We start from the raw sequence: 72,089 nt of genomic DNA, 5'->3' as shown, positions 1-72,089 counted from the left end.
TGTTGTTGGGTTATAGATGAAAGGATATGTGCTAGAGTAGGGACTTGGTCAACCATCTAGGTGTAGGTGGCTTGTGCTTAATGCCCCTTCTTCAATCTCTAATTGTTGCTACTCCTTATTTTTAGTGACTGCATAGCCTCCCTAGTCTTGCTCAAGTAAATATTTTTAAGGAGGCTTGATGGGGAGAGTTAGGCTTCCTCCTCGACATTAATAGGATGGGTATCCAACATTGAGGGTCATCTTTAGCACGGGTGCGATGATGAATTGGACTACTTACAAGAATCTCTATTATTGTAGACTCATTAAATTGCTGATGATTGTGCCCTCGTTGTTGAGTGTGTCATGTTCGTAAGTGATAATAGCAAGGCCGATGGCCATTTTGGTCAACATGTTTTTATGCATGTGTTCTAGCTCTCTTTTATGAGGAGTATCAGGCCGTGTCTTCTACCACATGTGAGACTGTGTGGCTTCAGAGATTGTTGGAGGAGCTTTGGCTGCCCCCAAACCCGTCTTACTATTCTGCGGTGTGACAATGAGAGTTGCATTGCCTTGGCATAGAATAGTATTCCATGCTTGTATGAAGCACATAGAGATCCAATACCACTTCACCCAGGAGAAGCTTTTGGATGAGACCATAGATGTGGAGTAATGCAAGACAAAGGACAATCTTGTAGATATGTTTACAAAGGCACTTCCCCATGCTCTAATTCAACAACATTCCAAATTCCCTAGCCTTATGCCTCATCAAGGATCTGAGAGGGGGTGTTAGAGATTGCCATCCCTTGGACAAGCATTTTCCTCAATTAGCCTGTGCACATATGCAATTTTGCAGCCAAGCAATCGATCGAGAGTGGTTCGATGTGTGGAGCAGTGTTTTCGTATGTCAATTGTGCCACGTCAACAATGCCACATCAATAGCTAGACATGTAGGTTGTAGTCAGACTACCACGTGGCAATCCAATCAAAATGTGCAATCCAATCAGCCAAATTTCAACAAGCACATACGACTGCATTTAATGCAACCAACCTAACAGCTTTTTTGCTTTTTCTTCAAGCTACAAATAGCCTACCATCAGCACACTCTCATTATTGCAGTTGTAGATTTCAAGGTAGAGATCGGGTAGATTGCAATAGACTTTGAGGTGTCCAGCAGGAAGACATTATCGAGATCGAGATACGCAGACATACGGACTATGCCCATGTACATATCTACATTCCTTTGTATTCAACATACTTTATACAACATATATTCTTGTTCTTATATCTCTTTCTTTCTCTCTCTCTCTCTTCTCTTCATGTTCACCCTACTCTCTCAGTCTTGGTCCCATGCTTCCGCACCGCTACACTCTAACAAGGGGCTACTAGTTCAAGGTGGAGGTCACCCCTTACCCCTGACTACACTTAGCAAGGTATGTGGTGCCTCACAAGTAGAACCTCATGATATCGAATGCTTTAGGGAGTATATCCCCCTTTTTACCACATTAAAATGTCAAAGACTTCTTGTGGTAGGCATCTCTATCAATAACCAAGGTCCAACCTTAGTCAAAGATAGGGCTATCGTGGGCTACTTCTTGCTACTCCAAGAAATAACACTTGCACCCAAGGTAAAACAATAGCATGTAGTAGATTGTCTGTGCTCCATATCGCCAGCCCAATTCGAATCACTCCAACTTGCAAGGACAAGATCGGAAGCACTTGTACTTGCGGGATAGTAAATCCCTAGGTCAGAGGTCCCCCTTAGAAATTGTAGTATCCTTTAAGCAGCTAGCTAATGCTCTTGCTGAGGTTCACTCATGAACCCAACCAAGAGATCTACAATAAAACATAGATAAACCCATGTGTTGAGGAGCCAAATCAATGAACCAATCAGCTGCTGATGGTAGTGGGTATCATCCGCCAAAGGAGAATCCGAGTGTGAAATGGCCTTCTACTTCGCATCCATAGGAGAAGAAATGGATCTGCAATCCTCCATCTCAAAAGTCACCAAGAGCTCATGTACATACCTTTGCTGAGAGTTGAAAATCCCCCTCTAAGTCTGATAAATCTCATGCCCCAAAAAGAAATGGAGAAGTCCTAAATCCATTATCTCGAACTTTTGATGTAAGGCTGCCTTCGTCTCTTCGACCTTTTGGGCATGGTCACTTGTAACAATCAAGTCATCAACATACAAAACAAACAACACATGGCCACCCTTAGAAATGTACACATAAAGCTGCGGATCAACCCTAGAGCACTGATATCCCAACTTTTTTTGGAGAAACGAGTCAATCTTCTTGTTCTAAGCACGCGGAGCTTGCTTTAGCCCATACAAAGCCTTCTTCAACCTGTGAACCTTCCCATTTAAGGATCCAAAGCCAGGAGGCTGCTCTACATAGACCTCCTCCTTCAAGTCTCCATTTAAGAAGACCGACTTCACATCCAACTGAAAGGTGGGCCATCTCCTATGACTAGCCAAGGCAAGAACAACATGGATCGTCACCATACGAGCAGTGGGGGCAAAAGTATCATGGAAATCAATACCTGGGCGTTGTGCAAAACCTTTAATAACAAGGTGGACATTGTGCTTGTCCAAAGAGCCATCACTATGGTACTTGGTCTTGAAGATCTGTTTGACACCAATCACCTTCTTATGAGAGGGACGAGACACAAGGTACCAAGTGCCATTCCTCTCAATAGCCTCCAACTCGACTTCCATTGCTTTTCGCCAATGATCAGACTGTAAAGCTTCCTTTACGGAGGCAGGCTCTCTATCTTGCATAACACGGGTCATCAAACAGTAGTTAGAGCAAACAAGCTCTATTATAGAATGTGCTTGGTGCCGTTGTGACCTCTACAGTCCATCTTGCACTTGCCACTCCTCAAGGACCCCCTCGATCCCTAAATCTTGGAGTGTGTCACGGGCCCAACGAGGAGGCCGTGGATCTCGCTTCGTCACTCTCCATCTACTGAAGTTTTTGGAAGGTCCATCGACGACGGAGGAGCAATCGGTGAATTTGGTGTAATTGGGAACTAAACTCCTCATCCGAAGAAGAGTCCTCAAGAGGTAGAGGCTCTAGAGGATTAGTCACTAGGGACCAACTATCACTAGAATCTCCAAGAACAAGGTGGTCCTCACCCCCCTCTGGGGATGGAACCTCCACAAACCGAACGTCACGGATCGTGTAGACATCCCACTTAACAAGATCATACAATCGGTATCCTTGAGACTATGAGTTATAGCCCTGAAACACTCGTCTTTTGGAAGCCGCTTCAAATTTGTCACGATGTGTCTTCTAGATGTGAACATAGTCATCACACCCAAAAACCTTGAAATAAGAAACATCTGGCTTGGACCTAAAGGATGCCTTATATGGAGTCATACCAACAACCAACGGAAGTAGGCGAACGATTAAGGATGTGAACTATAGTAGCCATAGCCTCAGCCCATAGACACTAAGGTGTCTTGCTCCAACATGGTATGTACCATCTCGATCACACTGCGATTCTTTCGCTCCAAGATGCCATTCTCGTGAGGGGTGTTTGTATTGGCAAACTCCTAGTGAACTGGATTTGCACAAAAATGAGCAAACTCATTGGAAACAAATTCTCCTTCCTTATCCGATTGTACGGTTTTTAGCTTTTGGTTTGATCGATTCTCCTCAAAGAGCAACCAATCCTTAAAGTTGGAGAAAACCTCTGACTTCAGCTTCAAGAAATAGGCCCATGTCATCTTGTTGTAATCATCCACAATTAGCATGATCGGTCCACAAAGATCAGTAGAAACAAGCTCCAAAGGTGATGAAGACCGCCTTGAAGCCTTGCTGGGAACATCAAGTCTGCTTCCCATGGATGCAAGATACACAAGGCTACTAGCTCACCACAATATTCGACAAACCTCGAACAAACTAGCCCTTAAATGACATCCGAAGGTAATCATAATTGAGGTGGCCAAACCGAGCATGCCAAAGCTTGGACTGAGTTTGAGAGGTAAGAAGAAGAGAAGCCAAGGCAGAAGAAGATCGCAACTTGTAGACGCCATTCTCCTCATAACCTGAAGAAAGAACCTGTCTCGATCCTCAATCAAGAATCCAAAAGAAATCCACATTGAATTCGATCAAAAGGATGAGTGCACAAATCTTGTGCATTGAGAGAATATGATACCCCCAAAGCCAACACATAAAGTACCTCGGATGTATGGGCACCACCACGTCCATCTAGAATAAGATGCATGTTGCCATGTCCTTGTATAGAAATAGATGAATTGCCACCAATGAGAAATTGGCCATGCAAAGGCCACAAATGAGCAACACCTGCTCAAGAAGGAGTCATATGCCGAGAGGCACCACTGTCAGCAATCCATTCTTGAGTGTATGGGGCCGTTAGCGCAACATTAGAAACTGTTAGGGGTGAATCCTCAACCACCTCCAAATCGAGGAAAAGAGCTTATGAGGGAGCAGCCACCGCTCCAGAATCCTTTGAAGGTTTCTCCTTCTTCTCCTTCTCCTTGTTCTCCTTATTGGGGCAATCCTTCTTCCACTGACTTGTTTTGCCACAAATGTGACAAGTATACTCCTTATCTTTGTATTTCTTAGTTTTGTCCTCTTCCTTCTTCTTTTGGTCCTTCCCCTTCTTTTGAGTGGACTCGCCAACCAAGGCCTCAAATTTCGAAGCATCGATTCCTTTTAGTTGCTCCTCTTGGTCCAAGACCATAAGAACCAACTCTTTTCACCGAAGAGTCTTAGACCACCCTGAATCAATCAAGGTGGAATAAAAAACATTGAAGTAGGGCGGTAACTCTGAAAGGAGAGTTATCGCCATGTCTTCATCAGAAGTGACCACCTTTCTTGCATTTTGAACCCGCATCTAAATCTGCCTCAACTTGTTGATATGCTCTTGCATAGAAGATGACTTGTTGACACTCATGGTCTGCATCTGCACTTTCAAAGAAACCCACTTCATGACGGTCATTTGATTGTACATTTGATCTAACTCCAGCCATATCTCCTGGGTCACCGTCAAATGCTCAATATGAGAGATAACAACTATAGTACATGAGAGAAATAAAAATGAAAGAATGAACGCATTGAGTTTATCCCAATGTGCCTGAGCCATTGCCAACTCCACCTTATCACACGGGAAGAGAGTCTGGACTCGTCTCGCAAAGAAGGACGATGGATAGCCTCCGTAACAAGCTTCACCAAATCATAGGACTCCAGAATGACAAGCATAATTGCCTGCCAAATGTGGTAGTTCTCGCCATCGAGCTTTTGATTTGATGGAAGAGCCAGTAGGATGGGCACCTTTCGGTTTGTGATAGCCTGAAACTCTATCTCGGCCTTAGAAGACATCTTCACCTACAATGCCTGCACAAAACAAAAGAATAGCCCCCTCTGATTGTAAAAATACAGCTTGCTAGGACTATGGTTTGCTTGTCCCACTCCTTCACCTATCGGAGGCAATGAAAAGGTAAAATCTGCACTTGAAGGCAAAAAACTCAGCCTTCCTCCTCTTGGAATAGCAGTAAACAACAACTTCATCAACTTTGCTCCTTTCTTGCATGCCCACGCTTGCTTCAACCTTGTTCTAATGCACAGCCCTCCTGCTCGCCCTCGAACATTGGAAATGTAGCCTTATGTCACATTGAAATCTCCTCTTGAGATGGATTCTTCACTCAATTAGTCCATCTTCATTGCTCTAGTACTATATCAGGGTGGTGCAGTGGTGTAGAAGCGTGGGACCAAGACTAAGAGAGTAGGGTGAACATAGAGAGAGAGAGAGAGAGAGAGAGAGAGAGAGAGAGAGAGAGAGAGAGAGAGAGAGAGAGAGAGAGAGAGAGAGAGAGAGAGAGAGAGAGAAACAAGAAAATCTGTTGTATAAAGTATGTTGAATACAAAGGAATGCAGATATGTACATGGGCGGAGTCCGTATGTCTTTGTATCTTGACCTTGACAATGTCTCCCTACTGGAAACCTTGAAGTCTATTTCAATCTACCCGATCTCTACCTTGAAATCTGCAACTGCAATAATGAGAGTGTGTGCTAGTGGTAGGCTATTTATAGCATGATGAAAAAGCAAAAAACTGTTAGGTTGGTTACATTAAATGCAACTGATTGTGCTTGATAAAATCTAGCCAATTGGACTGCCACGTGGTAGACCCGACTCTACAACCTGCATGTTTGGCTGCTACTGACGTGGCATTGACAGATGAAAATAGTACTCGGCACACCGAACTACTCTCAAATGCCCATTGGAAAACTGCATACGTACATGGCCCAACTGAGGAAAATGCCTGTCCAAGGGATGACAATCTCTAACGCCCTTGACCCCCAACTGCACCTAGCTACACATACTATCCCTTATAGATCCTCCGGATGTTGTAGTAATTCACAATGTGGGACTTTGTTTAAAACTTCTTACGTAGGCCCTTGAAGGCAAGTTGAAGGTGGGGCTTTGATTGTTTCAAATCCATGATTTGTGATTGTAAGGTGATAACAACTCCTTAGAGTTCATGGTGGACCTTCAATATCTTTTTTGCCCTCCTATCTTGGCAATTGGTCCTTAGATTCGAGATTTCAGCATTGGTGGTATCCTTGGAGAGGCGAGTGCCTCTTCAACTTGATTGGTTAGCTCCTTTATGTCTTTATGTGTGCATGCCACCTTAATGCAACTTCCAATAGATGACTTTTTTGGTAGGCAAAGAGTTGGGGCAATCCCAATGGTGAGGATGGCTTATTTGAGCTCAATGAGAGCCTAGAGCAATTGTTAATTAAGGAGGTGTTTCCAATTAAGGACATCTTGGATTGAGGGTGGAATGGTGTACCCAATTGTTATTTTTCCCTTTGAGGTTGCTTGACTTGAGACCTGGTGTCCTTCACTTCCTTGACTTCTTTGCACTTGTCCTCTTAGTATCATGTGAGACACACAATCAATCACATTTTGATGATTTCCATGGCTATCATGGTTGCCATCTACACACATAATCCAAGGCTATTAGGGAGTAATCAAAAAATTGAAAAAGTAGAAAAACGCTATCCAAGTTTCATTCATTGGCTTAATATCACAATGTTGCAACATTATGTAGGTTAATAGTGGGAGTCTGAATCTTAATCACACTATTTAGACAAATAATTACACATGCTAAATAACCATAACACTAGACTTCCACATACTTCCACATTATTTAGACAAATACTTCCACATGTCACACCATACTAGACAAATGTTTTGTTGGGGGTAAAATTGAATTGGAGTTTCAAGGTTTGAAAGTTGTGTTGATTTGTAGGGATTGGGGCACAAGCTTTGCACTTGATCTTGTTGGTTTCCCTTTAAAAATGTTTATCTTCATGATCATGAGAACTTACAAATTTAAGCTATCTTTAAGTGATTTTTGTACTCCACTGTAGTGATGTTTATGGGGCTAGTCTATCTTTGTGGGAGCATGAAGCTCCCCCCTAAGTGGTAAACCCCTAGGGATTGAAATGAGTGTTGCTTGCTTCCATGGCCATCTTGACTTTAATCAATAATAAATAAAAAACAAATAGAAATGAAAGGGTGGAGCATTTTCCCTAAAAGGGGGTGTTCCTTGATGGAGGTTGCGGGGGTGGTTAGGTGGTACGAGGAGAGGGAATGGCAAATTGAGAATTGAAAAGGGAGGCATATGGATTTATGTGTTAATATTGTGTTGTTGAAGGTATGAATGAGTTCATGATATCAATAAACATTCTAATCCCTATGAAATTCAAGTTTCCTCCTTGAGTTTAAAGGGTCTATGTGACTTGTTCCTTTTGATCCTTATCTTGTATATGCATGGAGAAATTGCACCACCAAGAAATTATATTTTACTTTAGTACATAAATCCTTGTGCGAAATGTCTAAGAATTTCTACGAAAGATAGCTTCAACTAAGTTCATTAGACACTCCATACAACAAAGAGAAGAATACAAAAAGATCCCAATGTTGATGAACATGAAGTTTCTCATAGTAGATGAGATTTTTTCTAGTATGATGTGACATTGAAAAGAAATAGAAACCATAGTAGAACCTCGCAGTGCTAGCATATGCAAGAAACTCTAAACCCACATCTAAACACATCACACCCTAACTTAGTAGATAGTTGAAAAAAGATAATTCTCATATAGAATAGAAAATAGAGCCTCATAGTTGAAACTAGGGCACAACATTGCAGTCTTTAGGCCATGATAGATGGGATACATTATACAAGGCCATGTCCACAATAAAATTCACTTAGATATGAACTTAATAACTTTGGGAGGATAACCCCTAATCAAGGGTATCACCTCAAGTAACTCTCTTCTTTAGACATAATAGCTCTTTTGTACTCATAATCTTTGTTCAAGTAGATCACACTCTCTATTGAAGGCTCTTACAATTAGCAATAGCATCACAATCATTTGCAATCTTGTAAGGTTGTCAGCAAGTAGAAGCTCTTGGAAAATTCTTCAGGGAGACCTCAACTTTGAAGATTCATCAAGCCAACACACTTGTAGCCTTGTCGCCTCTCTTCTTTGCAAACACAAACACCTTAGTTTCTCTACATCCTCAACTTCTATGTCGTAGCATCACTTCTATATCCAATTCTCCTCGATGTCTTGCTTGTACTCCATAAGCTCCCCAAGGCGTCCCACCCCAAAGTAGCCATGGTATTGGACAAAGGGTGCACGTTGGCTACCTAGTGGCCTACCAAGACTACAGAGGCGATGGTTATCTTACCGAGGGAGTCCAAGTAGTCATCCCAAAGAGAATAGGGCATCAGACAAAGGGTACACGTCAATTGCCCAGTGGCCTACCAAGCCCTACAAAGACGGATGGAACCACACTAAACTTTTAAAAAATAAAATAAAAGTGAGAGTTAAATTCTTTGGGAGGTGATCGATTGAGTAATAGTGACCCAAAAGATGGGAGTAGGGAGGCGTTGATCTAAAAATGCATTAGCTTTACTTAAATAGTCCCAAAAAATGTTTAATTAATGAAGAAACCTAGTTTATTTAAAAGAAACGTGATCCTAGAGATTTTCTTTGTCCCATAAGAACAAACCCACTTGGGAGGGCCCAAACTTTCTATAAATACATATGTTGCCCTCCATTTAGCCCTTTAATCTCATTTTTGCAGATTTCAGGTCTTTTAGCTTGTTGCCCACACCCCGTTCGCGAAGGACATCTCAACCAAAGCTGTCCATTGCTATCTACATTAGTCAGTGCCTAATTTCTAGTCCTCTTCTCACAGTTTGGAGCTTTGTCTTCAATCATTGCCCCACCTCCATGAGCACCACCTTCAAATCATTCTCCCTCTAACTTCGCACTATTCTCACTTTCCTTTAGAAAGGTTTTTATGAAGCATTTTTAAAAACTTTTTTCTCTTACTATATCTCCTAAGTCTTTTATAGCCTTATGAAAAACTCTACCTCGATTGCTATAAAGAAGTATTGTCTTGAGCTCCACCTCCATAAGAGCGTGTCAAACTTAGCACTAGTGATTTTTCTTTTCTTTAATTCACAATCACCATAAAAAAGCAAGTGCTTTCTAGCATCATTCTAGCCTATCAGGTTGTCTCCTTTATTCCATGTAGGTAGTTATGTTCACAATCACCATAAAAAAGCAAGTGCTTTCTAGTATCATTCTAGCCTATCAGGTTGTCTCCTTTATTCCATGTAGGCAGCTATGTCATGAGGTCCATGTTAGCACACATGGACCATCTATCCATCGGCCTAGATTAAGCTTCGATACATCTACCATATCATTACAGCTCATTGGACCTCCTTTCATCTGGGTATAGAGGCCACCCATAATCAAAAGTAGTGTATATTGCACATGACCCTCCAAGACCTTATCCACCTAAAAGCATCAATAACTTGGATGCACAACTACTTGATATTTCCTGTGTGTCTCTCAAGATCCACATAGTCCATCCATGTTCGATAACATACTCTAGGAGCCCATGCCATCACAAGATGTATACACCCATGAACGAGCAATCCAAATTCAATGTATGATATTGGTCTTCTTGCTAGTATAGATTCTTAGTCAATGATGATACAAATTTGTTCAATCTCAAGTTATCAATCATCAAACCTTTGAATCACTCATCTAAATCAATCAAACTCTTAATTCATGAACATCACTATTTCAAGTAAAATCTTGGCTAACTAATAGGGAAAACCTTATGTCAAGCTCCACACTGGACTTGATGGGACAATAGAATGCTTATCATTTTAAGCACTTTGATTAATGCGGCCTCAAACATTGTAATTGCACACTTTCATGTATATTGTATCAAACTCATAGATTTAGCTCCTTGTTGTAGTATATCTGTGAAGGACCCTCGATGGCTACCTCTCACATAGTCATTGCACACTTTCATGTATATAATATCAAACTCATAGATTTACCTCCTTGTTGTTGTATATCCATGAAGGACCCTCGATGGTTCAAGCTATGCTCCTCAAGCGTGTTCCATCGCCATAGCCTTAGTATCTCCAAGCTTACTCACAAAGAAGAAGAGGTGGAAGAGGAGAATAGAAAAAGAGAAGAGCTTTACACACCTGTCCCTCACTCTCTATCACGCTCTTTCTCTCTCACTCTCTCACACCTTCTCCACATAAGCAAGAAGCTAGAAGTAAGTAGCAAGAAGAGAGCTCTCTCAAGATTGCACCCCACAACTATAAGCTTGTCCATTCACTTTTTGAATTTTATACATAAGAGTAGATTATACACATTACTCCTCTTTTTGGTCCAAAATCACTCCTCCTTTGATTTATGTATGCTTCTTGGTTTATAGGTCTTTCTCGATCTAAAGTGAACTAAAAGTCCATGGTTGCAACACCTCATGTTTGTTAAGGCCAATTGTCTTAAGTCAAAAATATTTTGCACTTTGTACAATCTAACACTCTTTAACATTATAATTACAAAATAATTTCATTCAAAAAATTATGTGTCCAAAAAATAAAACCTAAAAATTAATCTTGGCATGGCTCAAAAATCAATGCACCCTTGCATTTAGTGATTGTGCTTTTGTTTTATTGTTTTCTTGCATTTTTTAATTCTTGAATTTTTTAATTCTTGTCACCTTCTTGATAATAGGTTAATATTTACCCCCCTTTGTAGGTGAGTGCCAGTCCCATGGCACTTTGCAACCTAGTTGGTAGTTGTGTGCTTGGGCTAGTCATAGTGGAGGATGGAGGGGAGCGGTAAAGGGGATTGATGTAACTATGTGGCTTATCTTTGTTGGTGAGGGAATGAAGATTGGGTCTCATGACATGTTTGGTGTGAAGAGAGGTGTGGTGTATCGCTTAGGGTGACAGGTCTACTAGGTGACCCCAGGATGTCCTACCCTTGAGTTTTGGTTGTTGTGTGAATGGTTTCCCTAACATATGTGTCGAAGTTTTTCTTGTCCAGATTTCCTACTGCTACGCTTTCTAGGATTCCCACTTGAATTTTCCCCATTGTGGAGTTCTAGCTAGTGCTTTAAAAAAGTGCATGAATCAACCTTGCTTGAATCCTCAGAGTGGGATTCAAAAATTTCTCTATGCTTACTTTATCATTAGTGAACACCTACTTATTCATAACTAACCTCGTGTAGATATCTGACTTACTTTTCGATATATTTTCTTCTTTCTTTGGGAGTTTCAAGGCTTTGTATACCATATCTGATTGTAATGGTATTTCAACCAAATGTTGGCCATTCACATTTTCCACTGTGATCACTCCATTATGCCTCTCAGGGTCATAGGATGTAAGGAATTCTATGTACTTGTCATAGTCCACCTCACCTTCAAATATTTCCATTTATTCTTAAAATTAGCATATTTCCATTATTTTTGTCACTTCTAGATCTTGGGAGACTACCTCATTAAGGTTTTCAATATGATAGTATCTCAAGTGGCAATATCGTCAATCTTCATTATCATGTGGTATTTTGTTTAGTCCTCTTTTGTGAATGGTAACTAGGGCTTGCTGGTTTTATCCTATACAACTTTCTCTCCTATCAATTTAAAGAATCTAAACATAACATATGATGGTAAGAAGATTTTATAAATGGAAAGAAAATTTTCTATTATCATAAAAGTTGAATCCTTACAAAGCGCTGCTAGTTTTTGGGTTTTTATGAATTTTGTTTGTATTTGGTGAGTGGATTTTGATTTTTTTATTTTTAATTTGTACCTTTTGATTTGTTTGCATGGGGAGTCCCTTTCCCTACCTAAATGAAGGCAATACTTCCTAAGATTATGAAGGGTGATTTATGGATGTGGTAATTCTAAGGTGTGCGATTTTTGGGTTAAGATATACATTTACACTTATTTGCATACACAATAATATGACATAAGCCTACCTCTACAAGAAATAACCATAAATGTTAGGGTTATATTCAAATGCCGCATAATGATCCATATTGTGAGTGCATGCCATTATGCATAAAATAGGGAGAAACATTAGAGTTAAAAAATCAATTGAACCTATTCTACTAGCAAAGTGAAGCTCTTATGAAGATATTTTTCTCTAATAGTGAATTTCGAGTCAAGGCAAGTACCTTGATTGATGTAGGAGTGACATAGTTTGGGTCATATTCGTTCGACTTGATGACATGGCACTTTTCAGCATTATTCATTATTTGACAACCTACCCTTTCCCAGCTTGTGCATAAGGTGAATCATTTTTTCAAGAAAATAGATTCAATTATTACAATGCGTTTGATTGAGATTTGAGAGTTCCTCTAGTGTTTTTGCACAATGGGTTCGAAGGAGGTAATGAGGTGTCATATGAGAGTTTTTCTCCATGATATGTGAGTAGCAATCAATTCTTTGGCAATCTCAAATTCCTCTCATGAGTATGGTAGAGACCTCATAGCCTTGGTCATACTTTCATATGGGAGACCTAGATCTAACCTTTCATACCTGTAAGAGGACGATGTAAGGATGTAAGGAAGGATACTGAGAGGAGAGAGAAAGTTTGAATAGGAGAGAGAAAATCAGTTTGAGAGAGAAAGACTAGAAATCAAGAGAGAAAGGCATGAAGATGAGAGAAAGAAGAGATGGAAGCTGAAGACAAGAAGGTTCAAGATAAAGAGGATTATCAATGAATCGTTTTTCAATATCAATACTTCATCCACCTAGATCAAAAGGATAGCTATCATCAAAGCCATAGTGGGATCATAAGATCAATCCATGTCATTTCCATCATTCATTGTTTAGGCCAAGATTATCAAGAATTATCAAACTATTCACTTTGGTTTTGGTATAGGTGCATTTTGAAGGGTGATCCATAGTATACTTCTCTCCAAACTTGAAGCAAATTCCTTTCTCCTTGTGCTTCTTGTAAAGTTAATGAGAATAAACTTATCATTTTTTAGAAGGAGAAGTTGATGGATGTTTCCTTTTAGCATATTTGCTCTGTATTTTATTAGCATTTGTAGGCCTAGGATCAACTCTTTACTTAGTAGCATTGAAAGGGGATTGGTTCTTCTAAGATTTCTTTCAAATTGACCTTGATCTGAAGTAACAACTTGCTATCCTGAACCTAGATGAATAGTAGGCTCTCTTTCATACTTTTTTCCATATCTCTCTAGAAGCTCTATAGCCTTGAAAAGGGTAATAGGGTTTTGAGCTTTGAACCAACAAAGTAGGGTCTAAGCCATACATATACTTATAGAGCTTCACACCATCACTTATACTTGCCACATACATAGTGAGATTAAGAATTGATATACTTACACACAATGAGACCCCTTTGCTCCAATTCATACTGTCATCTAGCAAGCTTCTCTTTCTCTATTGGAGAGACAAAAACTTGAGCCATTAGCATCTTAAACACTTTCCATGAATTCACTAATTGATTCTCGCTTTTAATGTAGAGCCATCATGAATAGGTAAAACCTTCCAAGTGAAGATGGCAAAATGGATTTTCTACTCATCATTCATAGGGAAGATATCAAAGTAGGATTTTGACTTTGCAATCCACTCATGAAGGTCGAATGAAGATGATGGCTGCCCATTATACTTTGCCAAAAAAAAATTTATCCCTAACCTCTTGGTATTTAAGAATTCAACTCATATACTTGAGAATCAACCCCATTGATGTTACCAATATAGTATTCATTCCTTTGAGAGGTGAAAGGTTTCTTTGACTTTAAATTGACTACTAGGGATGCCTCTTTGTCCAATAATGCCTTGGGAGTTTGAGTTGATAGGTTGAAATGGAACTCTTCCATTCTTACTTGGTTGAATTTTCCATTTATTCTCCTTGTCCCTCATTTGGAATGAGAAATTGAGACATAATTTGAGTATTGGATTCAAAAATTTATCAGTTGAGGCTTTGGTTTTGCATTGGATTCCACAAGTTTGTCTATGGAAGACTTAGCTTGATTGCTACATAGTACCATCTCCCCTATTCTTGACAATAGTTTAGTATGCCTATGAGCATGTATTGTCTCATGTTCACACATGGTATTGTTAAGTGCATTGATCTTCTCATGCATTTGGATGTCTTTGGATGTTCCTTGGGGTATATTTTCCATCATGGTATCTAGGATTTTCTACATATACTCATCCTTGGCCTTGGTTTTGCCTTATGACCTATCGTAGTAGTACCATCCTGTAGTATCGCTTGTCAAAAAATGGGTATATCTTGAGCTAGATAACTCCAATTTCAGATTTTTTGATTCAAATCGAATCTCTTAATCCCCTCCTCAATATGATCATGTTAGAATTACAGTAGGTTTAAACTAAAAAATTCCACGATCAAAACTTTGAACCTGAATGGTGCAGTTCTACACCTTGTTTACACATGTAAGTGCATTATTTCAAGGTATATAGCTATTTCAAGTCACCAAACCCTATATGGGACCTTAATAAGACTTGTGGATGACCTATAATACTTCTCTATCACCTCCTACGGTGAATGATGTATTTGTAATGAGTTGTAAAAGACCTTGTAGTATCCTATAAATGCCTTATTTGAACTTTAGTATTCAAGAGTCTGAATCTTCATGGGAGCTTAAATATTCAATTCTCTATACATGGTACTTATGTGAGAAATGAAATGGTGGGCAAGGTCTCCCTACATGGGCTTCAAATTATCGAGGGGTGTGCAAAGTTCCTTCTTGGGTTGAGCTATGCACCCCTTTGGGATCTTCTATAGTGTTGGAGGGTCACCTCCCTTTTATCCCATTATCTCCCTTGACATCCACCTTTTTCCTTGGTGGGAATGTGAACATGGAAAATTCATCCTACTCTAAGTAAACAAGAATTGAAATTTGCAATTGAAAAGGAAAGGATCAATCAAGTGAAGCAAGGATTGGAGTAGAGAGTACCTTTTGGATTAGTGACTCACTATCTATTACAATGTACATACTCTCTTTTCTAAATTTTATCAAGAATGAATCAAGCATGGATTAGAGAATAGCAATAAAATTTTCAAAGATGAATCCTAATCAATCTTTTTTAGGTAAGATTCAAGCCATCTTTGGGGGGCTCTTTCATGACTAACAAGACCACAACAAGGCTGATTACTCATGGCATTGATATCATCGTGCATGTTGAGTATTGATTCGAAGTCTATGTGTACCAATTTAAGAACATTGGGAAGGTAATAGATCTTGGAGCAAGCATGCTGTCAAGATTGAATGGCAATAAAAAACATGCCTCCTGGCCATACATACTATCATTAAGGGAGTTTTAAGGTTTCGAAAATGCCTTTTAGGATGTAGAGAGAGAGTGGTCTAGACCAATGGGAGAGAAATCTCCGTAATTTTCTTGAGAAATAATAGAATAATTTTATAAAAAGATATAGATACAATATTAGCATGGATTTTTGTTAAGAATATCTATTTTTAGCATATCCTCTCTCTTTGCCATGGATATAGAAAATTGACCTTTAACAAGGCAACCAAGCTCCAAAATCACATCCATAGCAATGTTTAATCCATTTCACAAAATCGGAAGATGGATTTCTACTATCATTAGCAAACATAGCTAGATCATTGTGTAGCCAGACAAAATGTAGAAAAAGATAGAGATGTGAGAGTCATATATCTCTTCTTGGAAGGATAGAATCAAATATTTCAATCTTGGAACAAATAAGAACAACATTAAGAAAGCACTATACAACGTGTTTATGCATAGAGAGTTACAATTGGAACCCAGAACTTCAAATCTTCCAATGCATAAAACAAATTTTAAGTATTTAATCCTTAATGTTTTTCTTTTCTTAAACTTGGTATTATGTTTGATTATGGTAATTTCAAAAGAAGGAGATGTCTATCCATCTAGTCTTAAGGAATGGCAACAAGTTGAGCCTATTGTTGATGTTATTGATGTTGTACATAGTTCGATTTGAGAAAAGATATACAAAGGTAGGAAAAAACACGGCTTGTAGAGAATGAAATAGTTTTTAGTGACCATTCTCCCTCCTTCCTATGCCTAGATTTTAGTCTTTGAGTGGCCTTTGCAAAGTCGAACCACTAGCGAAAGCTAGAGATGTAAAAGGTTCATTAAGACATAGAGAGCGTTACAACCTAATCTCTCAATTATGCTAAGTAACTTTACTTTGTTTATACCTATTAATATATTTACCAATTTCTTTTACAATGTTGAAGTAAGAAGATCAAGGCCATGCTCTCAATTAAGAGACTAGCATATAATCATATTTTACAATTTATCAATGAGGGATGAGAGACCAAGATAGAAGGGAAGATAACTTCTAAGATAGATTAGGACTCTATTGCTTCATTGCTACTCTAAATTTCATCATCAATTTTTATGATAGTAGATGACATTGTGTTGGTGGTAGTTTGATTGCTTTGAACTAGAACCTTGATGATTTCAACAAAGATCTTATAGTGAATCTTGATGTTTGGTTCAATAAATGCATTTTTACAATCCTAAAGGTTAGATTTTCATGTATGACACATCAAGTGAAGATGGATTTACATCATGAAGGTATTGAGTTGCCGTATTCATTAGTATCCCAACTTACAAATAGGCAAGTTTCTACATTAAATTATATATTTAGGTGTAAATTTGATTCCACTTCTTGAATGACAAACATTTGTACGAATTTTTTTTGCAGATTCTATATAGTCGTTTATGGAATCAACTTTCTATATATAGTTTGGTTAACAATTCACCACAATTTATCTATATTCCATTTGTGTAAGTAGGTTAGAAGGCATTGGAGACATTTTTTCTAGCAATTTAATCTATCTTTTTGCACTTCTATATAAAAAACAATAAAATTTCAAGGACCTCTAACAAATAAAAGTTCAAATGATTGATGAGGCCTTGGACTATTTAATTTACATCTTGGCATTTCCATGGATTTCCTTTAATGAATTGAGGAGATAACATTGCTTGTCTTTCAGTATAGTCTATTGTAATCAAGCTTCAATGAGAAGTAAAAATAGTCATATGCTAATAATTTAATTTAAAAAAAGAACTTATAAGATGAGATAAAATAGCAAAATACTTATGGTATGGCCGAACTAAAAGAAGCTCTAAAGTTTTGAAATCAATCGCATTTGACTAATGATCAAGTCCACCTACATCAAAACTAATTCCTCCTCATGTAATGGAGATTGAAGGATCAAGCATTTGAATTTTTTGCTATATATGGAAATGGAACATATGCAATAAACACCTACAAAGAAGTAGGATATTTAGTTTATGTAAAAGAATTATTACCAAAAGAACATTACTCTTAAGAAGATAAAACTTGAGCATGTTATACACCTTAACCCAACAAGTAGAATAGAATCATTTATTTCTCTCCTTTTATCCTTGAGGATATGAATACAATTTGAGTCAAAAGTAATAATATTTTCTCTCTTGTCTATATCACCAGGCAAAAACTAATGCTCATTGAACTCTTTTTTAAAAGATTAATTTGGTCCTTGAAGTCCTCAAGATCATCATCTTTCCATTCAATTTTATCACAACCATATTTTGTCTACTTTTTTCCAAACTTTGGCTTTTCTATTCTGAGCTTGTCCATTATCAACATGATCCTTAACTGTATTATGTATGAATTTTCATTGATTACATTTAATGGTCAAGCCACCATTTTAGAGTTTATCTTGCCAAGTTTTCCATGAAATCCCAAGAATCTTCTAGCCTTCACCCCACCAATAGATGGATTTTTGGGGACACAATTTCCATAGACTTCTAAGGATACAACATTACTCCCATGCAAACCAATTGTAGATAAAAAAATACTTGGTCTTAATTATAGCATTCTCTATAGGTGATAAAGACTCTAGCTTACAAGAAAATGGCTAAAATGTGCTTGAAGTGTGGGTCTTTGTTGATATGCCTAGAGGGAGCTCTATTCTAGTTGCTTGAGTTTAACTCTACAACTAGAGACATGTAGTATGAGTAGGGACATCTAGAGTTGGCTCTCTTTCACACATTACACATGCATTTGAGTATCTTCAAGTCACCAACTATGTGCCATTCATCCTTGTGGTTCCCAAATCCCTCTATAAATAGCTATTGTCTTACTTGGCTCTTAATCACATCAAGTATTGAACGGTCTAATGAAAAACCCAACATATATGTGCCAATTCTCTATATCTACTTCAAAATCTCCTAGCCACCCAATATTATATTCAAAGTGAACCCTAAATATCATTGAATCACTCTAATGACTTGACGAAAATGCTCTATTAATCAAGCTAATAAAGACCCTCACTAATTATATACACCAAAATCTCACTTTCACCAAGTTTAATCACAAACTTGGCTACTCCTTGAGCCTATTCTAAAGAAAAATCATAGTATTTGATAATTAAATGTTGTAGCTCACCCAAAACTTCCATTACTTTACCATTGAATCTTTTTCTAATACTCTTCACCACAAATAGCCTTCGAAGTAAACAAGTATCCTTGCTTTTCTCTTTGCTTTTTTAATTTCTTCATCTTGAGAATATCCTTTGGAACTACTAAAGATAGAAGTTGATGATAAAATTGAGATGCATTTCAACCATGTCTCTCACTTGCATTTGGTTGAAGAAGAGATCTCAACAAGATCAATAATACAAATCAAATATAGTTATAAAAAAGTGATATTTAATATTTCTAGAGTAAAAAGGTGTATCTTGTTGCTTGGATTCTTTTATTGTAGCCACCCTCTTATCCTTGTTTGAGATTCTCAATATCCTTGAGAGTTCTCTGTTGATTTTGAAGACCTAACATAGTTTATTTCTTGCTGATATACTTTGATATGTTTCTCCAAAGAATGGATCTTTTGTTAACAATCCTTGCAACATCTCATCTTTGTGCTTTGTTAATAAGTGATTCTCCAATCTAAGAATGTCATTATCTGCAACATGATTTAAGTTCATAACCTAAGAATCCATTATTAACCATCATCAATAAACCTCATCAATGAAGAACTATTGTTGAAAGGAGGAGCGTTATTATTGACTTTATATTTTGAGTATAACCTTCCATCCAACCAAAGATCAAGATTTTTCTTTCCTTCAAATCCAAATACATGTTTCACTGACCCTAAAATAATGTTGGATTTTATTCATATTTTCGTGATTGGTTCATACTCACTTTCTAGCTCAATGTGAAGATGATAGAGAGGTCTTTTACTAGTGCTACAAAGATGATTGGATGATTGATCCATAGCGAAGAATGTAATATAAAGCTTTGAATGGGAAGATGATGAGAAATCAAAAAAGAATAAGAATAAGGAAGAAACTAGCAAGGAGGAGGAGAATGAGGATGGAGGGAGATAATCAAATGTCGAAAAAAATTCAAATTGAATATTCACTTTTACTTTTATGCAGAGAAGGTAGGACATTCATTAAGTCAATCATTGTCACCTTTATGGAAGTGTAGATTTATAGGTTTGATGTAAGCCATAAGAAGAGCATAATAATGACTTTTAACAAATTTAGATATGTTTATTTATCAAAATATATAATTATTTAAAAACCACAAAATTATTTTTATTTTCAAAAATAGTTTTTCTCTCTTGGATCACTTACATGAGATTTTTGAGACCTCGAAAACTCCCCTAATGCAATTGCCCACTAGAAAGGCCTAGTTTGAGAAGCATGTGAAAGAAAGGGACATCAAGAAAGGGACTACTTTTATTTGATGAGACACAAAAAAAGATCAGATTTGGAGACCTTGGGCCCTTTTGTGTATACTCCATGGGGAAGACAAGCAATGTAAAACTAGATATTTTAGAAGGCAAGGGAATCAACTACTTTAATGGAAATCATATAAATAAATATTACTAATTAGAGCATCCAATGCATGAACCAGCAATATCACTACCTATAATTGATGTTAGAGTAGTAAGCATTAGGTGAAACTAACACAAAAGATGAAGAATTAGTGTAACCTGTTAGGGTTAACTATTTTGAAAAGAACTTATTCAACTACCATCAACCCATATGTGAGACAACTATACTCCTTGCTAGGGAAGTATAAGATTTTGATGAAATTGGGACCTAGAGCATATGTAAATGCTTTTTAATGTAACAAATAGGGAGAAAGTTAGGAAGGAGATATTGATCAATAGGTATTTCAAGAAATAGGTCAAAAGCAATATTGATTTCAATGCCCAAAGGATTCAGCTAGGCTTGCCTAGCATTAAAATCATCACACCTTTCAATAAGAGAAACCAAGCCTACTCCTAAAAGATCATGGAGAAAACAACTCCAAGACCTACCAATACCTTTAGTGATGGGGTTAAGGATCATTGACCTCATCCAAGCATAAAAGGTGGAACAAAAACCAGTGATCCAAGTTCCACCTCAAAATAGAAAAATATCAAATGGGTGCCAAAGATTGACAATGCAATAACAAAACTAATCTCTACCAACAAAGAATAAAATGTGTCCGTTAACAAATAATTCACACCACTTCAATGAAGATATGACAATAAAATCAGCACAAAGATATGGTGGGTACCTAAGCCCCTACTATCCACTCAAGAATATTGTACTAAGACCAAGTGGATCATATGATCAATTATCAAACGTAAATATCTCTTACTACCCATCTACTTTCATCTTCTTAAACAACAAAAGTGACTACATCAACCAAGTGAGAACTACCAAAAGTGCAAAAGGTCCCACTAGATAAGACCACCCAAATCAAAACTACTTAAGAAGGCCAAGGAATTGATGATTGCCTATAAGAAAATACAAAAACTCTAATTGTACACTTGTAATAGCCACATGCCATTGCAAAAGTCTCAACTTTAAGCAATAGGTGCCTACAAGCAATGCATTAGATAATCCAAAGCTCAACACAAACAATTCCTTACTTCTACATGTTCAAATTCTTTGAATCCCTTCCATTAACAATAGAAACTGCTACATAAGAAAGAAATTCAAGAGTGTGAGCAAAAATCAAAAAGTGAAGTTTTGTGCTTATAGAAGTGGTATTCCCTTAGGACCTCAATAGAATATAGCTTAATAATGGAGAATGCTAAATAGCACAAAGCCATCAAGATGACTAAGTATGACCCACATTTGTTGCTCCAACATCCTTGAGACTAATGGCTACAATACATGAGATTGACCTTGACATGATACCATTATGAAGTTGTAAAATGAAGGATGTGAGAGGAGAGACTACATGAGAGAGAGGAGAGTGGAGTGGAGAGAGAAAGATTGAATGAGGAGAGAGAAATACTAGAAAAGAAGAGAGAGATGGCTGGCAGCCATGAAAGGATAGGAGTGAAGCTTGAGAAGGTGAAAGGACAAAGTTGTCTTATTCAAATGATGCTTGTACAAGTGTCCACACCTTTTATACTTACATCAATGCGATCCTAAGTATTATGCCCCATGCCCCTAATTTAGCTCCTTACAAAAGCATCATCCTTTATTTGATAATGTGTTAAGTCGAGAAAAGCTCCACATTGCCAACATGCTAGGAGAAAGACAAGTACTACAATATGTTTTCACCTACATCGCCTACTTAAGCATTAGACCATGTGCAAATAAATAACCACATCTTGATTTTACAAATAAATTAATCTCATTAGATTCTTTTGAAACCTCTACATTGTGCACACAAAATAGGGACAACAATAGCATTTGAAGCCACCATGTAATGCTACAAAGCATTACCAAATCATTAAATTGGGAGGGAGGATTAGAAAGACCATTGGCCATCCATTCCATTAGAACTACCCAAAATTTTTGGCCAAAGAGTAAGGATCACTTAGACTAGAAAAAAATAAAAATACATGAATACTTATTGAAGATATCTTAGAAATGCAACTTTGAGCTCTCAAAGTTTCTTGGTTGCTTGATAATGGCAAGAAAGTACCATGTCATTAAGGAGCACTTTAGAAAGTCTGAGCTCGATTTCTTACTTTAGAAGCAAGCACTTTGACCTAAGTATTCAGACATTTCAAGATATAGGGATTTGAGATACATACAAATTAAAAACTTAGGAAAGGTGATACAAAACAAGCCATAGGTGAAGAAGCTTCTTGAACAATGCTCTAGACTCGACCAATATATCCAAGGCTTTCACAAGGATGTTGATCACAAGTTATGCAATCAGTTTTTGAAGTCTTATAAGAGAGTACAAATGATAGAAAATGCCACCATTCAAAAGCCCCAAAGACTAGTCAAGCACCTAGTCCCTAAGCAATAAAGTCATTAATATGTATTTTGTACCCAAAATATCAAAGCTAAGGACAACCTAATGAATGAGAAATTCACCAATGCTATAGTAAATCAAGATGGTGTGTTGAAAAATAATGGAAGAAGGACTCTCAATGAAGACCCAACTCTTTAATACCATGCTTTATTGCATGTACCTTAATGCCACTACTATGATAAAGATACCCAAGTACATGATGGAGGATTTGATGACTAGAAATATAATGAATAAAAACCTAAATAACTATTTGTTGGAGGCAATCCATGAGGCTCTAGCCAAGTTGCAAGAGAAACCTCGAGTGCAAAGAGTCACCTCCACAAAGAAAGAGATGTGTGAAAAACATAATACCATGATTGGGTTCAAAGGAGCCCTAATAACTAACATAAAAATAAGCACTCTCAATGATCAACATGCACCATCTAGCATGGAAGAAGAAGGTAGTGTATCGTCTACACCACAAAATGTAGGACATGGGACAAAGCCAACTCAAGGAACAATGGCTTGGACACTAGTTGATAGAAGAAAAGCAATTGGGAAAGCTAGGAAAAACGCAGAATGTCTAGGAGGTTAGAGCTAGAAACATTGAAACCAAAAGAGCTTGGTAAATCAAAAGGATTAGAGAAGTCTAAGGAAATTAATAAGTCTAATAGTACTAAGGAGAGAAATAGGAGGTTGAAGTACAAAAGGCAATTAAACAATTAAAAGAAGATGTCAAAGCAATAGGGACATTGAAAACAAAGGGAATGGAGGATTGCATAGTGCTATTAGAGAGTCAAATAAGAAGCAACTAAGAAAAGAACAGGTGAGAAGATGGGACTACTGAGTAGGCCTCAATTAGAGGTCAAGTCAAGTAAAACCAAGGGAAAAATACCTATAGCAAAGCCCTTAGCATCCATACCCATTGCCTATAGTATCATATCATGAGAAATTTTGACTCTCATACAAAGCTAAATAGATAAAATGAAGCATTTGACTTAAAAGTAGAGAAATTGGAAAAGAGAGGGTTTGAAGAAGGCATAGCAATATCCACCACCTTAACCAAGAAAATATGTGAACCAAAAGGAGAAGTAGAGGACTACTCTTATAAGTGTGCCACACACAAAAGTCCTCATCTATGTAAGATCTTCCAAGAAGACAAGGAGAGAGCAGTCTTGATCCTACGAGGCATATTCCACAGTGGATTTCGTGAAGTTTTGCGGTGGATTTCGTAAAGTTATATTTGTTGCCGGGGCTCATACACAAGGTGGATTCCTTGTGCGAAAAGTCGATGGGGACGTCTGTCCTTTTCGAGTGTCTTGTTAATTTAATGTGCAAGTGGGTGATTCCATAGCGGGTGATTCCGCAAAATACATATTTAAATTAATGGACATTTATGAATTTAGAGTGCGCGTTCGTAATAAAATAAGGTTAGGATTGAGTTCTAACCAATTTATTTATTTTGTAGCTGAAGACTGCTAGGTATTCACTTTTGTCGATTTAATTTTATTATTTTCTAACAATTGTGAATGCTTCAGTTGATGTGTAGAGCAGGTAGTGGTGGCATTGGGAAGCACTGGGCGATAGCGTGTATTTAAGTTATTTAGAAGAAATTATCATTTTGATGGACGCGCATCTTAGGCGTGGCATCAATATTTATTTTGACGCGCTTATTTATTGAAGCGCTTGACATTTATTTATTATTTTGTATGCGCATGGGCGCATGATTTAAATATTTGTTTTTGGACATTGTATTTGGGCACATCCCGACTCTTTGGGCGCCCAATCGCTTTAATTCTTTAGTTGGACAAAAGCAAACACAAAAGCTAAAGCGTGTTGTGTAAATTGGGCTATTTTTTGAGCTTGAAGATGAATAATATATCAAATACATGCTTTGTGGAGCGCTCACACAAGGCATGGGTGGAGATTGTACCCAATTAGTCTTTTGGCTTCATGTCGTGCAAGTCTTCTCTCTTGTTTTTTGTGTAAAAGTAGAGTTCTTTTGTTCTTGGGGACCTTTCGGCACTCGCTACGTACGCATACAACATCCGATCTGTGCACCAAGTCCATAGTGAAAAAGTTTAACTAAACAATCAAATAAGGAGAAAGCTCGCTAGCAAGAAAATAGAAAGTAGCTAGAGGACTCCTAGATACAAAACAAGAGGTGAGCCACCATTAGAGAACAAAAAGCCACTTTGGAAGAGCAAAGAGTCACTAAAGAAATGTACAAGGAGGTGATGGGTACGTATATTTAAAGAAAGAGATAGTGTAATCATGTTAGTAGTACAAGAGAGAAAGCAATCAAGAGACCAGTTGAGATTGTTGTGCAAGGGATTGAAAGTAACCACAAAAAAGTCCCAAGCCTCAACAATAGGGAAGGATAACGTAGAAAACTATAATAGAAAAGTAAGGTGCTCATCAGCAAGCTTGGCACAAAAATGGCTCCCATTCTCCATGAAAGAGATCTTCTAAAGGAGTAGATGTTGGTATTGACAAAGTCACATTCCTCTAGCAAGAAAGCTTCATCAAGATAGTAAAAGAAGTCATAGAGTGAACCAAAGATGTGAAAGAAAACAAAACACAACAAAAGATAACAGATAACGCAAGTACAAGAGAGAGAAAAAAGTCTTTTTATCTAGACCAATGTTGGATGTTGGACAATGAGTGTAGAAGATTTGAGTGCTCAATAGCTCTGTTATACTCTAGGGTAACATTGTCTATTTGTATATAGTGTTGGTAATTGACTAGTCATAGGCGCACATGGGCGGTTTGCCTTGACTTATTGACCATGTGATCTAATCAAATCATTGATCGCGGTCCATGTATAACATATCATAATCTATGGAATATTCCAAATTAATATTCCCTATAACAACAAGTCAAGAGTGAAACCCGTAGACTAAAGGCTAACCTAAACCTCATGGATTGAGTGCATCTAAGAACTCATAATTTGGTTAAGTCCACATACACCATTTCATAACCGTTTGATCTTCAAGGTTAGACCCCTTCTAGTGTATGAAATTCACATTGTTAATGCATGTGTCCATCATGGCTTCTCCTCATTTTGTGGGCCTTGCAACATTTGGCACTTGGAGTATAGGCAAGTAACTAAGAGGTGGGCATTTGAGTGATCTCTGTTAGGATGATGATGCTTAGAGAATTAAAATTAAGTTGCATGTGGCCCATGTAGCTCTAAATTGATACGTTAGAATCACATTACCAAGAGAAGAGTATAAGTTTACCGAATCAAACTACATAAAGCACTTCAAAAGTGCAAGCTTTTGTTCCAAGGACATCAAGGGGCTAGGATACATTATCCTAACTAAAGCTCCAAGAGCATTCTCTCCACTACCCATCCATGATTATTAGTCTGTGATCCATATATTAATGAACTTTGTGCAGTTGTGATTTCAGGGGGAGATCAAAGCAAAAAATAGTTGGCCATAAATATATTGTACAATGGAGGGCCTTTTACAAAATGCTCATTGATTATTAAAGAGGAAATTCTTTTGCCACTATTGAGAGGCTTTTCTTGCAAGCGTAACTTTGATTGCCCATGAAGACATTGTATAGTGGAGACCCTTTACAAAGTATTCATTGAGGTAATTGTTGAAGAGGAATTTCCTTTTGCCACCATTGAGAGGTTTATTTGGAAGTGTAATTGTGATAGGTCATAAAGACATTGTACATTGGAGTACTTCAAAATCACATTAAAGGGGAAGACAACACATAGTTATTTCAATGAGAGAGAGAGAGAGAGAGAGAGAGAGAGAGAGAGATGGTCACATAGGCTAAGAGGTGTACCATGCCAATTTTTGTGTCTCTTATTCTCATGCTTCTTTATTTTATGCAACACATGTAAATCTCTATTGGATTACATCCATGCCCCTTAAATCATGATATATGTGAATTCTACCACCGTCTCATAAAAAGCTCCTCCACATACTACACGTCTAAGGTTTCCTTAGCTAGGGTCCAATATATGCAAGACAAAAGGACTACCAAAACACAACTATCCTTCATTGATCATTAAGAGATTTGTGATTCAAACATCCCTTCTGCTCACTTTCTTGTGCGAACTATTCTTCATTGGAACAAAGATCCAATATGATATTTCTTTGGTAGAAAGCCTTCATTGCGGGATGTACAATCCATTTTGTAGGTATTCTTAAAAGCTCTTGCCTAAAGATGATTCCATATATGGAATCAACAAACATGCTTCTCTTCTTTAAGTACCTACAATATTCACTTTTCAAGAAGAGAATTGAAGTACTCTATGATCAAAATATAAGTGCTAGTTGTAGACCACCAAAGCTAGTGCGAGGTGGGATAGTACATAACATGGGAAGTGGGAGAATAAATAGAAGTGCTAGTTGTAGACCACCAAAGCTAGTGCGAGGTGGGATAATACATAACGTGGGAGGTGGGCCATTTGTAGAATAAAATGGAGTATGTTTGTGGGTTTGGCACCTATATCAAACCACCAATGGTTGTCAATAAATAATAGAAAAGCTGGACAAAATGCCCATATTGGGGGTGCATGCACCATGTTTGAAAGAAATGAAGCAGTATCCCAAGTGTGATTTTTGCAATGTGTATATGCGGATGATGAATGCGTCTCGTGTTCCTAGTGGTACAAACATTTAGTACATGATAGGTTGGTAGCTGATGGGAAAATAGATGTCAGAATTCTTAAATCAGAATTTTGGGATTAGTCATTATTGGGATTAGTCATTATGAATTTCAGACATTAGACATTATGATCATCAAATATCCACTGTGTGGATTAGACATTGATTTATCATGTCACAATATTATCCTATTCTTGAATGAATCTGGATTCTTGTCTGTTTAAATTTTTATCAGCCTCGAGAACACATTGAGCCATGGCTTTGATAGAAAAGCTTTCAACAATCAGCCTAATCTTGTGATTAAGTTGAAAAGCATAGCTTTGACTTGAGACAACAACCAGCTCCTGATGGTGTGTGCCACCACTGTTGAAGTTTGGGTCTATTGTGCCCTCCATTGCTTTCCTGGCCAATGGCAGCTGTCGCACCCAGGGCTACTGGTGGCAACAATAACCCAGCACTCTTGCTCATGCTATAGTGGTCACCCCATGGCTTCATCCTGCCATGATCTGTAGCATAAATCTCAGAAAGTAAGTACTAATTAAAAGATGCTTGATTGGCAGCCATAGCTAATCACCATGAGTCAAGGCAGATGCCAAAGAGCTCAAACTATTCTTCAAATCTTGCATTTTGCAGAGAACCAGCGAGACTTCCTTATCTCCTTCAATTTTTGGGAGCTCAGAGACCCGAATGCCTCTGAGTATGACAAAGCTCTCCTTGTGATCTGTCGAGATGCTTAAGCTCTACATAGCAACTCTTTTGCACAACCAACCACATACTTGTGGAGGGAGTGGGAGTTCTGGGACCACCCCATTGCCCCTGGGTGTGATGAGGTGTTCTCACTCCCAGAGTGCTTCAGTTCTTCCTTGCATCATCTGAAATGTCTTGCGACATAACATCTTACTCTTTGAGCAAATATTTCTTTTATTTTGCAAAGACATTATTGATGTGGGGATGACTATTAACTGCAACAAGTAGATAAATTAACAATTCCCCTCAAATTAATCCACCACCAACATCCTGCATCTAATGTCCCTTCGTTGTTCACTTTCATAACTTCAACCTTGTCTACTTCATGCTGGAAGCTGCATGAATATTACTCATCAAGACATATGGCATAGCATCTCTTTTGTCCAATTGTACTACGTGTTCAAAGGCCAAGTTTCCATGCTTCACATTTCCCCATTTTAGACAAGCACCCAATAGAGCAAACCACAGTGGAACATGGCAGGAAGACTCAGAAGGTGGCATCTTCTCTGTAATGCAAATTGCCTCGTCAAGGTGTCCGGCACGGGCGAAAAGATCAACCATGCAAGTGTAGTGGTCTAAGGTTGGGAGAATACCATATGTCATGCTCATATTCACAAAGTACATTTGGCCCTGATCAATGAGACCTGAATGACTGCATGCATTGAGTAATACAATGAAAGTGACCGGATCAGGCTCTGTACCTTCAGTTATCATTCTGTTGAATAAGTGAAAAACAGTTTCAACCTTTCTGACGTGGGAATACCCAGCAATAAGAGCATTCCAGGAGGCCACATGCCTGACTGGAAGCTCATCAAACACTTCTTGTGCTTTTGCAAGGGCACCACATTTGACATACATATCCACCAATGCAGTGCTGAGAAAGGCATCTTTTGCCAGCAACCCCTGTCTGACAACCTCAGCATGTATTTCCTCACCCTTCTCAACTGCTCCTATGCTGCCACAAGCTTTGAAGATGCAGGTAAATGTGGAAGCGTCTGGGGAGAGGCCCCTCTGTTGCATCTGCTCAAGACAGTTTAGTGCTTTATGACAATGCCCATGTTGGGCATATCCTGCGATTAGTGCATTCCAAGAGACCAAATCTTGAGCTGAAAGATCATCGAATACTTCTTGTGCTTTTGCAAGTGCACCACATTTGGCATACATATCCACCAGTGCAGTGCCAAGAATAACATTTTTTTCCAGCAACCCTTGCCTAACAGCTTCAGCTTGTATTTCTTCCCCCTTTTCAGCTGCTCCTACACTACCGCAGGCACTCAAGATACAGGTAAAGGTGATAGCATTTGGAGAAACACCTTGCTGTTTCATCTGTTCGAAACAGTTCAGTGCTTCATGGCCATGCCCATGTTGGGTATACCCTGCAATGAGCACATTCCAGGAGCCCACATGCTGAACTGGAAGCTCATCAAACACGTATTGTGCTTTTGTAAGTGCACCACATTTTGCATACATATCCACCAATGCAGTACCAAGAATAGTATCTTTATCCAGCAACCCCTGCCTGACAACCTCAGCATGTATTTCCTCACCCTTCTCAGCTGCTTTAACACTGCCACAGGCTTTCAATATGCAGGTAAAAGTGACAGCATCTGGAGAAACATCCTGCTGTTGCATCTGTTCAAAACAGTTCAGTGCTTCATAAGCATGCCCCTGCTGAGTATACCCTGCGATGAGGGCATTCCATAAAACAACATTTTGAAATTGAAGTCCATCAAAGACTTCTCGGGCCTTTGCCAATGCACCGCATTTGGCATACATATTGACTAGGCTGGAGGCAACAAAGACATTTGACGCAAGAAGCCCTGATTTGGAAATATCATAATGTAATCTGCTGCCTCTGCACAGGTCCTTTTGGTTGGCACAGGCCTTCAAAGAGGCCATGAGTGCTGCAATATCATCTTGAGACATCTCCCAGTTGGGGTTGTGATTGCTAGTGATGACAGACACTAGGTTGGGCCGCCACTGATGATGAAGTTGCAGTCCTTGTCTTGCGAGCTCTTCTTTAACCCAGGGTGGAGTGTTCCAGCCATTGATCCACAGAGGCTCCTTCGTCCTTTTGTGCTTGAAGTCTGGGCATTTGGGATCCCTCTGTGACAAAACAACACACTAGGTAAGTGGTCACTCCCTCACAGAAGCTCATGATATTATCGTAATTCACATTCTGCGAATTACAGCGGGAATTTGTCTAAAATTCTTGTGGATGCTCCTGGCAAAACTTAGGTCATGGTAGCAGTGGTAGTACTCTCTGCGTACCTTGTTTTTTCTGTAATCGCGCCATTGTGAGGGATCACTGAAGTAGTCCCTCCATAGAAGATCTATGTCTCTGTACTGTGCGGCCATGGCTGGTTCGAAGAGACTCTCCTGCAGAGTCCAGAGGAGGACACGTTCCTAACTCGATACGAGCATCGTTTTGGTGGCCACTGTGCTAAACCCACTCAGGCTTGTCAAGAGAACATATGCCAATGGCGTGAAAGGCCAGCTGGTTTACACCAACAAAGTGTGTGCGTTTTCAGGCTGAGCTCCATTCCTTGGGACGGCTCTCTCCTAATTTGCCAAACCGGTAACCAATCACTAGGCGTTCCGCGCTTAGACTCAGTCCGGCGCTTCACGCCGAGGCCGACGCTACGCGCTAGCATTCTTCCGATGCTTCGCGTTGGAATGTGAAGCACAAATGTTTTAATTTGTTCACACATTTTTTCACTTAGTAATGAATTAAATAGTCTTGCAATTTTTAAACTTCATTATAAAATCTAACAATTCAATACAATAACATTGATTATCTCAACCATAATAATTGGAAAACATAACTGAAGCAAAAGTGATTTTTAAATATCAACTGAAAGAATTCCAACTATAACAACATGTAAATGGAAAAGAAAGTATATAATGTTTTCAAATAGATAGTTGTACAATCGAAAATCAACTATCGAAAAGAAAGCTTTCTCTTCTTAGATGAATTATCAACCATGGATTTAGCACGGAGAACATGTGTGGACGAAGCTGTGACACGCCCCGTCCCAGATTATGCTGCAACATCTAAAAACGAAAAAAAAAAGACTTTAGAAATAACAATATTAAATTTATAAAGCAAAACATTAATGAAATTGGTGAGTAAGTATTACCTGGGGATGTGATATGATTGGCTCTAACATTAGTAGAGCAGTCGGCGGAATTTGGATGAAACTGATGCAAAGTTACAAAACATGATAAGTTTTGAAACTCCCATTTACTCCAGTCATTCGGTATGTATCTAGTATGGGACCGAGATATGAAGTACTCAACATCTGTTTGTCTAACATAGTAGCATTGGATCCATCCAAAATATGAAATTAGAAGACCAATTTAGAAGAGAAAAAGAGTTTGTAATGCATATTGTATAAAAGAACTTTATACATGATAATTTCTCAAAACTTACTTTTGTATAAATGCAAACAAAATTTCATAGAAAATAAGTCAAACATGGTTCTATTCAAGGAATATAATATTTCAAAAGAGCATGAGAGATTAAAACATTTCATTTTTTGTTAAAAGAAAAAAGTTGAACTTATTTTTCTATGAAATTTTCTTTGAAAACCTTAATACTTAAAAAGAATAGGAGACAGTAAAATAGTTCATTTCTTGGAAATATATGATTAAAAAAGAATAAATAAAATTTGATGATATTGCACCAAAATTTTTATGCAAATATAATATGATAGAAAGTTCAAATAACTTTTTATGGTAGAAATAATTTAAACACAATGTTCTCATATAGTAAAACAAACATATGTCTAACTCCATATAAAATCATGAATATCTATCCATACATGAGAGATATGATTAAAACATTAAAGTATTAAATCAGAGAAAATAAGTCAAACTTGCTTTTCATCGACGAAGAACTCACTACTGAAAAAGAGCATAAGAAAGTACAACACTACATTTTATAGATATGTGAACAAAGAAGAAAAAAAGGCTTTGATTGTATTGAAATAAAACTATTATGCAAATATAATATGAGAGAACAAACATTACACTTTTGAAAAAATAGAGGTTGCAATACTTTCTGTAAAACTTCATTATATACAATATTGATGGTACCATTTACCATGTCCTCTTTCTCATTAATCAAGACTTTCAATCTGTCCGAAGACTTTACTCTTGAGAAAGCAACATAGAGTTGACCATGAGTAAAGACTGGGGTTTTTAGATATATCCCCAAACATGATAACGTTTGGCCTTGAGATTTGTTAATTATCATTGCAAACGCCAAACGGACTGGGAATTGCAGGCGTTTCATTGAGAAATGAAGTTCCAGTGTAGTTGGGATAAAAGTTATCCTCGAGATAAAAACTCTGTCACCAATATTGGTCCCCATAATTATCTCTGCATCAATGACCTTGTTATTGAAAGCCTTGCATACCAGCCTAGTACCATTGCATAAACCTTTAGAAGGATTCAAGTTCCTGAGCAATATTATTGGAGCATTTACTTTGAGCAGCAAGATATGAGGAGGAATACCTCCACCGAGGTCAAGGGAATTTAGATATTCCACAGAATAGAGGAATGAGTTCTCCTCAGTTCTATCCACAGAATTAGCACTGTAGTATTGTTTAACCTCTCTCGGCATCAGCTGCAATGCATGATTGTTTATCATTTCCACATCATTGTTTCGAGGTGCAAGAATGGCATGTCCACTAAAGAACGTTTTGTAATCAATTACACATTTCATTTCACAATAGACAAAATTGATCAAGTCTTGCATAGATCCTCCCTTTAACAACAATGCAGGTGGAATTTGCAATATATTATTAGTATGTGTCAAATCTTTTCCATCTCCAATGTCTTGCAACCATGCAACAAACTGATCCTGATCTGATGCGACCCGCATATTCTGTGTAAGTTTCAAAACATTGAAATATTGCCACAAATTGGAACAACATATAGCAGCACCGACAATATCCTCACGGATACCCTTTGGTACAACATGCAATATTTGCCTAAAATCTCCACCTAGTAGAATAACTTTACCACCAAATGGCATATCACACTGCATTATATCCTTTAAAGTTATGTCCAATGCTTCAAAGATATTACAATGCAACATAGGAGCTTCATCCCACAAAATAAGACTTGCCTCTTTTAACAATGTTGCAAGGTGACTTTGAACATGTATATTGCATATAGAATTATTATCTGCCTGCAATGGAATTTTGAACTTTGAATGGGCAATACGACCATGTGGCAAAAGCAATGCAGCAATACCAGAGGATGCTGTAACTATTGTAATGCGACCTTGACTGCAAAGCTTTTGCAAGCAAACATTTGTATAGGAATGTTTTTCCAGAACCGCCTGGGCCATCTAAGAAAAATGGTTTACCCAAACCACTATCAATAGCATTCATTATTGCCATTAAAAATTTTCTTTGTCCATCATTCAACAAAGCTTGCATTGTTAAGAAGGTATTCTCTTGTTCTACCTTATCATATAGTTGTTCATCAAGGATCAAAGGATTTGTGTACTCTTGCATTGTCACCTCAGGCAATCCATGATACTCTGCCAAATTGCATCCATGTTGATCTAAAAGTTTTTGAATATGCATCAATGCATGATTATTGGCCTCATCTTGCATATCAACATTTCGCCTATTTTGCAAGGAGAGTCGATGTTTTATATCCTCTGTCAGCGGACCTAAGAACTCTTCCCATAGAGCCCCAGGTCGGGTAGGCGAACAAAATACCAAGATGGATGCAAACAAATTTCTTAATTGAGCACTGGTTTGCATCAATGCAGCTTCATGCAAACACATTTGCCATTCATCATCTGTTTCCAACATTCCTTTTGCAATGCAAGCCTCCTTAAAAGTTGAATATACCACATTATCAACCGTACGCAATGCCTCAAAGGATGTGCACCCCTTGCATACAGTGAGTAGTAGCCACAAATAGTATTTTTCTCCACACGTAGGTGAAACAAAGTATATTCGACCACATGTGTTTCCCTACTTTCTCTTTGTCCACATTTTTTTGCGTGCATTCCAAACCCAAAACATTGGAAAGTCTTGATACAGAACTGTGTTAGCATCAGGGTGCAAACGATTGCATGTAAACCATTCTGTGAGAGTTGTTTTTTGAGCATTTTCATTTTGCACCACATCACAAATGTTATCAGAGTCACGAAAGGAAATAGTATTCTCTCCAAGTAAATGTATTTGCAATCGTTGAATATCGGGTTTCTCATCATGAAGTTTGAATTCAAATATTCGCCAACATGCTTCAGAAGCTGAAATATATCGTGCATCTAAGTACCTCTCAATCTCATCAATATTTTGTGCATCAATATTTTCTGTGACAATATCATTGGATCCGGAACCACGCGTACTTGTAAACCGAATGGTTGCTCGATCATGGCCCTTATATACATATTTATACAAATATTTGACAGCTGCAATTGTCGAGCAAACCTCAACATTTATGTGAGCACTATACTTGGAACTCAAATAAGGATTGTAAGGCACTATCCATCGGTTATCCAAGAGGTTACCATTAGCATTATGAGTCCTTCCATCCTCTTGATGTCTGTATAAAGGATAACCAGATTTATCAACCGTAGTTGTATGTATAAACTTTTTTGGATAATCCTTTATACACTTTCTGTCTACCATGCAAGCACTCTTTGGATTGAACTCACCACACAGACCATGTATGTTACATTTAGTAATAATTCGATATAAATCCAAAAACATTTCCTTATCAAGGAGCTCAGCGCACACCAGTCTATCATGATGACATGCTTCTAGTGGCTTAAAGCGTAGTTCTAATATCAAGAGCGTATGTGAATGAGGCAAGTCTCTCTTTTGGAATTCTATGATGGACACATATCTAGCAACTTTACCAAACAACTCCTTTTTCACTATCGACTGCATCATGTCCTTATGTTTCAAATGAAAAACTCTAGCAGTTAAATCTTGTCGATCATGTGCAGTTTGACCAGGCAACAAAGCATCTGTAATTTTAGGCCACTTAGGATTGCATGTCATGGTGATAAACAAATCAGGTTTACCTTTGTTACGCACAATTGCCATAACATCTTGATATAATTGGTACATGAATCTTGGTCCACCTGTAAAGCTAGATGGCAATACTATTCTCCTGCCCACACCAACCCCAGCGATATTAGTATCAACTGCATCTAAACCATTGACCATATCATCCAATCCCCTATACATTTCAACTCGCAATGTTGCTTGATTATGACGACACCAAGCCAATCTACATTGTTCAATGTTACAATAAGCATCGACAATGTATTGTTGTAGCAAGTGACCACCACGCAAAAGACATGCATTAGTATCATCTCTAATTTGAAGTCGAAAAGCGTAATACTGCATTTGAGTGACACAATCTTTATTTGCAAGATTATTGGCATTAATATGAGCATTCATAAATGCATATGGAACTTTAGTATGCCATCCATCCTCTCCATTTGGAAAAAGAAGAACATATAACAATGGTATATATGCCTTGTGTAAGTTAGAAATATAAATCAAATGGCCTTGTCGTGTGTGAACTTGCCATGTGCATACGTTCAGTTCCCGTAACATTAAGCATTTTCCTACACACACTTAAGCCACCATTAGGATTGTATTGTCGAGTTGTGGTAGACATTTGAACCTCAAAGGATACCAAATCATGAGTAGCAGAGCAAGATGCAGCGCGAAATCGATTGGTTTGATATAGCTGATTTGGGATTTGAGCATCCATATAGTTTCCATTTGCATGATGTTGTTCATACATATCTCTTGCATGGTCACGAACATGTAATTTAGTCCTAACTCTTGCAACGTGCCTACGTTTATGTCTAGTAATTTTGAGCATTTCCCTACGTGCACGTAATACACGATCTCTAGGCACAGAATGTGTTGGAAGTACCATTGTCGAGAAAAACCTGAGATAAAAAGAAAAAGTTACTTAGATATTAGTAATTGCATACTTTTATGACCTAGGCGTACTAAAATTTCTTCCTATCTCTTAGGGAAGACTTTAGCAAAGATATACCTCAAGATAAATTTGTTCTAAACACTATTTCAATATAAAATTTGATTATTATAACATCACATAAGCAACAATATAATCTTACATGTGCAAGAATATAAATTGAAAGAGCATATTATGTCATTATCATGGGGCATACAAAAGTCCAAATCACATGAAAACTCTCAAACCCAACAATAGAATGACATATCTATCGGTGGATCCGACAAAAAGTTATTGAAATCCTTAGATATGCTAAGAGAACTATGCATTGGATGATGAACTCATGCGACAATTCAATAGGTTCAGCATTGCAGAGAACCTATTGAGGCAAACTTTTAGAGATGTGACATGCACATCAAGGCAAATGCTCTCAGGTGGAAGCACGCTTGCATTCTTTTGAGCCAGTAATTCACACACTCCATCCTCTATACGATTATTGCTCTTAGCAAGGTCTCGCAACTTTTATGCTTGGTCTTCCAAAGCACACCCTGGCCAGTGCTTGCGAACCAACTCATAGATTTCTCCTATATAGCCCTTTATTTCATCTATCTCGTCTTGCAACATTATCCCATCAACCAAGCCTCCTTCATATTTTTCTGCTAGGATTTTTTCAATCCTTTGAAGGCGATCACCAAAGTTTTGACAGAAGGAGTTCGAAGCTCTTTGATGTTTGTTTAAACTCTTGATTTGCTTCTCAATTGCATCCAACCGATGCAGGAGCTTTAGGGATACAACAGAAGTGTTGTGTCCTTTGACATGTTTGAGGGCACGCCGTACTGACTTCCTCCTAGCCATGTCTTTGGCTTTACGCACATTCATTTGTGCATTGGGAGTACACAAAACAATGTCTGGTACATAGACATTGTTTCTTCCATCATATGTTTCAGCATGCTCCATACTGCCATGGTTACACAAAGTATTAAGAGATCACACACATAGAGAGAGAGAGAGAACATATTTAAAAAGTAATTGAATACTTTCATGACCTAGGTGCACCAAAGTATTACCATATTTATGCATACATGAGAGAGACACAATGAGACTGTGGAGAAAATATTTGACACATCTTTTTCTCCACATCAAAGCATGAATATCCATACACACATGAGGGACATCATAAAAGCATTAAACTATTAAAGTATTCAAGCATTAATTAAAACTTAAATGAATAAAATCTTAATTAAAATATTATTAGCACATATTTACATATGAATACATACTATTAGCACAAACATAATAATGTTATCACACATTTATATCAAAAGACATGACATGCATACATTAATAGTAACACACTTTCATATCAAAAGACATGACATGCATACATTAATAACACGCATAATACACATTATTTAATAACACACATTCATTTTTAAATGCATGATACACATTAATTATTAGCACATATATACATACGATTACATACTATTAACACAAACATAATAACGTTATCACACATTTATACTAAAACACATACACACATTAATTAATCAAACACTTAAAACATGTAATACACCTTAACAATGTAATGACACATTAACATGAATAAACACATTAAGAAATAATATTAACGCACTTTCATATTAAAAGACATGACATGCATACATTAATAGTAGCACACTTTCATATCAAAAGACATGGCATGCATATATTAATAACACACATAATACACATTATTTAATAACACACATTCATTTTTAAATACATAATATACATTAATTATTAGCACATATATACATATGAATACATACTATTAAAACAAACATAATAACGTTATCACACATTTATACTAAAACACATAACACACATTAATTAATAACACGCATAAACACATTAAGAAATAATATTAACACACTTTCATATCAAAAGACATGACATGCATACATTAATAACATGCATAATACACATTAATTATTAGCACATATATACATATGAATACATACTATTAACACAAACATAATAACGTTATCACACATGTATACTAAAACACATAACACACATTAATTAATAACAAGCATAAACACATTAAGAAATAATATTAACACACTTTCATATCAAAAGACATGACATGCATACATTAATAACATGCATAATACACATTCATTTTTAAATGCATAATACACATTAATTATTAGCACATATATACATATGAATACATACTATTAATACAAACATAATAACGTTATCACACATTTATACTAAAACACATAACACACATTAATTAATAACACACTTAAAACATGTAATACGCCTTAACAATGTAATGACACACATAACACATTAATTAATAACACGCATAAACACATTAAGAAACAATATTAACACACATTCATATCAAAAGACATGACATGCATACATTAAAAAATTAAACATGCAATAAATTAAAATATTTAAATTTTAACTTTTATAACTTTGAGAGAGAGAGAAAGAGAGAGAGAGAGAGAGAGAGAGAGAGAGAGAGGGAGAGAGAGAGAGAGAGAGAGATGCACCTGAGAAGTATTGACGATGACGAAACAGTAGAGTTGATGATGAAAGCAAAAGTACAAAAACTGCATGGAAAAATAGAAATGATGCTAGAGAGGAATGTCAAATATATTTAAGTGCATCATAAACATTGGCAACGTAATAATGCACATTAATTATTAACATGCCTAGACACATCCCCCTCTCTCATTCTTCACAATAGCATGCACACAACACACACGCACGCACTTGCACTCACACACACACCCACACACACACTCACTCACTCACATGATATCCTTACATTAATAACTCCTGTGCTATAGACTATAGAACCACCGCTTCATATACCCCCGTACATTAATAACTCCCATGCTATAACTCCCGTATATTAATAACTGAAATGGTGTGCATGTACGGGAGTTATAGCATTAGTTGAAGAAATTTTTATATGCTAATGCTATATCATTAGAAGAAGAAAATTATGATACTCTCCTAAGATGCTAATCCTTGCCCTTAAGAAACTCAAACCAAGGTCTAAGGCTACTCTCCCAAGATGCTAACACACACACACACTCACATGATATCCTTACATTAATAACTCCTATGCTATAGACTATAGAACCACCATCTCATATACCCCCGTACATTAATAACTCCCATGCTATAACTCCCATACATTAATAACTGAAACAGTGTGCATGTACGGGAGTTATAGCATTAGTTAAAGAAAATTTTATATACTAATGCTATATCATTAGAAGAAGAAAATTTTGATACTCTCCTAAGATGTTAATCCTTGCCCTTAAGAAACTCAAACCAAGGTCTAAGGCTACTCTCCCAAGATGCTAACCCTTGCCCTTAAATAAACTTTACTTTCCTTACTTCTTTCCCATGCATTGTAGTTTTCTTTTCCCTTTTTCCTTAGTAAGGAATTTAAGACCGCTTCATGGTAGCTTATTACATGAAGGCATCACAAAGAAGCATTGAGAAAGGAACAAATCTACCAACCTCCTATATGTTTTGCCTCTTATGTAAATATATTCCTTGAATTTGATTGTTAGTTATGAAAGATGCATTTGCCGCCACCCTTTGCACCGCTCAGAGCTGCCTTAGAGAGAGAGAGAGAGAGAGAGAGAGAGAGAGAGAGAGAGAGAGAGAGAGAGTAGACATGTATTCCCCCTAGACCTTCTGTTAATAATAATAATAATAATAATAATAATAATAATATATGAGACACACACACACCATATAAACACTTATACCCCCTTTTTACAATTATATGCAATCTTATATCTCCGAATTCACTTTGTCTTCCCCATCTTTCTCCTTCTCTAGAGTTTCTCACAACGCTCCTAATCTCTATCCCCTTATCTCTCTTTAAAGCATTTATTTTTAGTTCTTTAGCCCATTTATGTTTTATAAATACAAATGTACATTTAATTAATGTTTGTGGATGTGCTTATGGATTTAGATCCATGCAAGTTCCTAATCCATGAGAAAATCCACAACGACAATCTATTGTTTCAAATAGTTGGAACATGTTTCAAGAGAGTTCATTACTAAGTAAAGTTTAGTCCAAATCCACAAATTCAAGCCCACCCTTACAATAACCATTTTACATGGAAGTGCATAAACTTATTAACTAATTAACTAAGAGAGATATATATAAATAAATGAAATATATAAAATAGAATTAACTAATTCACTAAATATGATTAATCTCTCTGTAATTCACTAAATAGAATTAACTAATTCACTAAATAACTTAATTAACATAATTAATTAATCTCTCTCTCGATCGCTGCGCCATGTTTCAAGAGAGTTCATTACTAAGTAAAGTTTAGTCCAAATCCACAAATTCAAGCTCACCCTTACAATAACCATTTTACATGGAAGTGCATAAAACTTATTAACTAATTAACTAAGAGAGATATATATAAAAAAATGAACTTATTAACCAATTAACTAAGAGAGATATGTATAAATAAACAAACTTATTAACTAATTAACTAAAAGAAATATATATAAATAAATGAAATATATAAAATAGAATTAACTAATTCACTAAATAACTTAATTAACATAATTAATTATTCTCTCTCTCGATCGCTGCGCCAAGTACATAAGTACTTGGCGCAGCGATCGAGAGAGATAAGTACTTGGCGCAGCGAGAGAGAGAGAGAGAGAGAGAGAGAGAGAGAGAGAGAGAGAGAGCCTCGATTGCCTCATCGAGAGAGAGGCTCGCCCTGCGTCTCTGGTCCGTCGGCGTCTCTGGTTCGCCCTGCGTCTCTGGTCCGTCGGAGGCCTCGCCAGCATCAACATTGGCTCGACGCTACATTCCAAAGAGATTCCCACTATATTCCAAAGAGAGATTCCCCCTACGATCGTAGGCCTCGCCTAGCATCAACATTGGAGGATTCATTACATCGTATAGCACTGTGCTACGGTCACGCAGTGCCTCAATGGAGATTGACATGAGACAATCACAATCTAATGGGATTACACACACATGCATGCACGCCGGCGCGCACACACACACACACAGAGTAATACGGACCTCCTGATTCAGATAGAGAGAGAGAGAGTAATACGGACCTCCTGGCTCCTGATTATGCTCTCCGTCAGGCAATCGCTCGATAGTAAGGACGGATCTTATATAGAGGAGGGTCGACGAGGCTCGAGGTTGCAAGCGGGTGCAAGTTGAGGCGCAGATCGAGGAGGTTTCTAGGTACATGATCGAGGCCGCAACAGGAAGCAGGTCGAGGCGTAGGTTGAGCAAGTCAAGGAGGCGCAGGTCGAAGGGCAGACGTGGAGGCAGGCAAGTCAAGGCGGGCAGGTGTTGTCGTGGCACCCGCCCCCACCATCATTGTGGGGAGGCTGGGGGTTGCCACGTGGCAGCAGCCCCCAGCCTGCCGTTAATATATAGTAAAGATATTACATAAAAAAAGGTTTGTGCATGTCCTTCCTTGGTCACTTATCCCGAGAGCTTCTTTAATACCTGGTATGGATTACCCTTCCCATTACCAAACTTTCGGATTCCTTCGATGATGTGATTAGATTGCTGCAAAAGTTCTTGGTGGGGTGCTCTATAAACTAGAAAATACACATGATCAGATAACTTCTCTCCTCAAAGAGCTTCTTCAATACTAATGCACAATATGGGTTAAACATTATCAAATAACTTCTCTCCTCAAGAGCTTCTTCAATAGTAATGCATGGTATGGGTTACCTCTTCTAACCTTATGGATTGGTTGGATAATGAAGTTAGGTCATTGGTAGAAGTTTTCAATAGGGTACTCTTTATATTGTAAATAAGCAATGCATCACTTGCTTTAAGAAGAGAGCATGCATTGTCTAGGATCATCAAAATGAGATCCCTCACATGCTAGAGCTATATGATGCTAATGGTACCAAAATTGTTATTGAAGTGTGCTTTGTTGCCTTTCTAGATTTTGTTACTTGCATTAGCATTCCGAGCATTATGCTACAAATTGTCCTTCAAGGAGGTTGGAGGATGCAAAGATCAATGTACAAAAGAAGGCTAAAAAGTATTGGATCGTTAGATGGTAGTGATAGATTTGTTATTGCAATAGCTAAGAAGCATGGTAGAGAGAAGGCTACCAATAGGTGTTGGATGTGGAAACATGCCTCTCAACATAAAAGAAAGGCGATTCTTACTCTTGCTTACTTTTGATAGATCATGTGATGTGTAAGCTCCTTCAAGACATTGAGGGTTGCCTTTAAAATCAAGTGAAATGTTGCAGAATACAACTAAAAGTGCCTTAAGAATAGAGGGTAACATCGCCTCAAAGTTCTATCACAATGCTAAGAGGAGTAAGCAAAAAAAGATCAATGGCATGCATTGAGGACTCAAATGGAGCTCTTGTGTTTGATGATGCTAGTTTGGTTGAGATATTTGACTAATACTTATCTTGCATTGTTTGACACAAGCTTTAGCTACAAGGAGAACCTCTTATTGTTTTTGGGAAAGTCCTATCCAAAAGTACCTTATAGCTTCTTGACAAACATTTCTCCTTGGAAGAGGTCAAATATATAGTACTTAGAAAGGCTAAAGGAAAATATTTGAGTTTGGATGGCCTTCCCATTGAGTTTTTATAAACATAGTGGGAGGTTATAAGAAATGATATTTGTGCCTTTCTCGATGTTATAAGATCTGAGATACACGCTCGACTTTCTTATATACTTAAAAGATATATGGTGAATATTATGCTGGTGTAGAGAGAGAGCAAATGAGAGAAAAGAAAGATGGAGAGAGAGAGAGAGAGAGAGAGAGAGATTGACAACACACTAGGGGCTAGAAGATGGGCTAGTCCCCCCTCCTTGTCGAGTTATATTATTGACAAGGAGCAAGCTCCTCTGTTACACATAAACCAGTTCTTACTTGTAGATCTTGGGAACAAGATCACGGTTCCTTGCACAGTATACAACCGGCTAACACTTGCACAACTTGGAAGTTGGCACCTTTTGATCTTTCTTGAGTCTCTCTTTCTCTCCTACACAATATGTGTAGGGATATCCTCTTGGAGCTTGATTTCAGCAAAGCGTCCGTAGCACTTGCATATTCTCTCCTACACATATTGTGTAGGGATCTCCTCTTGGAACTTGATTTCAGTAGAGGTTCCGCTGTCGGACGGGTTTTTTGTCGAAAGGTCGAATCTACCGGGGATCATAAGTAGAAGAAAGTAGCGATAGGAGATGGAAGAGAAGATAGCGAATACCCAAGTGGTAAACACTACAAATACAAATCACAATGAATTGAATCAATATGTATTGAAAGAACATGGAATCTTCGCACTACTCAGAAGCAATCTCCAGGCATTAGATCTCCTGGAGCCTCTTCGTAGAACAAAATGTGCATACAAATTATAGCTCCTTCTCTGCTGTTTGGAACCCAAATCTCATGGCTCTGTTGGCTCCAAAAGGGGGGTAAAACCTTAGGACACCTACTCACGGATCTCCTAAATCACTCCTTCTTCTTCTTTCCGTTCAATCTACAGTTTTCAGCCTGTTTACAGCGATCGCGACGCGCGCGATTTCGTCAATCTGTCCCTCTTGTGAAAATCCCATAATTGGCTGAAAAAGTAACTAGCTTTTTGCATACCATTCTAATCTAGAAGCTTTTTCTAACTTTTTTGGATTTTTATAATAAATAATATCAAAAAAAAGGCTAAAATTATCCAAAAATCTAGTATTTTTGGATAATCCATGCAACTCACACTAGTACTAATGGCTCAGATCACATTGACTCTCTAGATCAATAAAGAAGTCAAATGATGATGCATTCCATACTTTTTCACACTGTGTCCTCATAACATCATGACATCCACCCCCTCTGAACCTGCACATCCTCCGGTATGTGCCAAAATCCTAGTTTTCACCAGATTTTGAGTCCTCCTCATCCTCTGCAACCATATCCTTTACTTCTTCATCTTCCATATCTTCCTGGCTAGCCCTTGTATCATGACCACTATTTTCTTCAAATTCTGGCAACTCATAAGTAGTAGATTCCCGCCTTTTGAATATTTTGATTCTTTTCCCTGCTACCGAAAGTTTGATGGCTATCCCATCCAGCTCATTTAATGCATAAGTAGCATTATCAAACACCTGTCTTACCACATAGGGTCCAAACCATCTTTTTGAAACTTTACGCATGGCACTATGCTGGTTATCTAAACTGCTATCATAAACCAATACCCAATCCCCATCTTGTATGGTTCTTGGTCTCAATCTATGTCTTTTGTCGAACTGTTTCTTGTTCTATATCCTTGCTACCCTTAACTTTGCAGTTGATGTCCCTATGTCTTCCGACTTTCTTTCTAACTGTCTAATGCGTAAGGCCAACAACTCCTCCTCCCAAGGTAACACACTCCATGTGACTGTCATCTCTTCTATCGACATGATAGGTTTTTGACCATACATCAATTCTGTAGGCATATATCCTGTAGCAGCACTATGAGTTGTTCTGTCGATCCACAAAGCATAAGGGAGCAATCGTGGCCACTCTTTTACCTTCTCTCCACATGCTTTTGCCAATGCCTTCACAATAGGTCGATGACCTCTTTCACTTTTGCCATTTCCTTCAGGGTTATAGGCTGAAGTTAAAGAAAGCTTTATCCCCAACCGTGCAAAGAAATCATGAGCTTCATCTGCATCCAACTCACCCCTATCTACTGTAATTTTTCCCACACAGCCATACCAACAAAAGATCTCTTTTAAGAGAAAAGTAAACACAGCATTTGTTGTCTTAGTACGTAAAGCTTTCCCTTCGACTTGATTAGTTAAGTCTTCACAAGCAAGCATAAGATACCTCGTTTACCAAAGACTTGTAGGCATTGTGACCAAATCCACCACCCACTTAAAATGAAGAGACAATGGATATGTGGGTTGCAATCCATCCCGATGTCTCATAGTTGAATAGATTTGACATGTTGTACATGTTTCCACAAAGTGAGCAACATCCTTATACATACCCTACCACCAATCTCTTTCTTTGATCTTTGTAAAAGTACCCCAAACACCTCTATGACTAGCCCACAAGCTTTCATGAAATTCTTGCATTACTTTTACTTGTGAAGCTCTGTCACCCAAAACTCGCAATGGCATGCCCTATTTCTTTTTAGCATGTTTCCATAAGTATCCATCTTTTTAAAAAAACCCATACGTTTTCCTCTTGATTTTCTTAAACTCCTCATGTGACCATTCATCTCTCTTTGTTAATGTACTGAGGTATTGACCAATTCTCAGCCACTCTCCTATATATTTGTCTTCCAGAAACACTTCTACACAAGATACAAAACATCTAAAGTGTCTTCTCTTTATTGTCCAAGCTTCTACTAATGCTGTAGCAACACCTTGCATTGCTAAATTCACTCTTGCAACACCATTTTCAGCCATAAGAAAGTCATCTTCTTCCTCCTCATCCATCATCCCATCTTCATTCTCATAACGTGCTCGAGATAACATGTCTGCCACTGGGTTATCTCTTCCTACAATATGCTGAAATTTAGGGTTCAAAGATTTGATGTATGCAATCCACCGGAGCATAGCAATGTCTGGAGTAGCACAACTAGTAATCATACCCAATACCGGCAAACAATCGGTCTCAATGACTACATGAGCACCCATAAAATACTCCTTATCACATTTAAGGGATGTCACAATTCCCTATAATTCTCTTTTAACCTGTGGATATCTTCTCTGTCATTTAGTCAATACTTTAGCACCAAAGCAAATTGCATATCTTTGTCCTTCCTCATCATCTTGCCCAATTGCCCATCCAGTCCCGATTGGGCTTGTATCAACAGTAATAATGATAGGCTTTCCATGTGAATAGTCGGCCTTTCTCAATGTAGGAGCAGATTTTAAGAGTTGCTTCAATTTTTTCATTGCTTTCTGGTGCTTCCTTTCCCAATGAAATTTCTAACCTTTCCTCAGAAGTTGATGTAGAGCATCGGCTACATGTGCAAAGTGAGGAATCTATATAAAATAGAACACACCTACACCCAAGAATCTACACACATTTGATACATTTGTGCATACATCTTGCATTCTATCAATCCCATCTATTTTTGCTGGTGATGGCCTTCGCCCATAAGGCCCACACATATGCCCAACAATCAAAACCTCTTCAACTCCAAAGACAGAATTTTGTCCAGAAAGAGTTAAATGCACCTCTTCTAGACACGTCAAAATCCTCTCACAATCCACAATATGGTCTGCAACAAACTATCTGCATCCATGAGCATCCATAAGCATCCATCTCTTCATTCGTTTCATCCACTGCACACCCTTGATTGGAACATCATCCAAGAAAGGCATTGTCAATTGTGGTATAAAATCCTTGAGTACCCTATTCATAGCATTTGGCATGTGTGCTACTGAGTTTGTTGCACCCTGTGGGAGAGTACACATCCGTACTAACCCCAAAGAAGTCTTCATGGTTGTGATATCCCTGCTTTTAATTGCAAGCTGAAACTGATCATAACCCGAGTAAAGATCACCCAAAGAATAGATCGCTCTGCTTGCAAAAGCCTCTGCAAATTCATCAACCACAGGACCTGCACCCACATTTCTTATGGTCACTTTATTGACCGGTTGCATGTCTTGAATAAATCTCAAAGCCCCATTCTTTTTGGGCACAATAAACCAATGATTTGAGTACAGGGCTGAATAAGGCTCCAAGATCTTCATGTGAATATTTTCATTTAGCAAATCCATCAGCTTTGGCAAGTAAGCTTTAGGCACTGGAATAGGCCTCAAGTTCCATGGTACATGTGGCACAGTAAATATGACCATAGGAGAAACAACATTTGGATCCACACAACCTATCTCACTTGGCTAAAATGCAAATGCCTTCCCATGTCTAGCCAATATCCACATAAAACAGTCTCTCTCAGCAGGCAAAAGAAACCCTTCTACACCAACTTTCAATTCCTGTAATGTTTCAGATGTAAACTGATGACCTATATCTTTAGGATCCCGTAAGCTTGGCTGCCTTGACACTTTTTCATACATACCCTCACTCTCTGGTGGAAGTGGCAAAGCAATTGGTTTCACCTTTTTGTCAACTGTCTTATACTTTGTCTCTACAAGTGCTTCAGCCCATTGTAATCCTTCCTGCTGAGCAAACAATGCTATAACATCATACATATCCAAAGAACATACTGACAACACTCCGTTTTCAGCCTCATTTTTTGCATGTATAGTTGTTGAAATTTCAGCCATAGTGTCAGTAATATTCAACCCATAAAAGATGCCTGAAATGCCATCATTTTCAGCTCTAACAACCCCAATGCTCTCAGTTTCTTAGTAGTCCATTTCATAGATATGCGTTCAGCCCTACATATAGCTTCCATAGGCTTAAACCAACATGAATTGTTTGCTGTAAATTGAGAATTACCAATAGTAAATACATGCTTCATTTCATCAAGAGGCAAATACACCCACTGAACAGCACTACTGTAGCCATGCATTACCACAATGCTTAATGAAAGTCCAGGTCTTTGAATTCCCTTGCATTTGGAACCAAAGGAGACTCTCAAAGCGTATCCCGATTTCTAGGATGATTAACACAAACAATAAGAAATTGGACTGCTTTTCTTCCATCCTTGCTTCTGACTCTTGCTAAACAGAACCATCATCAAGCACCTTTGTTTCCATACACACACCTGTAATATAGGGTTGTCTCGAAATCACTGCATATGAGGAATTATCTTGCACAAAGAAGTGTTGCTCTTCCTGTACATCACCAATCGTCACTTTTACATTAGGACATGCAGCATAGAGCTCCCCTGAAGAATTATTTGCAGCCCTCATTCGCCAACCATGATCAGTGTCTACAGGCCATGCACCATTTTCATACAATCCCTGCTCAATGACATTTATCTCAGACCCATGGTCAAGTAAAGCAACACAAGGAGTTTCACGTTCCCCTATTTTCACTACCGTTACAGTGGTAGCTCTAGCCCAATGATTTCTTGTGTAGTGACTTCGAGGAATAAATCCTAGAGTCTCTTCTCCATATTGTTGCATTTGCCTTACTCCACCATGCATATTGCTACAAGACAACGCATTTCCAGCCACTTTCTTCTCTTTTCCACATGATGTCCATTGATTCGTAGCATCCTGCATAGACAATCCTATACTTACTTCATGCTCATATTCAACCCGAATACCCAACAAACCAGTTTCCTCTTCAAATTGCAGCAATGCACTAGTGGTATCACCAAGAAACTGACGCTTCCTTTTAGTTATGTCAATGATCTCATCATGAAATTCTCGCTTGGCAATGCCAAGCACCTCTCCCAAGGTAAATTCCACCCGACTCTTTAGGATCCATTCTTTAAGAACCTTCTTAAGATCTGTGGCTGTCTCAATGTTAGATTGCAACTTATATCCTGGTTGCTTGCCCTTCTTTTTGCCCTCTTGTTTGTTATCCTATTTTTGCTCCTGACTAACCTCTTCCATAACATGCTCGGGAGGTGGCTGATTTGCAGCTTTAGGCTGATCCACACTTCTTCTTGTCATTCTTTTAGATATCCCTACAATATCTTCATCTCTTTTTCGTTTTTCTTCCACAAGTACATCCGTGTTTTGTACCTTTGCTAAATATGCATACACTGAATATGCATCTACTAGTGATTCCCAACCAGTTATGTCACGAATGTCTTGCCCTGTATGAGACATTTCACTATCAGTGACCTTTCTCTTTTCACCTGCATGTAAAGCATGTATCCATATTTCAGCCTTTGGACCAACCATCACTTGGCCATGCATTCTATCCAACTGTAAACCAAAAGTAGAAGCATGTACTGCAACATAAGCATTTCAAACAGCCAAGTCTTCCAACAACTTCTGCATACCTCCCTTTCCAAAATTCAAAGCAAGAGGCACTCCCGTTTCTTGTGCATGGATCTTGCCATCTTTCCAAAAGATAAGCTGTCGTGCCAAGGCCTCCTGATAGGCAACACAATCCTTTCTCTCATGTTGCAAATTGTCACACCACATACATCTTTTTCCAGGCTTAGGGGCTGCTGCCTGTCCCCTTTCTTCTTGTCCTTTTTCATCCAATTTTGCAACCTTCAATTGAAGATCCCGCATCCCTTTGACCAATTCATCCAAGACATCTTCCCTAATAGAGGGAACAATAGCAAGTACAACCATAGGGTTAGCCATAGAAGTAGGTGGCTTACTGGATACATCAATTGTATTGCCCGTAACAGTGGGCAAGCTAGAGACATGCAATCTTTCTCTTCTTCTATGCTTCTTCACAAGTGCAGTAACAACTTCCTTGGCATGTCTCCACTCTGTTTTCAAACCTGTCTATGTAGTCTGATCCTCCAGCAAATCATCAAGTTTCTCTTGAAGCTCAGGATCAGTTGCCTATAGAAACAATTCAATTTTCTGACTTGCAAGAGCTTGCTGTTCTGCAAGATCCAACTGTTCAAATTGGCTTTCAAATTCTCTTAACAATTCCGTAGCCACAAGACCCTTATTGGGTTGTAAAACCCACCCTTGAAAAGTCTTGTGTGTAATCAAACTAGTATCCGCAATATAAAATTCTTCCCTGAGTGTCTTCTTGAAGGCTACCCAGTCAGCATCCTACAAGTATAATTCAGTAATCCGTGCTTTCAGTTCATGAACAGTAACATGTACAAAATATAGGCTCCATGCAGATTGAGCCACTCCAAAGAATTCCATCTTCTGAGCATAGGTATGTACATATGCAGATACATTCCTGCCATTGAATAACTTCACCTCATGCTCAACTGCTTGCAAAGCATTCATCACAACACTTTTTGTTTGAGCAAAAGCTTGCATCACCTGTTGTTATTGTTGTACCTACATAAGCATATTCATATTTTGCACCAATTGTTGCAAAACATCACTGGAGATTGTATTTGAAGGTTCTTCTTCTGACGACCTTTCACGTTGGGTTCACCAATGTTGGAGGGGTTTTTGTCGAAAGGTATCCACCGGGGATCAGAAGTAGAAGGAAGTAGAGATAGGAGATGGAAGAGAAGATAGAGAATACCCAAGTGGTAAACACTACAAAGACAAATCACAATGAATTGAATCAATATGTATTGAAAGAACCTGGAATCTTCGCACTACTCAGAAGCAATCTCCAGGCATTAGATCTCCTGGAGCCTCTTCATAGAACAAAATGTGCATACAAATTACAACTCCTTCTCTGCTGCTTGGAACCCAAATTTGATGGCTCCGTTGGCTCCGAAAGGGGGGTAAAACCCTAGGAAACCTGGTCATGGATCTCCCAAATCACTCCTTCTTCTTTCCGTTCAATCTGTAGTTTTCAACCTGTTTACAGCGATCGCGACGTGCACGATTTTGTCAATCTATCCCTCTTGTGAAAATCCCATAATTGGCTAAAAAAGCAACTAGCTTTTTGCATGCCATCCTAATCTAGAAGCTTTTTCTAAATTTTTCGTATTGTTATAATAAATAATATAAAAAATATGCTAAAATTATCCAAAAATCTAGTATTTTTGGATAATCCATGCAACTCACACTAGTACTAATGGCTCAAATCACATTGACTCTCTAGATCAATAAAGAAGTCGAATGATTATGCATTCCATACTTTTTCACACCGTGTCCTCATAACATCACGACACCGTCACAGTGATGGATTCTTGTAGAGGCTGCATAGAACTGTATAGACCTTTCTTGTTGGTCATGTGACGAGAGGCCCCACTATCCAACACCCATGAGTCAATGTTAGATTCTTCTTGCACCAAGGAGCACACTTCCTCAATAGTCGCTATGAATAACTCCAACTCTGCTTTAGTCGTATTGGCTATCTCTCTCCTTTTACTTTTAAGGGTACCATTCTTTTCATGTGCCTTCTTGACATGACAATCTACAATTGCATGTCCTTTCTTCTTGCAATAGAAGCACTCTTCTTGAAACTTCTTCTTATTGCCCTTCTTCTTTTTGTCACCAGCATTTTTGGTGGAGGAACCACCTTTGCCTTTTGCATTGGTAGAGAATGTAGCATCTCCATTGTTGCTTCCTTCTCGGGCTTTCAAATTGAACTCCTCCTCCATCAATAATGGAAAAAACTCCTCAAAATTCAAAGCTTGAGGTCTCACCTGAGTATTAGGGCAATTACTAGTCCATCAAACTTTTGTAGACAAATCCAAAGACACCTCCTTTGCTAGCTCCTCGCTAGTCTTTTGTATCCCAATGCCAACCATCTGGTTGCGCAAATTCTTGATACGAGTGATGAATGCTTCAGCCTTCTCTCCTTCAACAAACTTCTCCGCTGCTAGTTGATTCTCCAATTTTTGAATCCTTGTTTGGTTTCACGTTTCATATTGACTCCTTAGTACATTCCAAGCCTCTGATGCTTTGGTTGTATGTTGAATCAAAGTCAGAACACTGTCAGAATAGCTTGTAACTAAGCACAATACATCTACATTCCTCTGTTTCCAAGCACGTAGAAGATCTACATTCAAAGGAATCATTACACTAGAATTTGATGGGTCAGGCTAGGCTGTGGTTCTACGTCAATCCCTAGCACAATCTCCAAAAGCTCATAAGAATCAAGGATAGTTGTAATTTTGAACTTCCACAAGGTGTAGTTTGCACCATCTAGCTTGCCTTCACTGAAGGTTAAGTTACTCTTGGAGACCATTGAGAAAGTGTGTTCCTTGGTGCAAGAAATATCTACCACTGACTCATGGGTATTGAATAGTGGAGTCTCCTATCACATGAGTGGGACATGTTAATCTTCAACGGTTGCAAATGATGCAGAAGAAATAGCTTGTTACTTACAGGTCTACCCAAGTTTGCCCACACAGATATTGGTCATGTTTGCAATGCTTGTCAGTTTGGTAAATAGTCAAGGTTGCCATTTGTCAAGCATGTAAGAAATAGTAAGCGATCATTGTATTTGGTTCACTCTGATGTGTGGGGGCCAACCCATAATGCATCTATGGGAGGCTCTAAGTATTATGTGACATTCATTGATGACTTCAGTCGCTATACTTGGGTTTATATATTGAAAAAAAAATATGAGGTGTTTGCTAGTTTTCAACAATTTAAACGGCAGGTTGAAAAGGAATTTGATTGCTACATCTCTTGTTTGAGATCTAACAGTGGTGGGGAGTAGCCACAGATCTTAAGAAGGTTCTTGAAGAACGGATCCTAAATAGTCGGGTGGAATTCACCTTGGGAGAGGTGCTTGGCATTGCCAAGCAAGAATTTCATGATGAGATCATTGACATAATTAAGAGGAAGCGTCAGTTTCTTGGTGATACCACTAGTGCATTGCTGCAATTTGAAGAGGAAACTGGTTTGTTGGGTATTTGGCTAAATATGAGCATGAAGTAAGTACTGGATTATCTATGCAGGATGCTACTAATCAGTGGGGACAACATGTGGAAAAGAGAAGAAAGTGGCTGAAAATGCATTGTCTTGTAGCAATATGCATGGTGGAGTAAGGCAGATGCAACAATATGGGGAAGAGACTCTAGGATTTATTCCTCAAAGTCACTGCACAAGAAATCATTAGGCTAGAGCTACCACTGAAACGGTAGTGAAAATAGGGGAACGTGAAACTCCTTGTGTTGCTTTACTTGACCATGGGTTTGAGATAATGCCATTGAGTGTGGATTGTATGAAAATGTTTCATGGCCTGTAGACACTGACCATGGTTGGTATATGAGGGCTGCAAATAATTCTTTAGGAGAGCTTTATGCCATATGTCCTAATGTAAAAGTAACAATTGGTGATGTACAAGAAGAGCAACACTTCTTTGTGCAAGATAATTCCTCATATGCAGTGATTTTGGGACAACCCTATATTACAGGAGTACGTATGGAAACAAAGGTGCTTGATGATGGTTTTGCTTATGCAAGAGTCAGAAGCAAGGATGGGAGGAAAGCAGTCAAATTTCTTACTGTTTGTGTTAATCATCCTAGAAATTGGGATACGCTTTGAGAGTCTCCTTTGGCTCCAAATGCAAGGGAATTCAAAGACTTGGATTTTCATTAAGCTCTATTGTAATGCGGGGCTACAGTAGTGCTATTCAGAGGATGTACTTGCCTCTTGATGGAATGAAGCATGTATTAACTATTGGTTATTCTCAGCTTACAACAAATAGTTCATGTTGGTTTGAGCATATGGAAGCTATGTGCAAGATTGAACGCATATCTATGAAAACGAGCTACTAAGGAACTAAGAGCATTAGGACTATTAGCTAAAAATGAAGGCATTTCAGACATCTTTTATGGGCTGAATATTAATGACACTACGGCTAAAATTTTAGCAACTATACATGCAAAAAATGAGGTTGAAAATAGAGTGTTGTCAGTATGTTCTTTGGATATGTATGATGTTATAGCATTGTTTGCTCAGCAGGAAGGATTACAATGGGCTAAAGCACTTGTGGAGACAAAGTATAAGACAATTGATAAAAAGGTGAAACCAATTGCTTTGCCACTTCCACCAGAGAGTGAGGGTTTGTATGAAAAAGTGTCAAGGCAGCCAAGCTTATGGGATCCTAAAGATATAGGTCAAATGCTATGAATAGGGTACTCAGGGATTTTATACCACAATTGACAATGCCCTTCTTGGATGATATTCCAATCAAAGGGTGTGCACTGGATAAAAAGAATGAAGAGATGGATGCTCATGGATGCAGATAGTTTGTTGCAGGCCATATTGTGGATTGTGAGAGGATTTTGACGCATCTAGAGGAGGTGCATTTAACTCTTTCTGGACAAAAGTCTCTCTTTGGAGTTGAAGAGGCTTTGATTGTTGGGCATATGTGTGGGCGAAGACCATCACCAGCAAAAATAGATGGGATTGATAGAATGCAAGATGTATGCACGAATGTATCAGAGGTGTGTAGATTCTTGGGAGCACGTGTATTCTATTTGATATGGATTCCTCATTTGCACATGTAGCTGATGCTCTATATCAACTTCTGAGGAAAGGTTAGAAATTTCATTGGAAAAGGAAGCATCAGAAAGCAATGAAGAAATTGAAGCATCTCTTAAAATCTGCTCCTACATTGAGAAAGGCTGACTATTCACATGGAAAGCCTATCATTATTACTATTGATACAAGCCCAATCGGGATTGGATGGGGAATTGGGCAAGATGATGAGGAAGGGCACAGATATGCAATTCGCTTTGATGCTAAAGTATTGACTGAACGGCAAAGAAGATATCCACATGTAAAAAGAGAATTATGGGGAATTGTGATAGCCCTTAAATGTGATAAGGAGTATTTTATGGGTGCTCATGTAGTCATTGAGAGTGATTATTTGCCGGTATTGGGTATGATTACTAGTTGTGCTACCCCGGACATTGCTATGCTCTAGTGGATTGCATACATCAAATCTTTGAACCGTGAATTTTAGCATATTACAGGAAGAGATAACCCAGTGGTGGCAGACATGTTATCTCGAGAACGCTATGAGAATGAAGATGGGATGATGGATGAGGACGAAGAAGATGACTTTCTTATGGCTGAAAATGATGTTGCAAGAGTGAATTTAGCAATGCAAGATGTTGCTATAGCCTTAATAGAAGCTTGGACAAAAAAGAGAAGGCACTTTAGATGTTTTGCATCTTGTGTAGAAGTGTTTCTGGAAGACAAATATGCAGGAGAGTGGCTGAGAATTGGTCAATACCTCAGTACATTAACAAAGAGAGATTAATGATCAGATGAGGAGTTTAAGAAGATCAAGAGGAAAGCCTATGAGTTTTTCTTAAAAGATGGATACTTATGGAAACATGCTAAAAAGAAACAAGATATGCCATTGCGAGTTTTGGGTGACAGAGCTTCACAAGTAAATGTTATGCAAGAATTTCATGAAAGCTTGTGGGCTGGTCATAGAGGTGTTTGGGGTACTTTTGCACAGATCAAAGAAAGATATTGGTGGCAGGGTATGTGTAAGGATGTTGCTCACTTTGTGGAAACATGCACGACATGTCAAATGTATTCATCTGTGAGACATCGAGATGGATTGCAGCCCACATATCCATTATTTCTTCATTTTAAGTGGGTGGTGGATTTGGTCACAATGCCTACAGGTCTTGGGCAAATGAGGTATCTTGTGCTTGTCTGTGAAAACTTGACTAATCAAGTGGAAAGTAGAGCTTTACGTACTAAGACAACAAATGTTGTGTATACTTTTCTCTTAGAAGAGATCTTTTGTAGGTATGGCTATGTGGGAAAAATTACTATAGATAGGGGTGAGCTGGATGCAAATGAAGCTCATGATTTCTTTGCATGATTGGGGATAAAGCTTGCTTTAACTTCAACCTATAACCCTGAAGGAAATGGAAAAAGTGAAAGAGTTCATCCACCTATTGTAAAGGCATTGGCAAAAGCATGTGGAGAGAAGGTAAAAGAGTGGCCACAATTGCTCCCTTATGCTTTGTGGGCTGACAGAACAACTCACAGTGCCATTACAGGATATATGCCTGAAGAATTGATGTATGGTGAAAAATCTATCATGCGGATAGAAGAAATGATAGTCACATGGAGTGTGCTACCTTGGGAGGACTCAATTGAATCGAGAGGAGTTATTGGCCTTACCCATTAGACAGTTGGAAAGAAAGTTAGAAGACATAGAGGCAACAATTGCAAAGTTAAGGGTAGTAAGGATACAAAACAAGAAACGGTTTGACAAAATACATAGACTGAGACCAAGAACCATACAAGATGGGGATTGGGTATTGGTTTATGATAGCAATTTAGATAACCAGCATAGTGCCATGCGTAAAGTTTCCAAAAGATGGTTTGGACCCCACGTGGTAAGACATGTATTTGACAATGCTACTCATGCATTAAATGAGCTGGATGGAATATCCATAAAACTTCCAATAGCAGGGAAAAGAATCAAATTATTCAAGAGGTGGGAATCTACTGCTTATGAGTTGCCAGAATTGGAAGAAAATGGTGGCCATGATATAGGGGATAGCCAGGAAGATATGGAAGATGAAGAAGCAAAGGATATGGTTACAGAGGATGAGGTGGACTCAGAATCCGGTGACAACTAGGATTTTGGCACATACCGGAGGATGTGCATGTTCAAAGGGGGTGGATGATGCTATGCGGACACAGTGTGAAAAAGCATGAAATGCATCATCATTCGACTTTCTTATTGATAAAGAGAGTCAATGTGATCTGAGTCATTAGTACTAGAGTGAGTGCATGGATGATCCAAAAATACTAGATTTTTGGATAATTTTAGCTTATTTTTATATTATTTATTGTAAAAATTTAAAAAAGTTAGAAAAGCCTCTAGAATAGGATGGCATGCAAAAAGCTAGTTGCTTTTTCAGCCAATTATGGGATTTTCATAAGAGGGATAGATTGACGAAATCGCGCGCATCGCGATCGTTGTAAACAGGCTGAAAACTACACTTTGAACTGAAAGAAGAAGAAGTGATCTGGGAGATCCGTGAGCACGTGTCCTACAGTTTTACCCCCCTTTCAGAGCCAACGGAGCCATCAGATTTGGGTTTCGAGCAACAGAGAAGGAGCTGTAATTTTGATGCATGTTTTGTTCTACGAAGAAGTTCTAGGAGATCTAATGCCTGGAGATTGCTTCTGAGTAGTGCAAGGATTCCAGGTTCTTTTGATACATATTGATTTAGTTCATTGTGCTTTGTCTTTGTTGTGTTTACCACTTGTGAATTCTCTTTCTTCTCTTCCATCTCCTATCTCTACTTCCTTCTACCTCTGATCCACGATGGATTCGACCTTTCAACAAAAACCCCTCTGACAATAGGCTCTTTGTTTCCTAGGTGTTTTGGAATGGCCACTCATTGAGAGGATAGATCCAGTTCAATGAGTAAGGTGGCTTCTATACCATACACCAACTAGAAATATATCTTACCCAACATAGCTTTGTGGGAGATTTTGTACACCCCAAGAGTCTTGGAAGTCAATCATCCCAATCACGACAATGTGTGGCAATTGTCATAGTTAGGATTGAACAAATGATGCAATTGGTGACTTCAACTTGGCCATTGGCTATGATAATAGAGGCTTGACTTTCAATGCCTAATCTTGTAAACTTTAGCGAGTTCTTCCATTATAAGAAAGGAGGTAATTCGATCACTTATAAGCTCAAGAGACTACCAAAGCAAGTGACGATGTTCTTGTATAGGAACATGGAAACGCTATTTTTTTCATCTCACTTGAGAGCTTTGACTTTGCACCATTTCATCACATAATCAATGCATACTAGGATGTATCCATTCTTCTTCCTTCTAATTGGAGAATCAATAGGCCCTACAAAGTCAATACTTCATTTTTATTTATGTATTTAAATTAAACCTAATTCTTCAACTAAGTTTTGAGATTAATAAGAAATTAATTTAATTGAAACAAATCCCATTATTTAGGCATTAGTTCAATTAAAACTAACCCTCTTATTCAAAACTAATCTCTTAGGCCTATTACTAATTACCAAACTAAATTACTAATACTTACTCTAAAAATTAGTTAAAATAGTAATTAATTAAATGTTATAATTATTACTATTAAAAAAATTTAAAGTATTACTTTAGTTAATCTTATTTATTAATTGAAAATATTACATTCCTTGTATTGGTATATCCACTTTATGATTGTGCTTGTGAATTAATAAGAAGATTTAATAGAATATGTGGTAATTGGATCCGAGGGATCAAACAGATATAGGATATGTGATTATTAAATCCATGAAACCAATGAAGCTATGGGTAGTTGGACTTGCCCCAAGGTCCAATGGAAATATTGGAGTGATTGAGATAAACCTGAAAGGATATTTCTATATATAGGGCCAATGTAAGAGGCTAGAAATAATAATATGGGGAGACACTAGCTACACTAGTTGGTATATAAGGTGTAAGAGACTTCTATTTTTCACCATTCAATTAATACAATGTCTCTTCATCTTACATCTTTCTCTTAGCTTCCATGGCTTCTCTCACCTCTTTCTTAACTTTCTCTCTCATTTGCACACTTCATTTTTCTCTCATGTAGTCTTCACTTTATTTTCTCTCTTGTAGATCACTCCTTTACAAGTGGTATCAAAGCTGTGCCTTTGATCCATCTAGTCTTATTCTTTTTCAAGTCTATTTTCTCCATTTTCCAATTAGAAAATCTATGGACCTTTAGATACAACAAGTACAGACATGGTAGGGAGCACTTTATTGACCAATAGGCTCACAAGCAAAGAAGATAGTAGACTTGGAAGCATTAATGGAGTCTTGGACAAAAGTTGGAGGCAAATCACCAAAGATAGTAGCACATTTTTCAATTTCAAGCTATTATGGATGTACTTTTGTTAAAGACAGATCATAGGAGTTAGTCAGGGTTAAAAGCCCAATTACTTTTTGCAAATAATCTTTCTCTCTCTTGTTCCCTCAAGGTCTTTTAAGCTTCTATCGTGGATAGCCAGAAATCTCTCTTCATGATCAATGAAAGAATAATCTCTCTCTCTAAGCAAGGGGTAAATGATCTTCACTTCGTGCTAGATCCATGAAACATAGTTGTGACAAGTATTGAGCAAGCTTAAAACTAGAAAATTCAGTGCATTTTTTAGTGCAAAATGCATTGAACATAGTAACTGAAATTTTCCTTATAGCAAGGATCAATCTCTTCCATGCTTATCAATGGCAAAGTTAATCATCTTTCCAAGTCATGGAAGCATCTTCTTCAACCTCTTAGTACTCTCTTTCATCCACAAAACCTAGCTATGGCAAAAACAAGGCAACAATTTCCATGATGAAAAGTCTTGAAGATTATGTAGGGATTACTCATCTTTTTGCTCCTAGGCTTACCTACTAGCCATGGGCTACCATTTGAGCCAAGATTGAGCCATTTCCTCTCTTCCAAAAACAAGATTTCTTCTTTTTCCAATGCTCAAGCATAGTAAGTATTACTGAAATTCTTCTAAATCTTTCAAGATTCATTAAGAAGGCTTGCATACATGACAAAGGACAATGTTCAAGAGGACATTGAGGAGGAATACCTTCAAGATGGAAGACATCGAGGAGGAATACCTTCAAGATGGAAAACATTGAAGAAGATTTCAGCATATGAAGCATAATGGAGCTACATTTTGGGGATTTTAATCAAAGAGCTTGAGTTTCTTATCTTCAAGCATTCAAGGAGGTTCAATGTACTTTTATTTCAAAGACTTTATAGTCTTCAAGTAAAGTATGGGTTGATTCTTGAAGATTATGGAGCATGAAGTATTATGGAGTGAATGGGGGATTATTCTTCCATCAGTGTGGCTAAAGCTTGATTCCATTTGAATCATGCATCTTCTTCAAGCTTGTGGGAGCTTTCACTCAACCGCCAAGACCCATGGACCGCTTATTGTTTCAAGCATTCCAAGCCGAGCACTAATGGCTACCTCTCACATAGCCGACCCGCCATCCATATCTACGGGTGTAGTGAGCTTACCTCCGTGCCAATCGAGTTACCTCCTCTCCCGCACACTCCGGTAGCTCCATGGTCCAAGTGCAAGCTTCAAGCATGCTCCATCCTCAAGCTCCACGCTCCAAGCTACATTGCCACGAGCAAGACAAGAGAAGAGAGGAGAAGAGAAGAAGAGAGGAGAAGATGGAGAGCTTCTCCTCCCCGGTCCCTCACCCTCACACACTCACTCCCTCACACTCTCACACTCCCTCTCTCAAGCACAAGCTCAAGCAAGAAGAAGAAGAAGAAGAAGAAGAAGAAGAAGAAGAAGAAGAAGAGAGCCACTTTTGGCCATACACAAGAATGAGCTTCTCATTCACTTTTCAACTTTATATACAAAACCCTAAATCCCTTTTGGGCGGTCATCCCCTTATCCCCTTTTTTACATAGCCGACCGTGGCCTAGGCCCTTTTTCCCGTTGTTCTTCTATCTTCCTAGCTTCCTTCCTACCACTCATCTACCTTTACACATTGCACAGGTGAGAGCCCGACGCTCTTTAAATTAAACCATGATGCGCTTGCACTCTTTTACAAAAGTATTGACTTGCACTTTTCTTGTGCAACACAAGTGGCAGTTTGTTGGGGATTCTGCACATGACAATTCTTGGCGAACTTGCATGATGATAAAGGATAAGAATTCAGAGTTGAGTGTCGATGAAGAGCGAATGACACTTTCGTTGGAGTCTTCAATATCTGCAATTGAAAATCTCTCATATGTGGTCTCTCCCTCGGGGTAGTGCTAGTCTTCTTGATCATGCACAAGATGTAGTTCAATTAGTTTGGGAGATAGGTCGAACTCTAAGCAAGCTGAGAGTATTGTCTTGCACTTGAGGACCCAAACTATGTATATATTTCGGTGCATATATTATGTGAGTGCTCATGCATACTTAGATATTACGTAGTTAGAAGACCGCGGACTGGTTTCTCGTAATAACGTGTGGATGAAGCAAAGTTGTCCATGTTGAGAAGAACTACACATGAAGGTGTATGAGAATCCTTTGTGTTGTGATTGCACGACGTAGTAGAATTGAACACAGGGACACCACACTTGCGGTAGTTGGTAGCTACTTGTATTGTTTGATGAGTACGGTGTACTTTCCATGGCTGTTCGTGCGTTATTTACCACGATGGATTGCAATGGTATTAAGGCAAAATGCAAAAAAAGAATCGTGCAAATGGGTCAGGGTGACAAGTCTAACCATAGGCGAGACAAGCTCCCTAGGTATGTCCTGTTCTTGATGTGCCCTGAACAATTGTGGTTGATGCTAGAGGTCTAGGAGACTAGGGACGGAGCCACCGACCAAGGTCACTGGATGTACCTAATTTGAGGACCCCTAGGTGCTGTGCTGTGATCGTGGGTGCTTCTTTTCTTTTTGTCTCTTTTTCTTTCTTTTATTTTTTTTATTTTCTTTATATATATATATATATATATATATATATATATTTTTGGACTTGCCTAAGTACAACCATTGCAATATGTTGAGGCTATCAGCCTTTCAATGGGTTGGGAAATGTCGAGCTTCGAAGGCTCAGGAAATGGATATTGCAATGATGATTGTGCCCTAGCCTCGTTGTTAGAGAAGCAGTTGTTGAGATGGGGAGATACACTTGAGATTTGACAACTCTCTTTGGAACATGCGATGTTGATACAATTGAGGTAACAGTTGTCGTGAGTGCCCCGTGTAGAGTGTAACCTAGAAAGAGAAAGTGGTTATGATCATGCTTTGGGCCATGCAATGTGGGCGATCAGCAAGGGTGATTTTTGCTTTCAGCAGCGTGGCTTTGTCGCGGCTCTTTGTGAGGTTGGTGGTCTTGTGGTGACTTGGGCATTGAACACTTTCGCACGAAGACCTGTGTCGTCCTGCATCCACTTGTCACTTCATGAGAGTATATGCAAGTCACATGCATCAAGTACAATGAACATATGCAATCACGACAAGATATTACTTTCTCAAAATCCTATGATGCTGATTGTGATGCATATTCCGGTGCTTGTTAAAGACGTGGCATATATTAGCAATAGGTAAGGAAAGTATCGTAAATTCTAATAGTAATAGTTTTTTTTTCAAAAATCCCTGACCAATTTTTTGTCTTTTCACTCCCTAAAAGAAACAAAGGAAAAAATGATTTTCCATTATGTTTTTTTTAAATCTTTTGTTTTCTTTATCGCGGTTAAATGAAGGGATGCACTCATGTTTGCCCTTTTTTACAAAAGGGCGGTGTATACAGGTGGGGAGCTTGCCCCTTTAACCATTTAAAGACAAAAAGTTATGGTAGGATGGCCTTTGTTAAGCAACTTATACATCATAGGGGCTACTCTATTTGTACGAGGCAGGGTGAGTTCAGATGGTAGAGCGACTGGGGCTGTGCCGGTGAGGGGCTCCTATGAGGCTGGGCGGGGAAGATGTCGGTCGGGACCTGAATGGTGTAGTCCCTAGCCGCAACTGTTTCCAGAATACTTTTGAACAATGCATCAAATTCCTGCTTGTCTCGAGATGCCCTCTTCTCTTTCGAGCACCTGGTGCCCAAGCATCTGGTGGGAGCCTGCACGGCCGGTGTTGCCACACCCCACGTGCTCCCTTGAGCCTTCATCCTCTTGGATTGGGGAGTTTTCGGCTTGCGTCCTGGGCGGTGTCGTTTAGGGCCTCTTTTTAGCACCTCTTTAAAGTAGGCACGTAGCATTTTGGTGCGAGCGCTAGTGCCTTATGCTCCCGTCGACAGCGGAGAGCTTCCTTGCAAGCCAGCTACACTATGTGGTCCATGACTGCTACTATAGGGGAACCTGCAAAATGCGAGCCAAGGGTTAGGCCCTGAGGTAGGATAAAACTATTCGCATGGAAGGGATCACACTGTGGGTTATTAAGCGCATATGGCAAGGAGGGTGAGGTGAGGCATGTAGCGTTTGTTGTAGAGGGACGGCCCCCTATTGATGTTCGTTTTGCCTCCAGCCATTAGCAGATCTTGGCTTATGCTAAGTTGCACGGACTAGTTGTCATGGAGTGGAGCAGGGCTCATCCCCAGAAGGATAGACCAGAAAGGGGAAAGGTGTATAGAAAGGGAGGGTGCCCTGTCTACACCATCAGAGATGTTGGTCATGGCTTTCTATGGCGGTAATGAGGGTTGCATGCCCTCCTCCTGGAGGCAGGAATGGTCACTCGACTTCTAAATGTGTGACGAGAGGAGGGCCGAAGGAGCTCAACCTGTCAAACCCAACTCTTCTCCCTACGCTTGACTATCGTTGCTTGTGTGTGTTGATATTATCTATACATGGTTACAAAATTCATTGTTTATTTATGTACATATTTACGAATCCATGTCACTTCACAAGGATAAAAACCAATTGTAGAACTCTGGATTGTATTGGAGTGTAGTACACGCATCCAGTACTCATGGCAGCTTACTCAATAACGATAGATATTTTGCAACATTGAGTAGCATGGCACCTTGTTCGAGTCTACTGGCAACATGTAACTCCTCCTCAATGAGAACCTTATCAGCCAGAGAGTTTTCTTGGCTAGTTCCAGCTAAGTCCGTACCCCGATTGGCAGTCAGCACACTCGAAAGGAAGTTGGTGCCACATAGGTTGGGTCTCTTTGAGACCGCCATTTGGCCAATTGCTCCTTTGAGACATCATAATCTGGGCTCCTAGTTCAGCCATTGCAACACGGCTTTCAAACCAACATTTTTCGAATTGACTTCAACCCTCTAATTGTCAATTTAGTTTCTCTATCTCTAAGAGATTTGGTTGGCAGAGCATGTCATTGAATGTTACAGTTAAGTGTAATTCGTCAGCTTCCTCGTCAGCGGCGGTGAGTCGCATGCATTCATACAGGAGCCTGTCATAGTGCTCGTCAAGATGTTCTTGCTCTTCCCAAGATAGGGGAAATGGCAAGTATTCTTCAAGCTACTCCTTAGGGAATGCTCCCATGTTCGCAAGGACGTAGACACATTCGAATACTTTGAGTTTAGCATCCAACTCAGCTAAGCATTCTACGACACTTCTATGTTCAACGAGGGCTTGCTCGGTTACCATCTCATGCAAGGTTCTAGGAGTTTCCCTAGGCTTTAGCATAGCTAGGGGCTTGGGCCTAGATGAGCAAGATTGGTCAACGCTAGGATTGCTTATGCTCTCGGGGTTTGTGCATTTTTCCTGAGGTTTTGCTGGTATTGTGTCATGGCTCTCCTCGAATGTGACTGGTATAGATTTGTCACCCTGTTGTGACAATGTTGTATCCACTCTTGATTGGTCAATGTGAGTTCTATTGTCAGTGGATTGAGTGTTGCAAGCAACTGTTGATAATGATGGCTGCTTTGACTTATCAGAACACACAGATGTGTCTAAGGTTTCATTGCTATTAGGGGAGATGGCATTGGGTTCCTTACTAGGTGGACTCAATGCTTTATTCCCAAGTTCTTCCATGCTCTTGGTCTCGATTGTCTTGGCATCTACCACCACTTGCAACTGCCATTGTTTCCGTTGTTTTGTCCTCTTTTTCTTGGACAATTGTGGTGTCTCCCTTAAGGAATTAGGACCCTAAACTAGGTCAATCATTGATGTGCTTGGTTGGGCCTTAGCACTCTCTTTCTCTGATGTGCTCTCATGGGACTTAGCTGCGACCTGCTGAACAGCCTTGCTAGGTTGATTGGTCAGATGCGTCCCCTCCTTGGCCACCTCTTTGAGAGATTTCTTCTCAAGCCTAGGCTTTAGGTGCTTTGGAAGTGCTGGAGGTGTCAAGGATGTTGGTTGTGATGCCTCTTCCATGGGTGAATTGCTAAGGACATATTCAGCAAGGGGTGTCGTCATGGCCAAAGGCTGTGACTGCTGTGATCCCTGATTGGAAGTAGTAGCAACTAGTTTAGTGGACTGTCAACTACGATTAGTGGGTTGCGGTGTCAAGTCCTTAGGCCGATTGGAAGTGATCGTGTCTTTTGTTGCCCTTTGAGCATTAACTTGTGTAGATCGAGCATCAATTAGACTAGCCATGGTGGATTGCACATGCATATCCTTGGGTCGAGAGCCATGGGTGGTGTCATGTTCCACCTCTTGGGCATTTGGAAGCTTAGCTGGAGATAGAGATTGGGATTGAGCAGTTGCACTTGACGACTGTTGTTGTGCTTCTTATGTCTGTTTAGGGAAAGAGGGTATAGGAGATCTGGGACTCTTAGGTGGGCTTGACACTGGCTAGAAGATTTGCTCGTGGCTGTTAGATGATTTTTCCCTTTGCCTTGTTGAGCATTTAGCCTTGCTATGAGCAATGTTATGCCTATGATGCTTGTTATCCTCTTGGGAAATCAAAGGCTCCTTGGGCACTAGGGCTTTTGCATATCCTCAACGATTAGATTTAATATCTTCTTGTCAAGCTCGCTAGGCTGAGGATCTACCCTCTGATTAGTCCCGTTTGGCTTCTTGATTTTGATCGTGAGGGGCTCGGTCACTCCAATGCTTTTGACTCGAGACTTGGTTTTTTGTTTATACTTCCTCCTATGCTTCTTTGCTCTTGATATGTCCTAGCCTTCGGCCGACAAAGGAGGTTTAGCAAGGGGTTTTGGTGCCCAAATCCATCGGTTATCTGCGTAATACCCTTGAGCACGTAGCAGCGCTTTAGATATCCATTGCGACGTTGTGCTGGCCCTCCATCACTGCCTTCATCTATAAGGCTTGGGCTTCTTTTGGGGTATTCTACGATATTTGTAAGTCCAAAGCCCGTCCTTGGCATTGTCTCTTGACCTTCTTGTTTCACACATGGCCTTACTCACTGGTTCTCGTTGTTCAACCTGTGCTTGTATCAACTCTTTCAACAAGTCCTTGCTCTCATTAGCAAGCTTGCCTATTATGTCAATACCTTCCTTGCCTTTTCCTTGAGGTTCGATAAGGTCACCCTTGCTAAAGGTTGTGACTATCCTCACACCCGGTAGTGTCAAGTGTATCCTTTGTGCTACGTAGTCGGCCTCACACTTGGTCGCCCTTTTGAAGGGTCTTCCAAGGAGGGTTTCCCTTCTGCAATTAGCACCATTTGGAGGAACATGAAACAGGATAAGCAAGCTCTCAGTTTCAATTGTCGTGAGGATTTTTCACTTTCCTATAAGTGCTTGTGGGTGTCCCCCGTAAGGACTAAGAGTTGCATTAGTCAGTGTGAGCTCTGGTTGGCCAAGTAGGGTCCATGCTTCATAGGTCAAGATATTAAAATCTGCCCCTTCATTGATGAGAGCATCGATAGTGTGCTCTCTTTTTGTGGTGAGTTTGACCCTAAGATAAGCAAGCGGTACTATGTCTTCATCTTTTGTGTCTTAGCTTATAAATTTAAGCCTTCTGACAAATGCCCTTGAGTCCCCAACTGCACGACCAGATGTGGATTCTCCACTAATCTCTTGGATCATCTGTGCAGTGCTATTCAAGGTACATCTATCGTTAGGATTGTCATATCTAGTCATCCTCGCTGTTGTAGCTTGATGTTGTTGCTTTCCGCTTTGACTAGATGCAGTCCGAATGCAACACGTACGTGTCTTTGCAATGTGGCCTTTTTGCCCTTGTTGGCTAGATTGGCCCATTGAGGTTCTAGGGTCTCTGTTTGTCTTTGTTCGGGTATGGGATTTTGGTTTCTCTTTTGTAAGTGAGAATCCATACTCTTGTAGAGCCATTACTACACTAGGGCCTAATTTGGAGGACTTGTCACGGCGCGCATTTTCTCTCCAACCTTCTTGGGGGAGGTGTAGAGGAGGCAGAGCCCCATCTGTAGGGATCCGTGGGGGGTTAGTCCCCCCAGCCCGCAGGGCTGTTACGGTAAATGCCATGTGAGATTTGGAGGACCGTTTATAGCCAAATTTTGAACTACTTGCTCTAAGTTTCAGCCTAGTGATCGATCTATGATATGGTTTCGGCTCTATATAGTCTCTCGATTAGTTCAGGGTCTACAGGTTAAAATTTGAAAACATCCAAATTCGGCCCAATAGGTCCAAATTGCAGGGGCCGAATGCCCGATTCGGTCCGTCCGAGGGCCGAGGACCGAATGTAACTGGTCTGAATGTCAAATTCGGCCAATCTGAGTAGTGTGGTTGTCTAAGGGCCGAGTGGCCGAGTGGGCCAATGACCGAGTCAAGTGGGCCGAGGGCCGAATGGTGAATTTGATCGAACTGAATGTCAACTTGTCCGAGTGGGATTGGGCCGAATCGGTAGGGCTGAGGGCCGAATTTCAAGGTTGGTCCGAATGCTTCACTCGAACGGGCCGAGTGAAAGGTGTTCGAGTGTAGTGGGCCGAATGGCTGAGTGGTTCGAGGGCCGAATGGCCAAGCGTTCCAAGGGTCGATTCTGGGATTCGGCCCAGAATCGCTGTCACTTGGACGGGTCGAGCGTGAGGTGTTTTTTCATCGGGCTTTAAGGAATTCGTCACGCCGAGCGATGAAGGCCTTCCTACTAGTCGAGCACCTCCAAATCCAACCTCCTCATGTAGGGGAAGGTGTGGAATTACCTGGGCTGGGCAAATAACTCCCGGATGGGCAAATCAAAGGGGATCCACTCGACGAAGCTTTCTCCCTCTCTCTTGCTCTCCTGATACCTTGCAATGCACAATGTGGCCTTTCTTGCCACTCTTGGCCCCTTATCACCCTGCCAAGCCTGTACTCACCTTAGTCTTGCTTCCCTTGCTAACATTTAACCCAAAATTTCATTTTTTGCCCTTCTTTTCCCTGTTTCAGCCTATTATACAATAACAAAAAACCCTACTGTTTGCTCCAATGTTTTGCTCCTATCCTTCCTAAATGCAAGAAAAAATCATAAGGAAAATACCTACACTACTCCAGCATCCTTTCCCAAGTCCAAAAACCAAAAACCTACTTGCTAAGGAGATCGAATACCTCTTCAAACTCCCTCACTTCCTACCTATCTACCTCAAGCACCGGTTCGGGGAAAACCCTACTTCAATGCTTGATTTGAAGTGCACAAGCACTCAAGGCTTGAGTGCACAAGTACTCAAGGCTTGAATCCATTGGTCTCGGCAACAGAACCAAAATGTGGGAGCTTTCACTCAACCGCCAAGACCCACGGACCTCTTATTGTTTCAAGCGTTCTAATCCGAGCACTAATGGCTACCTCTCACATAGCCGACGCACCATCTATATCTACGGGTGTAGTGAGCTTACTTCGTGCCGATCGAGTTATCTCCTCTCCTGTGCACTCCGGTAGCTCCACAATCCAAGTGCAAGCTTCAAGCATGCTCCATCCTCAAGCTCCACGCTCCAAGCTCCATTGCCATGAGCAAGACAAGAGAAGAGAGGAGAAGAGAAGAAGATAGGAGAAGATGGAGATATTCTCCTCCCCGGTCCCTCACCCTCACACACTCACTCCCTCACACTCTCACACTCAAGCACAAGCTCAAGCAAGCAAGAAGAAGAAGAAGAAGAAGAAGAAGAAGAGAGCCACTTTTGGCCACACACAAGAATGAGCTTCTCATTCACTTTTCAAATTTATATACAAAACCCTAAATCCCTTTTGGGTAGTCATCCTCTTATCCCCTTTTTTACATGGCTGGTCGTGGCCTAGGCCATTTTTCCCATTGTCCTTCTATCTTCCCCTTTTTCCCATTGTCCTTCTATCTTCCTAGCTTCCTTCCTACAGCCCATCTACCTTTACACATTGCACAGGTGAGAGCCCGACGCTCTTTAAACTAAACCATGATGCACTTGCGCTCTTTTACATAAGTATTGAATTTTTTCTTATGCACCTTTTTCCTTTATTTAGGACTTTTCTGCACTTCTTGTGCTTCCATATTTTTCTTGGCGCGCCTTCGTCTTCCATTTTTCTTTTGCCTTGGCCTTTGTCTTCTACTTTAGATTTTCCAGATTTTCCACCTTGTTCGTCTAACGGTTAACAAAGCTTAAAAGAGATATTTCATCTTCTTTTAATCTCTGAAATCCCTCTGTATCCACTTGCTCAAGGTTATCAGCTTATTGATGAAAGAGAGAATGGTTTATGGAGCTCTTTAATGAACCATAGATCAAAGATTAATACCTCTTTATGCTAACCAAAGATTCTAAATTATTTTCAACATTGATTCCATTTCATTTCAATCATGGCTCCAATTTTTCATGCTTTAATGTATAACCCTGATTTGTGGTTTTGATTCTCTTGTATCCAAGAAATTAATTGTAAATGATAAGGAGACTGCAATCAATGAGTCACTAATTTATAATGGTAAGTCCCTTAGCCAATCCCCATTTTCAATTCTTTTTATTGATCAATACATACATATGATTAAAGGCTCAAAGAATTATTTGAAAAATGCATTTCATCATTGCTTTCATAGAGTAGAATACTCTTGCCATGGATATACCCACCGAGGAAAAAAGTGAACGACAGGGGAGATAGTGGAATAAAAGAAAAGTGACCCTCCCTCATCATTGAATATCCCAAAGGGGTGTAACCAACCAACTTGAGGGGGGACTTTGTCCACCTCCCAGTGATTCAAAGCCCATAAAGGGAGCCCATCCCGTCATTTTATCCCTCACATGGGTACCACGAGTGGAGCTATTGAAGACATGAAGATCTCAACTAAAGAGCATTAAAATAAGGCACTTCTTCATCAGATTACATGGATTAGATATTGATTACAAGTCTTCTTAGCCTATAAAAATGGGGTATAAGTACTTGTAGGGGAAAATATTCTCAATCATTTACAGGTGTTGGAGGTTATTCTAGGTCTTACACAAGTTGGTTATAGGTTGTTTTAGTGAAACGGTGCATTAGGAGTCATTTCACAGGCATTATCCACTTGATTACAAGTGTTATAGGTTATCTCAAAGCTTAAACAAGGCTAACATAGGTCATTGCAAGTGATACTCGCAATCTACAAGTCTTATCCAACATGCTATAGGGTTCTGAGACCTTGAAGAGAGACAAGAGAAAGAGAAAGAAAATGAGCATGCTCAATAAACTCAGTCCTCTATTGTCAAACTTGCTACTCAATTTACCAAATGGATAGAATCCCAAATGAAAGAAAAGAAGCAGGAAAAGGAACCACACATTATTCTAGATTAAGTGCTAGGACCATCGACAAATGCAAATCCTAATCCTTTGGGCATCCTAGGGATGCTTTCCCACGCCACACGAGATAGGTGAGGCTTCATATAAGGGTAATGACCATTTGGACAATCGAAGTGGAGGTCGTTTCTTTGCCACTAGAGTACCCATTTTAGGTGCTAGATCATATAAGGTGCTAGACCTTAGACTTCTTTTGATAGGAACTACTTTAACAATGATAACCTTGGTGGTATACAAAATAAGCAACCCCATGGGGATAACTAAATTATGGTGATAGAGAATTGAGGGATAAGATTACACTATCCAAGTATAATGGCCAATCATTCTCTCCACCAGACCTTAAAGAGTGGTTTTTCTAATTGGAAGATTACTTTGACATATTTGTTAGGGATAATGATCAAAAGATCAACTTTGCCACCATACATCATTGCCCACACTTGGTGGCGGTACATGAAGAAGAAAGACCATCAGCTCAATGCTTGGGAAGATTTTAGAGCACTCATAGTGCAGGTCTTTGTTTCCCCTATGAAAAAAGAAAAGTCTGCCAGGTAGATGTTGGTATGGCCTAGAGCAAAGGGGTCTTTCTGTGAGAGAATATAGCGATCAATTTTTTAACATTCTATGTAAGTGGAGTTTGTTTAGTGATGATGCCAAACTTCCCAAATACTTGTATGGTTTGGATCCCAGTCTTTCAGAGCTGATGTGATGGCACAATTCCCTATAAATTTGTTTAGAGCTATTTAGTTGGTATACGAGGAAATATAAGAGAGAAACTCCTTTGTGGCATCTTTTAGGCAGCAAAGAAATACCTTGAGACATGGCCAATCAAGGATAGGTTATGGAGAAAATAATATGCCATTTGGTAGCCCCAAAATACCTATCTATCCATTTTTCAATGCTTCAAGATATCAATGTAATTTTAGACTAGCAAACAGTTCAAGAATGGACCATAAACAAGGGGACAGCTAGTCTAAAAGTACTTCAACCTTTGGCAATAAAAAATCTATTCCCATGGATTTGCACAAGGAAAGAAAATAAGAGGGGCTTTGTTTTAAACATAGTGAGAAATACACAATTGAACATGCAACCAAGTGTGCCTACAAGAATGCGAAAACTAAGTTTCATAGTATGCTAGTCCTTGGGATTTAGAGAATGATAATGATGATGTAAATGCACTTATGGCTACTGTTGAAAATGAGGATATTGACATGAGGATCTTAGGCAAGAACAAATTTTAAATCCTATTGATAATTTCCCTTTCAATCCTCGTAGTAGTATTCCTTTTAATCTAGGTGGAAATGATAAGTCATATGTTGCCATTGTTTGCTCCGCTTCAATAGATGCATGGATATGATCAATAATCCCAAACACAATTTGTATCCAAAGAAGCATTAATGGGAAAAATATATTCATTTTGATTAAGTGGTAATACCCATAGTTTCAAAAATAAATATTTTCCTATTATTGATTTATAGCAGCCTATCAAAGTGCAAGTGGCAAAATGGAGACGAAGAAATCGGCAACCAAATGTGTGCCAAAGTTTATATTCAATTGGCTAAAAGTTATGGGTAGCAAATAGACTTAATTACTTTGGATATGGACCCCATTGATATTATGTTAGGTTGCAATTGGCTAATGCAGTTAGGCAAATTTATTATGGATTTTTCTTAGCTACTATACCTAGAGTTTATTAGTGGTGGACAGCTCATACACTTGAAAGAAATCCATTAAAAAATAGATTTTCATGTTATTACAACAAAGTAGGCCAAAGAGGAGTTTAATAAATAATTGCAAATCTTTGTTTTGCATCTTAACAAAGAAGTATCAAACTATCTCAAAAAATCAGCCAAAAATTCAGCAATGAAAGCTCTTTTGGAAGAGTAGAAGCATTATCCCTTAAAAGAACTATTGACTGCGTCCAATTGATTTAGAGCCTAAACCACCCTAGAGATTCTCCAAGTGCAAAAGAGTGGAAGTTGCTAAGTATATCAAAGAACTATTGGAGACGGGATTTATAGAGCCTAGTTCCTCACCTTACGCATCCCCAATCCTCTTGGTGAAGAAGAGGGATGGATCATTTAGGATGTATATTGATTACAAGGACCTTAATAAAATCACAAGATAGAACAAATATTTGATCCATAGGATGGATAATTTAATCAATGAGCTAAAAGGAGAAAAATATTTCACCAAAATACATTTACAATCTTGCTCTATTATCAAATTTGCATGAGGCAGGGTGATGAAGTTAAAACCACTTTTTAGGATAGATCATGGGTTTTATCATTTTCTAGTAATGCCATTTGGATTAACCAACACCCTAGCTACCTTTCAAAGTCTCATGAATAAGATTTTGTACCATTTCCTCTTTCATTTTGTATTGGTGTTCTTTGATTATATACTCAACTTAACAAATCATTACGTGATCATTTGGCACATATGAGAAAGGTATTTAGTGTCTTGAGAGAGCATAGACTATTTGCCAATGAGTCTAAGTATTCATTCATACAAATTGAGGTGGAATATTTGGGACACATTGTCAGTGAAAATGGAATTTAGCCTAAACCCAAAAAGGTACAATGTGTTAAAGATTAGCATACGCT

At 38.9% G+C, this 72,089-nt stretch overlaps 2 protein-coding genes across 6 annotated transcripts; both read right to left on the bottom strand.

The window, feature by feature from the left end:
• Positions 1–26,733: 26,733 nt before the first annotated feature.
• LOC148024981 (pentatricopeptide repeat-containing protein At1g11290, chloroplastic-like) lies at positions 26,734–30,499 on the bottom strand. Its single transcript, XM_087694667.1, has 2 exons — positions 30,250–30,499; positions 26,734–30,084 (listed from the first exon to the last, which is right to left on the bottom strand). Exons 1-2 carry the CDS (start codon positions 30,334–30,336, stop codon positions 28,297–28,299), a joined length of 1,875 nt encoding a protein of 624 aa, XP_087550793.1. The 5' UTR covers positions 30,337–30,499; the 3' UTR covers positions 26,734–28,296.
• A 367-nt stretch (positions 30,500–30,866) lies between these two features.
• Positions 30,867–41,391, bottom strand: LOC148024980 (uncharacterized). Of its 5 annotated transcripts, XM_087694671.1 has the most exons (4): positions 41,074–41,391; positions 38,502–38,561; positions 31,119–31,280; positions 30,867–31,032 (listed from the first exon to the last, which is right to left on the bottom strand). In XM_087694671.1, the coding sequence occupies exons 1-4, from the start codon at positions 41,210–41,212 to the stop codon at positions 31,019–31,021; spliced, it is 375 nt and encodes a 124-aa protein (XP_087550797.1). In that variant the 5' UTR covers positions 41,213–41,391; the 3' UTR covers positions 30,867–31,018. The 5 variants fall into 4 exon arrangements, 4 of the variants coding, with proteins under 4 accessions (XP_087550797.1, XP_087550795.1, XP_087550794.1 ...); XM_087694669.1 differs by lacking the exons at positions 30,867–31,032; positions 31,119–31,280 and adding an exon at positions 31,892–36,910; XM_087694668.1 differs by lacking the exons at positions 30,867–31,032; positions 31,119–31,280; positions 41,074–41,391 and adding an exon at positions 31,892–36,910 and having other exon boundaries at positions 38,502–39,633.
• Positions 41,392–72,089: the final 30,698 nt, after the last annotated feature.

The sequence above is a fragment of the Lygodium microphyllum genome, chromosome 15 (assembly GCF_053477565.2).
Source record: "Lygodium microphyllum isolate KBCC chromosome 15, Lygodium_microphyllum_v1.1.10, whole genome shotgun sequence".
In the NCBI taxonomy this organism is placed as follows: Eukaryota; Viridiplantae; Streptophyta; class Polypodiopsida; order Schizaeales; family Lygodiaceae; genus Lygodium; species Lygodium microphyllum.
Note: the sequence above shows the minus strand (reverse complement) of the source record. Positions and strands in the feature narration are given on the sequence as shown.

Bases quoted from the DNA above. Each gene is read 5' to 3' on its own strand.
- LOC148024980 (XM_087694669.1), bottom strand. From the start codon at position 35,579: ATGTTACGGGAACTGAACGTATGCACATGGCAAGTTCACACACGACAA.
- LOC148024981 (XM_087694667.1), bottom strand. From the start codon at position 30,336: ATGGCCGCACAGTACAGAGACATAGATCTTCTATGGAGGGACTACTTC. The intron at 30,085-30,249 runs GTACGCAGAGAG...GTTTTGTCACAG, and splicing joins GCGATTACAGAAAAAACAAG to AGGGATCCCAAATGCCCAGA.